This window comes from Lactuca serriola, chromosome 2, assembly GCF_051521515.1.
Source record: "Lactuca serriola cultivar US96UC23 chromosome 2, Lser_US96UC23_V15, whole genome shotgun sequence".
NCBI classification, from domain to species: domain Eukaryota; kingdom Viridiplantae; phylum Streptophyta; class Magnoliopsida; order Asterales; family Asteraceae; genus Lactuca; species Lactuca serriola.
In genome coordinates, this window is record NC_136409.1 from 23,972,136 (window position 1) to 24,044,224 (window position 72,089).

Sequence of the window (72,089 nt, forward strand, 5' to 3'; positions counted from 1 at the left end):
TATCGCTTTACCCTCTTAGAATAAAAGGAACAGATAAACTTCGACTTATATCCATTTATTATTCACTAACCAAATCATACACAACAAGACGTTGTATAACATCAAGTTACTGATGCGTTTATGCATTATCAATGCATAACTAGCTAGTAAACAATAAGCCATATATCTAGGTTTTAAGACCATATGATATTATCATCTTGCGATCACTCGAGATAAATTCCATGAAGTGATTCCAGCACGTGTGGGTTTATTCCAATGCTCAAATCAAACTCATAAGCACTCATGAACGTTGTAGCAAACTTTTGCTATGTCTAATACATTTTAGACAATCTACACACCAATTCATCATAGTCTTCATTCATACCTACTTCCAACATATGAAGGACTATGGACGGTTCGAATAATTCTTATTATCCAAGAAGTCAAAACATGCAAAATGAAACAATAGGTAAACAATTAACATAAGACAGTAACATTACTAATAAATAATACTCTTTTATTTAATGATCAAATGTTAATTACAGTTTATCTATTACCCGTTTCTAAACTATCTAATCTAAACTAATATCGTCCTTCAGCCCGATGCTCCTAGCATGCTGCAAGTGCTTAACCCTGCTCAGTCCCTTCGTAAGATGATCTGCTGGGTTATCCTCTGATGATACCATCTTAACTATGAGGAGTCCTTCTTCCAACCGGTGTCGAATAAAGTGATATTTGCTGTCGATATGTCAAGATTTACCGTGATCCCTTGGTTCCTTGGTCAAGTCAACCGCTCCTTCATTATCACAAAAAATTTCCATGGGCTCCTTTATGGCTGGCACAACTCCAAGGTCTCCAATGAAGTTATTCAACCATATTGCCTCCTTTTACGCTTCGCTCGCTGCAATGTACTCTGATTCTCACGTTGAATCAACTACGGTCTCTTGCTTGGAACTTTTCCAAGTCACTGCTCCTCCATTAAGGGTAAAGACCCAGCCCGACTGCGAACGGTAGCTGTGCCTGTCGGTCTGAAAATTAGCGTCACTGTACCCTCGCACCTTTAAGTCATCACTCCCATCGAGGACTAGAAACCATTCCTTGGTCCTCCGAAGGTACTTAAGAATGTTCTTGACTATGGTCCAATGCACTTTTCCAGGGTTCCCTTGATATCTACTGACCATGCTCAAAGCGAAGGCCACATCAGGGCGAGTACAAGTCATAGCATACATAATCGATCCAACGGCAGAAGCGTATGGTACTCGGCTCATTTCTGCTATCTCGACTTTGGTACTCAGACTTTTAGTCTTACTAAACTTGGCATTACTTTTGATCGGTAACTACCCCTTCTTTGAATTTTCCATACTAAAACGTTTTAGTACCTTGTCCAAGTAAGTATTCTGACTAAGCCCTATTAGTCTCTTACTTCTGTCTCTCACTATCCTTATTCCCAAAATATAGGAAGCCTCTCTGAGGTCCTTCATAACGAAGCACTTCCCAAGCTAGGACTTAACCTCCTGCAGTGTCGGGATGTCGTTTCCTAGGAGTAGTATGTCATCGACATACAGTACGAGGAAGCTAACTATACTCCCTTTGGATTTGACATATACACATGATTCATCCTCGCTTCGTAGAAAACCAAACTCTTTGACTTTCTCATCAAAACAAATATTCCATCTGTGAGACGCTTGCTTAAGTCCATAAATGGACTTCTCAAGCTTGCACACTCTATTGGGATGCTTTGCATTTACAAAACCCTCTGGCTGAGCCATGTAAACATCCTCAGCCAACTTTCCATTAAGGAAAGCGGTTTTGACATCCATCTGCCATACTTCATAGTCATGAAATGCAGCAATGGCCAACGTTACCCTAATAGACTTTATCTTGGCAACCGGTGAGAAGGTTTCATCATAGTCAACTCCGGGAGTTCGAGTGAAACCCTTTGTGACCAATCATGCTTTATATGTGTGCACATTCGCATCCATGTCGGTCTTTTTCTTGAAGATCCACTTGCACCCGACCGTCTTACGTCCGGGCACATAGTCAACCAAATTCCAAACTTGGTTGTCATACATGGACTGAATCTCACTGTCCATTGCCTCTTTCCACTTCGCAGACTCCAGGCCTACCATGGCTTCCTTATAGCTGTTAGGTTTGTCCACATTCACTAGTGTACTATCACTAATGAACGTATCCCCTTCGGTAGTAATATGAAAACCATAAAACTGGGGTTGAACCCTAACTATATCGGAACGTCTAAGAGGCAAGGACTCGTCAATCGGTTCAATCAGAGTTTCCTCCTCAGGTTGAGCGCCAACGTTAGAGGTTCCTTCATCGCTCGACTCTTGGATCTCTTCAAGATCGATTTGCCTCCCACTATCCCCTTGGCTTATGAGTTCTCGCTCTCAGAAAACCCCTCTCCTCGCAATGAAGACAACATTGTCACTCGGTCTATAGAAGAGATATCCAAAGGATTTCTATGGGTAGCCGATGAAAATACACCGCTCACTACGAGGTTTGATCTTGTCGTGAGTCTCTCATCTTACGAAAACCTCACAACCCCAAACCTTGATATGTGCCAACGAGGGAGCCTTCCCTGTCCACATCTCGTGAGGTGTTTTGGCAACCTTCTTCGTAGGGACTAAGTTAAGAATATGAGCGGCAGTCTCTAAGGCATACCCCCAGAATGAGATAGGTAGTGAAGTACGACTCATCATGGAACGAACCATGTCCAACAAGGTTCGATTACGCCTCTCAGCCACACCGTTCAACTTCAGTGTCCTAGGTGGCGTCAATTGCGAAACGATTATGCATTCCTTAAGATAGTCGTGGAATTCAAGAATTGGGTACTATCCTCCTCGATCGGATCGAAGCATCTTGATTTTCCTGCCCAACTGATTCTCCACTTCTAGTTTAAACTCTTTGAACTTTTCAAAGGTTTTTGACTTTTGCTTGATTAAGTAGATATACCCATATCTACTATTATCATCGGTAAAAGTCACGTAGAAGAGGCTCGCATCCCTTCTGGTTGATCTAAAGGGCCCACACACATTGGTGTGTATGAGATCCAATAGACCCTCACCCCTTTCACAAGTGTCAGTGAAGGGTGCTTTGTCATCTTTGCAAGTAGACAAGACTCGCACACGTCATCGTCCCTAAGGTCGAATGACTCCAACACTCCATCCTTTTGGAGTTGGGCTATGCGTTTCTTGTTGACATGTCCAAGGTGACAATGCCACAAGCATGCTTTATCCAAACCATTGGATGAATCAATACACAACACATCATTTCCTAAGTTATCTACAACCATCACAGTTTCATATATTCCATTACAAGGCAATGCTTCAAAATAAAAAACACCATTAAGATAAGCATTAATAGAACCCTTTTCATTATCAAATGACTATCTAAAACCTTGTCTATATAAACCATGAAATGAAATGATATTTCTTACCTTATCTGGCGAATAGCAACAATTGTTTAAATCTAATCCTAATCCACTACTAAGCATTAAAGAGTAAACTCTGATCTTGTTAACAGGCGATGATCTTTTGTTCCCCGTGATCAAATTTATCTTCCCATACTCCACATCCCTATCTCTTCTTAGCCCCTGCAAATCAGAAAAAATGTGAAAACCACATCCTGTATCAAGTACCCAAGAAATGGAATGTGTTGAATCATTACATTTAATTGTGTAAATACCTACATAAGATGGCTTGATCATCCCATCCTTGATTGCTTGCAGATATTCTGGGCAACTTCTTTTCCAATGCCCTATTTTGTGGAAGTGGTGGCACTCTTCCTCCTTGGGGTTTGAGTTGGGTTTAGCAAAACCAACTTTGGTTCCACTAGAAGAGGTGTCATCTTGGGACTTTCCCTTGTGGTGGCTCTTTGAGGGAGCCTTCCTCTTCTTACCCTTCCCTTTCCCAATAGCCAAAATAAGGGCAACGGTTGGAGCGGGAGTTGATGCAACAAGCTTATCTTGAGATTGCTTTCAGCAGTCCTTAACAATCCTTGAAGCTTGCTCAAGGGGACCTTTTCCTTATTCATGTGGTAGGTCATGCAGAACTGGTTGTAGCAGGGAGGCAGGGAGTGAAGGATGATGTCAATCGCTAGCTCTTCATCAAAGTTAACATTCAACTTTAGCAGACGATCAACATATCTCTTCATCTTTTGTAGATGAGCGGTAAGGGACTCTCCACTACCCATTCGGGTAGTGATCATCGAAGTGATTTTCTCATACCTCTCTTGCCTCGCACTTTGGCGGTATCGGTTCAACAAGTCTTGATGTATCTCGTAGGGATACATGTCCTCATAGGACTTTTGGAGATCAAAAGTCATGGTCACTAGCATGATGTAATGGACTTTCATGGCATCACGCTCGTGGGCCTCAAAGGTAGAGATCTCTTCGGAAGAGGCAGTGTTCATGTCAATCTCCTTCAGCTCCTTATCAAGGACATACTCTTTGTCCTCGTAATGGGTGGCCATTCTTATGTTACGGATCCAATTGTCGAAGTTATTTCCGTCGAATATCACCCTCCCACACAAGTCCATGAGTGAGAATAAGCCGGAGGAACTCGAGCCAGAAGCATTGTTGTTGTTCATGTTTGACATCTGAAAAGGAAAATAACAAATTTTGATTAGAAATGAATCCCTAATTAAACACCCAAATGAAAAATTAGGGCTAGGATCCAACAACATTATTTACATACTAGAAGAGGGATGCTGTAATCTAACAAGTAAATAATTTGAAGGTAAGTGAATGACGATTCACTAATTCTCCACCATGAAAAACGAAGAAGGATTAAGTTTTAAATGTGTTGAAAACTCCTAGATCATTTAGAGATTCATTGAACTTTTCAATGGCATGTTTAAATCTCGATATGCCCCTCAAGTTTGTGACTGGGATGCCGAGGATCACAAAGCATGTGTGAATAACCATGAAAATGTACATGGTGCCCTCATTGTTATAGTCACCTATTCGATGTGTCGGTTAACCACACATGCTCCATCGAACTATGACAAACAATGAGTCACCCTTTGCTACCTTTGCTTAGAACCCAATTAGTGTGTCGATTAACCACACATGCTCCACTATCGTCTTAGCAAGGGTACAACGTGTAATTTCATGGAGTTGCATCAATTCACTTTGCCTAAAGTAACTAAGATTGAGAATTTTTTAAAACATTTAGTTACTTTAATAATTCATTATACTTATTAATGAGAAAGGGTTTCCCTATCCTACCCGTTCGGCTAACGACCCTCCACCAATCAAGAAAGCGATGGGTGAGAGTGGAAACCCATTAAACGACCATTTTATAGATCATAACATTATACCCCCTTATAGATCGGCTTCGTGAATGAGGCCTACTAACGGTAAGACTAGCATTTTAGGTTATACATATATACATATTAATCTTATAATATAATAAAGTATAAGGTTGAATTTTAAATTTGTAAAATTCTTGGGTTTGAAATTTAAATAGTTCAAATTAAACATTTTAATCGCAAAATTTAAATTTCAAAACTTGAGGAAAAATTTTGAACTTTTCAAAACACAAGGATCAAATAGCAAATAATTTTAACTTAAACAATTAATTTAATGATTATCTAAATTTGACCTAATCAAGATTATTTACAAGATAATTTACCAAATTAATTTAAATAATCAACTTTTATCATATAAGGAAATTATTATTCAAATAATTATAAATTATCTTTTGTTTTGGTAAGGATAATCACATAGAAATAATAAAATTTGGATTTTATCATAAGAAAATAATTTTAGCAATTATCCTTCATCAAAACAACAATAAATCCCGAAAATCCCTCTGTCCGATGCTCCGACTCGCCGAGTCCCCTTATGGAATCGTCGAGTTCATTCTACTCGTCAAGCCCACATTGGGGCTTGCCGAGTTCGTCAGGCAGATAACACAAAACTCAATTTTAAATCTTGAAAGAATAAACAAGGCATCAATACAATAGAAACCAAACATAACTCTGATACCACTGATGGGTTTTACACAAAAGAACTTTCCTATGTACACATGCAAACCCTAATACTTGGATTTAGGTTTCTCTATTGTACATGCAATTCTTCCAAGATTTATAGCCCTAGATCTAGCATAAATATTACTAAACTAATGTAACTAATGAGATCTAGATGATTACCTCTTCAAGAACTCTTGATCTTTCTTCTTCCTTGAGCTTAGAGTCACAAGTGTAACTCCTCTAATGGCTTACAAACACCAACTAGCAAGAGGGTAGTATTTAAGAGAGGGAGGAGGCACACAAAATCGGATCTAGGATTCTTAGATTAACAGTGGCCGAAAATTGCATAAATAGGGTCCTATTTATACTGTAGGCAGCTAGGGTTTCAATCAAAACCCTAATGGACAACTTAAACACTAAGCGGCCCATGGAACCTTCTGGAATACAGGCCATGGACGAAAATATGATGGGCTCCCATCATAATTTCATTCACCCCTTTAATTCATTAGGTTTCCCAGTCCAAAATTCAACTATCACACATTTGACAGTTTAAGTCCCTTTTATTCAATTAATCTCTTTTAGTCACCAAATTAATTCCTAATTAATTTATGACTAATATTAATTAAATAATATGATTTCTATTTTAATATATTATTATTATAATATATTAATAAACCATAGTATCTTCTCTCTCTCCATAAATCACCCTGTCAAGTTGTAATGGTGAAGGTAACCCAAAAGGACCATGCATAATCGGGTCAAGTATTTACCAAATATAGTTACGAGCATAGACACTAGTACAACAATTTGAATTGTAATAAGGAAAATTATGGGCTTAGAATAACACCCATATGGGTTTGGTCCCAATTTGGAAAATTGGGCCATTAGTGGGCCTTTGTGGATCTTTTGGTTTTGGCCTCAGTTTTGGTCAATGTTGTGTCATGGGTAAAATGGTCATTTTACACCAAGTAAAGATTATGGATTTTAGGATGGAACCCAATTGCTAATTGGGTGGGTTGTTGGTATTGATAGTTCAGGAAGTCAGCTAGGCAACAACTAGGGATTTCTTTCGGGGAGCTTCTGCATTCGAGGTGAGTTTCCCTTACTGTACTTTTGGGTCGAAAGCACCAAGGCCGACCAATTGGATTAGATATCCTATTATGTGATAGTTGATGGGTTTGAGCCATAAGAACTTTCCTATGTGCACATGCAAACCCTAATGCTTGGATCTAGGTTTCTCTAATTGAACATGCAATGTATCCAAGGCTTACAATTCTAGATCTTGTGAAAACAATTGAATCTTATCATATAAAATCGGATCTAGAAGAATACCTTGAGTTGCTTGCTTGAGACTTCTTGTTCTCGGAGCTTAGAGTCACAATGGTCACTCCTTTAATGGCTTACAAACACCAACTAGCAAGAGGATGATATTGAGAGAGAGGAGGTGAGAAACCGGCTATAGGGTTCTTCCTTGCAAGAGTATTGCCGATTTCCCTCACCCAAGGGGTCTATTTATACTATGAGATACTAGGGTTACAACCTTAACCCTAGTTGAATAACTTAGGCCCTAAGCAATCCAAAGATCCTCCTAGATATGAGGCTTGGACTACTTTAAGGTATCCTAACCCTAAAATCCGTCCACCCTAATATCCATAAGGATACATAGCCCAAAACACAACTATCACACATTTGACAGTTTATGCCCCTTTATTCAATTAACCTCTTTAAGTCACCAAATTAATTCTCAATTAATATATGACTTATATCAATCAAAAAATATTATTATTCCTTTAAAATATTACTCTCATAATATATTAACAATAATATATCTTCCCTCTTTACAAATCATCTTGTCAAGTTGCTATGCTAAAGGCAACCCAAAAGGACCATGCACAACCGGGTCAAGTACTTACCAAATATAGTTACAGACTTAGACACTAATCCAACAATAGTATGTTATTGTTTAGTAGTGATCTGTTAGATCGGTATCATGGTTTATAGGATGATTCTGTGAGTAGTGATATATAGATCTGCCTGTCTACCTATAGACTGTTTATATGTTTATCTATTATATGTCGGCATGTTATGTTGGGTTGAGGTTGTACTGCTCCGTGTTGTACCCAACAAACTGAAAGAGAATTCCAAATACGAGCTGAGGACCTGGCGGTATGCCAGACTCGTACTGAGGGCTTGAGGGTATTCCATCCGAGGATGAATGGACTCGTTGTGTATTAACATTCCAACCCGAGGGTTGATTGGGCCTTGGGTATTCCAACCTAATGGTTGATTGGACCTGATATCATAATATGGATTATGGTAAGACTGGACTGTTTTGTGCGTCAGTCAACATGCATGGGGTATTCCAACCCGATGGTTGAATGGACTCGACATGTTAGGTATTCCAACCCGATGGTTGACTGTACCAAACTGCTTATGATAAGAGGGTATTCCATCCCGAGGATGACTGAGCCAATCGTAGACATGCCTAGTATTCCAGCCTGAGGCTGATTAGGCGAGGCATGAGTATTTGAGCATGCTGTTATATGTATATGTTATCTGTTTGTGTGTTGGTACTTTGGAGGAGCTCACAAAGCTTCATGCTTACAGTTTGGTTTATGGTTTCAGGTACTTCAGTGGATCGTGTCAATATGGAGGCGTAATCATACACATTCTCGCATTTTGGACTTATGATTTCCGGGATCTGATAATGTGAATATTTTGAAACTATGTTGAATGAAATTCTGATTTTAAAATAATGTTTTCGGAACAATGGTTTTTGTAAACACTCCCTTAGAAAAAGGGTTGTTTTGATAAGTTTAAGTATTATGATTTTTTATGGATGTTACAAGTTGGTATCAGAGCCTTGGTTTGAGTGAATTGGAGGAACACTCGTGTGAATCATCTCAAACTAACGAAAAAGGTTTTTAAAACAATTTTCAAATGGTTTCAATATAAACAAGGAAGATGCGATGTGTACGATTAGCCGGAGCCAGTAAGTTGACCCCAAAATACCACATAATAATTTGAGATTATGTTATGTTACGTTAGAACAGCATGCTAGTGATAGGCTAGGGATCTTCATGAATTGCAAGATAGAATTGTCCGGTTATGTGATGCCTTCATTCCTATAGAGTTCCCTGGTCAAGGATCGCCACCAATCTCTCAATGTAATTCAAGCGCTCATCCACCTGAATATCCTCTAATGGAACCACTGCGGAATCATCAACCAAGCACTTCTGCAACTGGGAGACATGAGAAGTGCTATAACTTGGTAGTCTTTGAGTACCACCTCAATACTCCCCATAACCCACTGACCGAACTCACCCCAACATATTGGGGTCCGGCACTTCCTCCCATAGAGCATTTCAAAAGGAGGTCGATCAATGTTGGCGTGATAACTGTTGTTATACGAAAACTCCGCCTAAGGGAGATACATATCCCAACATCCACCAAAATCCAATACAAATGTGGAAGCATATCTTCCAAGGTCTTGATAGTCCACTCACTTTGTCCATCAGTCTGCGAGTGGAAAGCCATGCTGAAATGCAGACGAGTACCCAACTCCTCGTGAAACCTCTTCCAAAACCTTGAAGTAAACCAGATATCCCTGTCCGAAATCACTAAAACCGGCACCCATGTCGTGCCACATCCTCCCTGATGTAAATTTCGGCCACCTTCTCCATAGAGATACTTTCCTGAATCGGAATATAATGCGCACTCTTGGTCAACCAATCCACGCTGACCCATATCGAATCCACTCCGCATGTTGTCCAAGGCAACTTCGTGTTAAAATCCATGGTAATCTCTTCTCATTTCCAAACGAGATTTTCTAATGGCTGCAACTTTCCCTGAGGTCGTTGATGCTCGTCCTTGACTTTCCTGCAAGTCAAGCACCTCTCAACATACCAAACTACATCTCGCTTCATTCATGGCCAACAACAGTCGATCCGGAGATCCCTATACATGTTTGTCGCTTCGGGATGAATAGAGAACCTCAAATTATACGCCTCCTCCATCAAAACTTGACGCACACCAACCCAATATGGAACCCAAACCCTCCTATGGAGAGTCAATAAACCCTCAACATGAGCCTCTCGGGTCTGCTCCAAGAGTGGAGTAATCACTGTTATCCTCAAACACATATCCCTGATCGGAGTCGCGACCTCCTTGAGACTAAGAGCATCGACCACCATATTAGCCTTCCATGGGTGATAAAGGATCTCACAATCATAATCCTTCACCACATCCAACCATCTACATTGTCTCATGTTCAGATTGAGTTGATCCATCAAATACCTCAGGCTCTTGTGGTCCGTGTAGGTAGTACAGTGGACCCCATAGAGGTATTGTCGCAAAATCTTGAGGGCAAACACCACAGCCCCCAACACCAAATCATATGTATGATAATGCACCTCATGAGGCTTTAACTACGTCGAAGCATAAGCTATAACATTGCACTATTGTATCAACACTGCTCCCAAACCTATGACCGAAGCATCATAATATGCTACAAAATCCTCAACACCCTCCGATAGGGTCAGATTCGGAGCCTCTCATAATCTATGCCTCAAAGTCTCAAAAGCTGTCTACTGCTTAAGCCCCTAACAAAACGTGATAGTCTTCTTCGTCAACCGAGTCAAAGGAACTGTTATCTTGGAGAAATCATGCATGAATATTCGATAGCAACCTATCAGTACAAGGAAAATCTGAATCTCAGATGGACACCTCGGAACATCCCACCTCATCACCACCTCAACCTTGGCCGAATGGACTAGAATACCATACTGGTTGACAGGGTGCACCAGAAACTACACCTCACACAACCAAAACTCACATTTGGAGAACTTCAAATACAGTGTCTCCCTCCTTAACGTCTCCAATTTTAACACTTGAATCCTGGTATGTTTCTTATTTTGCCTTTGTTATTAAAAGAATTTCATTTTGGTCCTTGAGCAGTACGTGTAGCTGTAAAGAGAGTACGCGAGGCGTACCACTTGGTACGTTTAGCCTACTGATGTGTGGTTGGGACAGGACTCCGGACATGTACATTGGGCGTACATATTTGTACGCGGGGCGTATGTGAGTTCTATTGAAACCCTAATTTAGGGTGTTATACCCTATATAAAGGCATTAAATTCTCATGGCTGGCCTCCTTATCAGCCTCCAATTCCATAATAACCCTAAAGTTGACCCTTAAGCCTCTTTGTGGTGTTCTTGAGTTATTAAGAAAACTTTGGTGGCCATTTTTTCCTTTATGAAGGAAGTATAGGAGCTTGAAGTTGCCTATCTTTGTGAAAAGGTTTTGGATCCATAATCATCATCTTGTGTGCAAGCTCTTTGAGCTATCAAGTTTACATCTTGACTTGTATATGTCTAGATCTCTTCATAGTTTATTTGTTATGCTTTTGGTCCTTTTTTGGGTTGATGGAAGAGTAAAGTTGTTTTAAGGGCTTGTTCTTTTAGATCTGACTTTGTATTGGTCTCCTTAAGCATAAAGGTGCAAGATTTATGAGATTTTTAGTTACATTCATGCATTAAGTCACTTAGTAAGTCCCTTTTAAGGTTAAGAGCTTCATTTAGCCATGCATGAACATAAAGTTAGCAACTTTACGTGATATTCCAGCTCAAGGAAGTCAGATCTATGTTTTAGCGCTATGTCTTAAAGGATTAAGGAATGAAATCGAGTTTTGGATGAATGGGTTAGTACGTTGGGCGTACAAGCAAGTAAGCTTAGCGTACAAGCCCTCAAGCGAGTATGTTGCACGTACGCGCTTGGAACACCCCGCATACTCAGTCAAGTGGACTTCACATGTTTGGGCTTCGGATTTGGATTTTCTTTGGGCATGGTGGCTTGGGGCCTTGTTGGGCCACCTGAATGTAAGATTTTGGGTTAAGGTAAATTAATGAGTCTTAGGGTAAGTGTCACACCCCCAAACCAGAATGGCGGACACATTCGGGGGTGGGTGACTTCACGTAGTATCATAACAGTTGAATATTGTAAAGAAAGTAAACACAACACTCATATATATAACAAAAACTTACATTGTTGCGTGTAATACATGTTTCAAAAGAATATTACAATATGATGATTTAAAATGTTTTGATAATAGACGCCTTAGCGTTCCTTGTCCAAAAGCTGATAGTTACATGTATTACTGATTCCCTGAGAAATACAAGTAGTTTTGAAAAAGTGTCAACAATTAAGTTGGTGAGTTCATAAGTGTTTTTGTACTGAAATTTGTATGACTTTTAGTAAAAATAAATGAACGTGTTTTCCAAATCATCCTGTCATGTTGCTATGGTGAAGGCAACCCAAAAGGACCATGCACAACCGGGTCAAGTACTTACCAAATATAGTTACAGCCTTTGACACTAATCCAATAGTCTCCCACTTGGATAAGTCTAGTAACTAAATATCCAAACACAATTCGATTAGCAATCGTAGCTCTCAAAGACGCTGTCAAACTCTAATCTTATCAGTATTTTGTCCTTTAGATAAGGGATCGTACAGTCCTCTGTTTAGATATTGTGTGGACAATCTCATGGAACTTATTGTCCAGCAGTTGGTTTCTCGATCTCAGATTCATTTGTCATAGAACTTAATTGAACACATCAATTCAGTCCTGACCGGGCCCAGCACATAAGTCAAATCAAATCATCGAGGGGCCCTGATATCGCTTTTACCCTCTTAGGATAAAGGTAACAGATAAACTTCGACTTATATGCATTTACTATTTACTAATCACTTATACACAACAATGCATTTTATGACATCAATTTACTGATGCGGTTTCGCATTGTCAATGCACAACCAATTAATAAACAATATACCATATATCTTGGTTTTAAGAACATATTATAGTATCGTCTTCCGATCTCTTGCGTTACGTTCCACAAAGTGATTCCAGCAAGCGCGGGTTTATTCCAATGCTCAAAACTTGTTCATAAGCACTCATGAACGTTGCAGCAAACCTTTGCTATGTCTAATACCTTTTAGACAATCTACACCCCAATTCATGACAATCTTCATTCATACCTACTTCCAACATATGAACGATTGTGGACCATTCGAATAATTCGATTATTCTTAATAACTCAATTATTCAGGAAGTCAAAACATGCAAAGTGAAACAATAGTTAAACAATTAACATAAGACAGTAGCTTTACTTATAAATAATACTCCTTTATTTAATCATCAAATGTCAATTACATTTATCTATTACATGTTTCCAAACTATCTAATCTAAACTAATATCGTCTTTCAGCCCAATGCTCCTAGCGTGCTGCAAATGCTTAACACTACTCAGTCCCTTCGTAAGCGGATCTGCTGGGTTATCCTTTGACGATACCCTCTTTACTACGAGGTGTCCTTCTTCTACTCTATGTCTAATAAAGTGATATTTTTTGTCGATATGCCGAGATCTACCATGATCCCTCGGTTCCTTGGTCAAGGCAACCGCTCCTTCATTATCACAGAAAATTTCCATAGGCTCCTTTATGGTAGGCACAACTCCAAGGTCACTAATGAAGTTCTTCAACCACATCGCCTCCTTTGACACTTCGCTCGCTGCAATGTACTCTGATTCGCATGTTGAATCAGCTACGGTATCTTGCTTGGAACGTTTCCAAGTCACTGCTCCTCCATTAAGGGTAAAGACCCAGCCCGACTGCGAACGGTAGTTGTCCCTGTCGGTCTGGAAGCTTGCGTCACTATACCCTCGCACCTTTAAGTCATCACTCCCTCCAAGGACTAAAAACCATTCCTTGGTCCTCCGAAGGTACTTAAGTATATTCTTGACCACAATCCAATGAGCTCTGTCAGGGTTCCCTTGATATCTACTGACCATGATCAAAGCAAAGGCCACATCAGGGCGAGTACAACTCATAGCATACATGATTGAGCCAACTGCGGAAGCATAGGGTACTCGGCTCATCTCAGCTATCTCGGCTTCTGTACTCAGACTTTGAGTCTTACTCAATTTGGCATTACTCTGTATCGGTAGTTCTCCCTTCTTCGAGTTTTCCATACAAAAACATTTTAGTACCTTATCCAAGTAAGTATTCTGACTAAGTCCTATTAGTCTCTTACTTCGTTCTATCACTATCCTTATTCCCAAAATATAGGAAGCCTCTCCGAGGTCCTTCATAGCGAATCACTTCCCGAGCCAAGACTTAACCTCCTGTAGAGTCGGGATGTCGTTTCCTATGAGTAGTATGTCATCGACATACAAAACGAGGAAGCTAACTATACTCCCACTGGCATTGACATATACACATGATTCATCTTCACTTCGTACAAATCCAAAATCTTTGACTTTCTCATCGAAGCAAAGATTCCACCTGCGAGATGCTTGCTTAAGTCCATAAATTGACTTCTCAAGCTTGCACACTCTATTGGGATGCTTCGGATCGACAAAACCCTCTGGCTGAGCCATGTAAACATTCTCAGCCAACTTCCCATTAAGGAAAGCGGTCTTTACATCCATCTTCCATATCTCATAATCATGAAATGCAGCAATGTCTAGCATCACCCTAATAAACTTTATCTTAGCAACTGGCGAGAAGGTCTCATCATAGTCAACTCCGGGAGTTTGAGTAAAGCCTTTCACAACCAGTCGTGCCTTATATGTGTGTACATTCCCATCCACATCGGTCTTTCTCTTGACGATCCATTTGCACCTAACCGTCTTACGTCCGGGCACATTGTCAACCAAATTCCAAACTTGGTTGTCATACATGGATTGAATCTCGATGTCCATTGCCTCTTTCCATTTTGCAGACTCTGGGCCTGCCATGGCTTCCTTATAGCTATTAGGTTCATCTAGATTTATTAGTGTACCATCACTAATATACGTTTCCCCTTCGGTAGTAATATGAAAGCCATGAAACTGGGGTTGAACTCTGACTCTTTCGGAACGTCTAAGAGGTAAGGACTCGTCAATTGGTTCAACCGGAGTTTCCTCCTCGGGTTGAGCGCCAGCGTTAGAGGTTCCTTCATCGCTTGACTCTTGAATCTCTTGAAGATTGATTTGCCTCCCACTGTCCCCTTGGCTTATGAGTTCTCGCTCTCAGAAAACCCCTCTCCTCGCAACGAAGACAACGTTGTCACTCGGTCTATAGAAGAGATATCCAAAGGATTTCTGCGGGTAGTCGATGAAAATACACCGCTCACTACGAGGTTCGAGCTTGTCGTGAGTTTCTCGTCTTACGAAAACTTCACAGCCCCAAACCTTGATATGTGCCAACGAGGGAGCTTTCCCTATCCACATCTCGTGAGGTGTTTTGGCAACTTTCTTTGTAGGGACTCGGTTAAGGATATAAGTGGCAGTCTCTAAGGCATACCCCCAGAATGAGATAAGTAGTGAAGCACGACTCATCATAGAACGAACCATGTCTAACAGGGTTCGATTACGCCTTTCTGCCACACCATTCAACTGCGGTGTCCTAGGTGGCGTCAATTGCGAAACTATTCCACATTCCTTGAGATATTCGTGGAATTCAAGACTTAGGTACTCTCCTCCTCGATCGGATCGAAGCATCTTGATTTTCCTGCCCAATTGATTCTCCACTTCATGTTTGAACTCATTGAAATTTTCAAACGTTTCTGACTTGTGCTTGATTAAGTAAATATACCCATATCTACTATAATCATCGGTAAAAGTCATGTAGAAGCGGTTCCCATCCTTTGTGGTGGATCTAAAGGGCTCACACACGTCAGTGTGTATGAGATCCAATAAACCCTCACCCCTCTCACAAGTGCCAGTGAAGGGTGACTTGGTCATCTTTCCAAGTAAACAAGATTTGCATGTGTCATATTCCCTAAGGTCGAATGACTCCGACACTCCATCCTTTTGGAGTTGGGCTTTGCGCTTCTTGTTGACATGTCCAAGACGACAATGCCACAAGGATGCTCTATCCATACTATTGGAAGAATCCATACACAACACATCATTTCCTAGGTTATCTACAACCATAACAGTTTTATAAATTCCATTACAAGGCATTGCTTCAAAATATAAAACACCATTTAGATAAGCATAAATTGAACCATTCTCATTATTAAACGAATATCTAAATCCTTGTCTAAATAAAGCATGAAAGGAAATGATGTTTCTTGCCATATCTGGCAAGTAGCAACAATTATTTAAATCTAAATTCAATCCATTACTAAGCACTAAAGAATACACTCCAATCTTCGTCACAGGCGACGATCTTCTGTTACCCATGATTAGATTTATTCTTCCACGCTCCACATCCCTATTTCTTCCTAGTCCCTGCAAATCAAAACAAATGTGATAACCACATCCTGTATCAAGAACCCAAGAAATAGTATGAGATGAATCATTAGATTTAATTGTGTAAATACCTGCGAAAGATGGCTTGATCTTCCCATCCTTGATGGCTTGCAGATATTCCGGGCAACTTCTCTTCCAATGTCCTATTTTGTGGCAATGGTGGGACTCTACCTCCATTGGGTTTGGGTTGGGCTTAGCAGGATCAACCTTGGTCCCACTATAAGAGGAACCATCTTGGGACTTTCCCTTGAGGTGGTTCTTTGAAGAAGCCTTCCTCTTTTTTCCCCTTCCCTGCCCAATAGCCAAAACAGGGGCAGCGGGTGGATTGGGAGTTAGTGCGACAGACTTATCCTTGAGGTTGATCTCAGCAGTCCTTAGGAGCCCTTGGAGTTCGCTTAGGGTGACCTCTTCCTTGTTCATGTGGTAGGTCATCCTAAATTGGTTGTATCATGAGGGCAATGAGTGAATAACAATGTCGATAGCCAAATCTTCCCCAAAGTTAACATTCAACTTGCGAAGATGATCAACATACCTTTGCATCTTTTCCAAGTGCACGGTTAGAGACTCTCCACTGCCCATTTTCTCAGTGAACATATTCGTTATGATCTCATAGCGCTCTTGCCTCGTGCTTTGGTGGTATCTCTCCATCAAGTCTAGATGCATCTCATAAGGATACATGTCCTCATAGGACTTTTGGAATTCGGAGTTCATTGTGGCCCACATGATACAATGGACTTTCGTTGCATCACGCTCATGGGTCTCAAAGACAACCATTTCTTCGGGAGTAGCAATTTCTGGATTGATCTTCTCGAGCTTCTCATCGAAAACATACTCTTTGTCCTCATAACACGCGATCGTGCGAATGTATCTTATCCATTCGCTAAAGTTCGATCCGTCAAAAGTCATTTTTTGACAAAGGCTCATTAGTGTGAATGAGCTAGCAGCAGCGTTGTTCGCGTTAGACATCTACAAATACAAAGGAACAAAGTTTGATTAGATTTAAGTCCCTAATTAACACCCAAAATAAAAAATTAGGGCTAGGACCCAACAACTTTATTTACACATTAGAAAAGCGATGTCGTGATCCAACATGCAAATAATTTGGAGGTAAGTGAATGAAGATTCACTAATTCTTCATTATGAAAAACACAAGCTTAAGTTTTAAATGTAATGAGAATTCCTAGATTTCTTTGAGTTTCATTGAACCTTTCAATGGCATGTTTAAATCTGTATATGCCCATTTAGTTTGTGACTGGGATGCCGAGGATCACAAAGCGGGTGTGAATAACCATGCAAATCTACATGGTGCCTTCATTGTTACAGTCATCTATTCGATGTGTCGGTAAACCACACACGCTCCATCGAATTATGACAAACAATGAATCACCCTTTGCCACCTTTGCTTAGAACCAATTAGTGTGCCGGTTAACCACACACGCTCCACTAACTTCTTAACAAGGGTGCAAAGTGTAATTTCATGGGATTGCATCAATTCACTTTTCCTAAAGTAACTAAGATTAGGAATTTTATGAAATAAATTTAGTTACTTTATATAGATTCATTCTACTTATTAATGAGGAGAGGATTTCCCTATCCTACCCATTCGGCTAACGACCCTCCACCAGTCAAGCAAGCGGTGGGTGTGAGTGTACACCCATTAAGCACCATTTTATAGGCAACAACCTTATACCCACATTATAGACTGGCTTCATGAATGAGGCCTACAAACGGTAAGACTAGCCCTTTTAAATCATATATATATATATATATATATATATATATATATATATATATATATTAAGCTTGTAATAATATAATAGTATAGTGTTGAATTTTAAACTTGTACAATTCTAGGGTTTGAAATTTAAATTATTCAAATTAAACTTTTAATCACAAAACTTAAATTTCAAAACTTGAGGACAAGTTTTAAACTTTTCAAAACATGAGGATCAAATAGCAAATAATACAAATCAACTAATTAGAATATTTAAATTTGATGTAATCAATATTACTTGCAAGACAATTCACCAATTTAATTCAAATAATCAATTAATATCATATAAGGAAATTATTATTCAATTAAATGGTAATTATCTTTTGTTTGGTCAAGAATATACTCCAATATATCATAAAATTCGGATTTTAATGACCCAAAACAATTAAGGCAAGTATCCTCGAGCAAAACAGCAAGAAATCCCAAAATCTACTCTTTCTGGCGCTAGAACTCACCGAGTTCCTCTGTGAACTCGCCGAGTTGGAGCTACTTGCCGAGTCCACATTGGAACTTGCCGAGTTCACCAGTCAGAAGCATAAAAATCAAGTTTTCAAGAAACAAGCAATTAACCAAAGCATCAATTCAATAGAAATCAATCAAAGCTCTAATACCACTGATGGCTTTGAGCCATAAGAACTTTCCTATGTGCACATGCAAACTCTAATGCTTGGATCTAGGTTTCTCTAATTGAACATGCAATGTATCCAAGGCTTACATATCCAGATCTAGTGAAAACAATTGAATCGTATCATATGAAATCGGATCTAGAAGAATACCTTGAGTTGCTTGCTTGAGACTTCTTGTTATTGGAGCTTAGAGTCACAATTGTCACTCCTCTAATGGCTTACAAACACCAACTAGCAAGAGGATGATCTTGAGAGAGAGAGGAGGTGAAAAATCGACTATAGGGTTCTTCCTTGCAAGAGTATTGCTGATTTCCCTCACCCATGGAGTCTATTTATACTATGAGATACTAGGGTTACACCTTTAACCCTAATTGAATAACTTAGGCCCTAAGCAATCCAAAGATCCTCCTAGATATGAGGCTTGGACTACTTTAAGGTATCCTAACCCTAAAATCCGTCCACCTTAATATCCATAAGGATACATAGCCCAAAACACAACTATCACACATTTGACAGTTTATGCCCCTTTATTCAATTAACCTCTTTAAGTCACCAAATTAATTCTCAATTAATATATGACTTATATCAATCAAATAATATTATTATTCCTTTAATATATTACTCTCATAATATATTAACAATAATATATCTTCCCTCTTTACAAATCATCTTGTCAAGTTGTTATGGTAAAGGCAACCCAAAAGGACCATGCACAACCGGGTCAAGTACTTACCAAATATAGTTACAGACTTAGACACTAATCCAACAATAGTATGTTATTGTTCAGTAGTGATCTGTTAGATCGGTATCATGGTTTATAGGATGATTCTATGAGTAGTGATATTAGATCTGCCTGTCTACCTATAGACTGTTTATATGTTTATCTATTATATGTCGGCATGTTATGTTGGATTGAGGTTGTACTGCTCCGTGTTGTACCCAACAAACTGAAAGAGAATTCCAAATACGAGCTGAGGACCATGCGGTATGCCAGACTCGTACTGAGGGCTTGAGGGTATTCCATCCGAGGATGAATGGACCCGTTTTGTATTAACATTCCAACCCGAGGGTTGATTGGGCCTTGGGTATTCCAACCCAATGGTTGATTGGACCTGATATGATAATATGGATTATGGTAAGATTGGACTGTTTTGTGCGTCAGTCAACATGCATGGGGTATTCCAACCCGATGGTTGAATGGACTCGACATGTTAGGTATTCCAACCCGATGGTTGACTGTACCAAACTGCTTATGATAAGAGGGTATTCCATCCCGAGGATGACTGAGCCCATCGTAGACATGCCTAGTATTCCAGCCCGAGGCTGATTAGGCGAGGCATGAGTATTTGAGCATGTTGTTATATGTATATGTTATCTGTTTGTGTGTTGGTACTTTGGAGGAGCTCACAAAGCTTCATGCTTACAGTTTGGTTTATGGTTTCGGGTACTTCAGTGGATCGTGTCAATATGGAGGCGTAATCATACACATTCTCGCATTTTGGACTTATGATTTCCGGGATCTGATAATGTGAATATTTTGAAACTATGTTGAATGAAATTCTGATTTTAAAATAATGTTTTCGGAACAATGGTTTTTGTAAACACTCCCTTAGAAAAAGGGTTGTTTTGATAAGTTTAAGTATTATGATTTTTTATGGATGTTACAAGTTGGTATCAGAGCCTTGGTTTGAGTGAATTGGAGGAACACTCGTGTGAATCCATCTTAAACTAAGGAAAAAGGTTTTTAAAACAATTTTCAAATGGTTTCAATATAAACAAGGAAGATGCGATGTGTACGATTAGCCGGAGCCAGTAAGTTGACCCCAAAATACCACATAATAATTTGAGATTATGTTATGTTATAGAACAACATGCTAGTGATAGGCTAGGGATCTTCATGAATTGCAAGATAGAATAGTCTGGTTATGTGATGCCTTCGTTCCTATAGAGTTCCCTCGTCAAGGATCGCCACCAATCTCTCAATGTAATTCAGGCGCTCATCCACCTGAATATCCTCTAATGGAACCACTGCGGAATCATCAACCAAACACTTCTGCAACTGGGAGACATGAGAAGTGCTATAACTTGGTAGTCTTTGAGTACCACCTCAATACTCCCCATAACTCATTGACCGACCTCACCCCAACATATTGGGGTCCTGCACTTCCTCCCATAGAGCATTTCAAAAGGAGGTCGATCAATGTTGGCGTGATAACTGTTGTTATACGAAAACTCTGCCAAAGGGAGATACATATCCCTATTTAAAGGCATTTATGGCCTTTATTAGCGGCTACCTTCCTAGAAAAGAGAACCCTGGCGAGCTTGAGTGTGTTGAGTGAGAGGAAGAGCTATCTTGAGCTTTTTGGTGTGATTTTGCAAGGAAGGAGGAGAGTTCAGCAAGAAGGAGCAAGGAGGGTTGTTGTTTTGAGTCATTCAAGCAAGGAGCTTCATTCTGAGGTACAAAATCGACCCCCTTTCCTTCCCTATTGTGTAGATTCCATTTTGGGGTTAGGCTTGAATCACTTCATCTTTGGGGTTTTGAATGCCTTAAACCCCTCTTGTTAGTTTGTGTTATAGATCTGGACCCTTCTAGGTCCAGAGAGTCGAGAATATGAAGCTTAGGTTGAGTAAACCTTTGGGTTTGAAGCTAAGAGGCATTTATGGGGATTTTATGGTATATTATGCAAAATACACCATGCATGAACGCCAAGTTTAGACCTTTACGTGACTTTTGGGTGTTAGAAGGTCAGATCTATAAGTTAGAGAAACAGATCTAGCCTTAGAATGTCGTTTGAGCATTTCCATGGAGGAAACTCGCCGAGTCCATGGAAGGACTCGACGAGTCAGATCGGGTTGCTCCGCGTTTCGTGATCAGTGGTAACGCGTCGAGTGAAAGGTCAACTCGACGAGTGGAGTGAGGCCTTAGGAGGATTCAGAGGACACGCAATGACTCGCCGAGTCACCCAAGTGCACTCGATGAGTCTGGTTAAAGTTGGGCCGTTGGCTGAAGTTGACTTTCATTGACTTTTAGGGGTTGGTCAACATTTGGACATTTGGACCATTGGAGGGGTAAAATGGTCTTTTCCCCTTCTGTGAGATTATAGGAAGGGATTAGTCCAGCTTCTTGAGGGCTAATATTAATTAGGGATAATTAGATAGGCAGGAGCTACTCCCGGGAGTAGAGATCACGATCCCAATTATGGGATTTTCATTCATTATCTGACGAGGTGAGTCTTCTCACTATACTTACCTTGTGTGGTAAACCTTATGTGTGACCATAGGGTGTGTGACCAAAGGTTCTTATGTGCATGAACTGTGTAATGAGATATCCTGCTATTTTACTTGTCTTATGCTTTATGAGTATTATATTATGATGCTCAGTTGAGGGACCGGAGGGTCCATATGAGTTGTGGGACCAGAGGGTCCCACTGAGACACATTGACCAGAGAGTCTAACTGAGTTATAGTCTTGAGTGGCTATTGTGTTGTGTGTTGTATTTTGGGGAACTCACTAAGTTTTTATGCTTACCGTGTTATGTGTTATGTGTTTCAGGTAGTTCCGAGGATCGCGGCAAGGCACCGACATGATTGTACACACCGACAGAAGATCGTTTTTATGATTATGGGACTGTGTTTCCTTTTGACATTTGAGAAATAAGTGTTTCGAGAATTATGATACAATTTTTATTGTGTTAAAAATGAAAATTTTGGTTGGAAAATTTACGTTCTTACAGACCCAAGTGGGTATTCTTCCAAATCTAGTACCTAGAGGGGCTGAGATTACATGAAGGTGCAAAATTTATGCCACTATAGCCCCCATGCAAGCCTTAGAGAGTCATATTGACCTTTTTAGCCCAAAAGGCCATGCATGTGGGAAAGGTGGGAACTTTTCCTATCCAAGTAGTGCTAGGGGTTTAGATATGAGGTTGTAAGCTTGAGTTTGGTGTATGGAGGGCATATGGACCAAGTTCTAGGTCCCAAGGAATTAGGGTTTGAGTTAAAACCTCTAAGAAGTGGTATTAATGGGTAAAGTCAGAAACTTTACCCTCAAAAGGAAATTTTCATGGTTGATGTGAAGTATGAAGCTTGGATTTGAAGTGTAGGGGATTAAACCATTAAGTTAGCCAAACAGACATGTGAACTCGGCGTGTCCAGTAAGGGACTCGATGAGTTGAAGTTGGGTTGTCCCGATAGCATGCCAGGTAGAACTCAATGAGTCTGCGAAGGGACTCGACGAGTTGACTCGGCTGACCACGAGTCTGAGTAGTACAGGAACTCGTCGAGTTATGAGGTAACTCGACGAGTTCGGTTGACTGGGAGTTGACTTTGATTTTGACCAGGACGTTGACTTTGACCAGGGGTAAAATTGTCGTTTTACCCTAAGAAGAGTTAGCAGATTTGTGATTAAGTATTATTGTAAAATTGATAGTCGGGGAGTCGTTGGAGCAGTCGTCAGAGATCCCTCACATGAGATTTCACTGCTAGCATTCGAGGTGAGCTTCCTACAGTAGGAATAGGTCTCAAGTACCAAGGCTGACCCGTTTAGTTAGTAGTAGTTCCGGACTACGGTCCGATGTTGGGCGGGGCCCGATGTAGGTTTATATGCTTTTTCGGATTTTGTTCCGATGCCGGGGAGGTCCCGAGGAATGATTGCATGCTTGATGTCTTTGTAATTCTTGCATGTGTTTATACTTGTATGTTTCCGGACTCCGGTCCGATGCCAGGGCTGTCTCGAGGAATGTTAGTATGTTTCTGGACTACAGTTCGATGCCACGATGGGCCCGAGGAATGTTTAAATGTTAATGATATATGCTTAGGTTATGTGTATTATTGATTGTGTTCACATGTATTCCGAGATGTGCTAGTTGTCAGGCGAGGCTCGATGTCGGGCGGGGCCCAATGTTGGGAAAGCCGATGCCGATCCTGACTCAATGTAGCAGGGGTGGGGCCTAAGATATGTTATGTGTTATGTGTATGGTATGTGGTAGTTGGGGAGACGCACTAAACTTCGTGCTTACAGTTTTCAGTTTTTGTTTCTGGTACTTCCACTTAGAGGTGGCAAAAATTGACACGACCCGAAACTCGAGCCGAAATCGACACGAAATAAATGAGTTTGGGTTAGAGATTTCGACACGTTTAATTAAACGGGTTGACACGACACGACACGATTATTAAACGGGTAAGGTTAGGGTTAAGATTTTCAACTCGAAAACGAAACGAAAATAACCCGTTTATATATATATATATATATATATATATATATATATATATATATATATATATATATATATATATAATTATAGAGTGTATTGGGCTAAAGTAACATATTGGGCTGTTATTGTGTTCAAAGGTATTAGGCTAGTAAAAAGATTTTTTGACCTAATTACGTGATGACCTAATTTCTTTCCTAGTTTCCGCACACCAGTGACCACAGAACACACTCCACACTCCATGAAAAAGCTCTCGATTCTCGTCTTCTTTTCCTCTTACGTCGTTCAATCAATCGTTCCTTGTGAGTCGCAACAATTATCGGTTTACTTCCTCCCACATATCAATCGATTCTCGTCTTCTTTTCCTCTTATGTGTTCTATTTTTTTTGTTGCAGTTAGGTAATCATGGATGAACCAATCAACTTGTCTGGTGATGAAATCGATGTTTCTGATGACGAAATAGGAGATGAGATGGAAGAGGAAGTTGGTAGTGTACCACCAATTTCTAATCGGAATATGCATAAACCGAATCTGTCTGGTAACCCACCTGTCAAACGAAAACGTAAGCTTACTTCTCGTGTTTGGAAATCCTTTGAAATACTTAAAGAATCGGATAGTAAGGGAAATATGTTGTGCAAATGCAAGAAATGTGGGACTACGTATATTGCTGAAAGTAGTCACGGGACAGGGAATCTACTTAGGCATAAAAGGGCTTGTGATTTGAAACACAAAAGTTATAAAGATGTTGGACAGCTTCTTATACAATCTAATTTGAAAGGGACTTTGGGTACTAGATCTCCTACTTTTAATGCTGATGAATTTCATGAGTTGGTTGTTGTTGCTATTGCTAGACATAATCTTCCCTTTCAATTTGTAGAATATGAAGGTATTAGGAAATGTTTTGCTTACTTATATCCAAAAGTTAAAACATTTTGCAGAAATACCATAAAAAAAGAAATATTCAACATGTATTCAATTGAGAAATCAAAGCTCTGTGATTTGTTGCGACTTGTTCCTGGTAGAATAGCATTAACATTAGATTGTTGGACTTCTGTAACAACTGATGGGTATATTTCATTGACTGCTCACTTTGTTGATCATAATTGGTGCTTGCAAAAACGAATTTTAGCTTTTACTTCTATACCCCCTCCCCATAATGGTGCTTCCTTAGCAGAAAGAGTTTGTGGATTTTTAAAACAGTGGGGAATTGATAAGAAAATAGTTTCCATAACCTTAGATAATGCCTCTGCAAATGATTCTATGGCTAATGCACTGAAGTTTGATTTGAATTTGATGTCTGATGGTGATTATTTTTATGTTCGTTGTTGTTTTCACATCCTTAATTTGATTGTACAAGATGGCTTAAAAGAATTAGATGAAGCTATCGTTAAGGTGAGAGATACTGTTAAGTACTGCAAAGGTTCTCAAGCTCGGAAAAAATCATTTTTGCATTCTGTTCAATATGTTGGCATAGATTCCACAAGAGGGCTAAGGCAAGATGTTCCAACTCGTTGGAATTCTACATATCACAAGTTAGATAGTGCATTATATCACAAAAAAGCAATTCTTCATTTGGCAAAGACTGATGCAAACTATGTTCATTGCCCAAGCTTCGAAGAGTGGAGTAGGATTGAAAAAATTTGCAAGTTTTCCATGATGTGACTTTAGCTTTTTCAGGTTCTAAGTATCCAACTTCCAATCTTTATTTTCCTAATGTTTTAAAGTTAAGATTGCTTTTGCAAGAGGAGAAGGAAAATGGTGATACTTTTATAAAGAACATGGCTAAAAATATGCATTTGAAGTTTGACAAGTATTGGTGTGAGTTTAGCACTATTATGGGCATTGCCATTGTTTTTGATCCCGGTTACAAGTTTTATTTTATTGAATGGGCTTTCAAAAAGATATATGGTTCATCTTTTGATGTTGAGTTAGATTTGTTTAAGAAAAAATTATTTTCCTTGTTTGATGAGTATACGGCTATTAGTGCTACAAGCAAGGCTAATGAAAGCTCATCTCATTCCGGTGTTGCCAATGATAAGTCGGACACATATATGACGGTAATATTTTGCGTCTGTCTTATTTTATGAATTTTTTTGTATTTTCCTAACTTCTACATTTTTGTTAGGATTTTGATGATTTCTTTAGCTGTGAATTTACTACTGGTGGTAAATCTAAGTTGCAATCTTACCTAGAGGAGCCAAAATTACCTCGCACGGGTGATTTGAATGTGTTGGAGTATTGGAAACATCTTTAAGGACGGTATCCTATTGTTTCTCAAATGGCTAGAGATATTTTGGCCTTCCCAATATCTACCGTTGCTTCCGAATCTGTTTTCAGTATTGGAGGAAGAGTTATTGATGCTTATCGTAGTTTGTTGAAGGCAAATGCTGTTGAAGCCTTGTTTTGTCTTAGAGATTGGGTTTTTAGTGAAGGTAAAATCTGCATTTATAAAATTCTGTATTTACAAAAAAAACTGCATTTAAACAAATATTAAGAGTAAAATCTACATTTTTTAAAGAGTTAAAATTTTGCATTTACAAAAAAAACAGCATTTAAATTTATGCATTTATAAAAACTGCATTTATAAAAAAAACTGCATTTAATATGAAAGTAATGCTAATATAATTTATTGTATTTTGTAGGTTCAATGCATCCAGATATTGAGGCGTTATGAAAACAGACTTTAACAATGAAGATTGGCGATGTGAATGAAGATGAAAGTGATGTATCAAGTGCTCCTAGTATTCAAACTCAACAATCCGGTTTAGGTTAAAGATTTGAAGTTGAATTCTCGTATTACTTGTATTTTTTATTTTAATGTTGTGGATGTTTTTAGTTGTGGAAACTTGCTATTATTTTGGATTGTAAATTTCTCTTAATACTTTGAATGTTTAATGCTTTAACTTGTGAACTTTAAGTTTTTATCTACTGATTTGGTTGTTTACTTTCCTGATGTAAAATTTAGAAAATTTTATTCTTTAAATGGGTAAAACATGTTAAACGGGTTACACGGGTTAAACATATTTCGCGGGTTAAACAGGTCGTGTCGGGTTAGAGGATTTTATACGTGTCGAGTTCAAGTCAACAATTTTTGACCCGTTTAATAAACAGGTCGTGTCCGTGTCACATATTTCCAACCTGTTTAAGTTTCAACACGACACGAACCCGACACGACACGACCCGTTTGTAACCTCTACTTCCACTAGTAAGGGGAATAGCTCAGGATGATTGTATGGCACACACCATTGTTTTAGCCTGGGAGAATTCACTCTTATTTATGATATGTGAATTTCCTACATTGACATAATTGATGATGTTTTGAGATACATGACTTGTGGTTTTATTATGATATGGATGGATTATGGCTTTTCATAAATGATTTAAAAAGAAATTTTTGGTCTATATTTTTGGGTTGTTTCAAGAATTTTCACATTTAGAAATAAGAAATTAATAAAGAACTAAATGGACCATTGTAATGTGTTTGATCGAATGTTTTGTATGAAATATATAGGTAGAAGACTTAAGGTGTGTTTGTTTTTTTCTAGAAAATTTAAGGTGGAATGTGTTTTCTATATGTATATTTTGTGCATTTTATGAAATAGTATATATTTAGAAAAAGAATTATTCATCTAAAAGGTGCATTTGAATTAAATTATATTTGAACATCCTACTTGGGCATTCATATAGGATGTGAGACATTGGGGGTCATTCATGATCTCCATGAAGGATTCAAACTTATTTAGAGTGATTAGATTTTTAGATAATCAACATTATGCCTAAGCTAGGCTTGATGGCCCTTGTTTGGAGTTTGTGTGATGGTTCACAAGAAACACAACTTGTCGTTGAACGGACATTGAATATGTATTTAATAAAGTGATTATACCATAAATATAGTCATTATAAAGTGATTCTACCATGCATGAATCCTAATCTAACTAACTTTTTCAGCTTCAGAATTTCATAGACTTCAGATTTTGATAGATGCATATGTATTATTTTTGTTGTTGATTAAATTGTCCCATTTCAAAATATCTTGGAAATTGATTAATCTTTATTAGTTAACTGTTGTTGGCTTATTTGTTTCTCTTGAACCTTTGACCTAGATTATGAGTATATACCCTTTGGCTTTGGATTATGTGTTGCTAAAAACTTTGAATTTGTATTTTTGGTCTATAGTACTCCATAATTTGGATTATTAAATTTTTGGCAACTTCAAATATATTATAACTATATTTCAGTGGTTTTGATTTTGAGTTGGGATAGTTGTCCGAAAATCTTTAAGAGTCAATATCAGGTATACATAGGGTGTTCAAAATTGGATATCCGAAATTTCGGATAGTGGATTTTTGATATCTGAATTTTCGGATACGGATTCGGATACCTAAATCGGATATCCGAAATTTGTAATTTTGAAATCGTAAGTTTAGAACTGTTAAGTACTAACTTATAAAATAATAACAACCCATGAAAAGATTAACTATGAAACAAGTTGAAAACCATAACACCATTACTATCAATGAAACAAAAACTACATTAAAACAATGATTGGCCAAATAATAGACTCCACAAGTTTTGACTCCTAAAATTTAGATTTACATGAGATATGTACAACAAATAGACACAATAGTTTATAATATTAGACATGTTCTTCAAGTTTTACAATAGGTTGATTGGTTAATCACTAAATTCCTAATTTGATTTTATATAAAAACGTATGGATGGATGATGTTCTGATGATGGTTTATCATGGATATGAACAATAAATATCAAAATACGACTCCTTTAGCTTTTTAATTTAATTAGCCACTTTGCAACTTACATTAAAGTCATTGATTAACAAAATATTGAAAAATAACTAAAATTATGAATATATGTAGTTCGGATATCCGAAATATCCGAATTTTTTTAAAATCATTATCCGAATCCGAATCCGAATAACCGGATATCCGAAAAACCGGATATCCAAAATTTTGGATAATTTCGGATCGAGCTTTCAGAATTTTCGGATCGGATATTCGGATGCGGATATTTATGAACACCACTAGGTATACTCACTAGACTATCCAAGCCTAAAACCTCTATTTTGACGTGTTTTCAGATTAGAGATTTGTAGAGAGCTGAATTGAGGATGACATGGGCATTTTGAATGCCACTTGTATGGTAGCATTTGAATAATCTTTTGTTATTGATTGTTACTACTATCCACACTAAAATATATACTCTTTTGGTACTTTACTTTCGTACTTCAAATCTTTAAATTTTTTTGAACTAATTCGATTTAGGATTTATAAACTATTTTAAACCACTCGTGCGAGAGGTGTTTCATAAATTCATGCTATTTCGGTTATACATACATAATAATAATAAAAGGATTTTTATATATTTATTATTCTCTGAGGATGAGTCTATTGAAGAATATGATGATTATATGGAAATTGGTAAATCAAGAAGGAAGCTCGTCCACTAAGTTTTACAATGCATGCAAACTTTTATTAATACCTCCATATAAACTTAAAAGAAATCATTAACATATTTTCCTACCACTTGATTCATGAGGATGTTGTATCCTTTGTCGGTTGGATGATAACTATCCCAAAATAGGTATTTTGAAGGATCAACACATGTTGGGAGGAACCGATTGCATAAAATAGCAGCCTCTAAGTTTCCAGTGCCACAACAACCTTTATCCACAACTTCTAGTCCTGAAATATAAATATATAACTTTTGAGAAAGAACAGTAATTATTTAAAAAAATATGCGAAGGTAAGTAATAGAAACATTTTTTGTTCACAAAATACCATTGAAATAAAGTTATTTTATGAGTAAAATGTTCTAATTGATTACCTTATGATACTACATGTTTTAAAATAATGGTATTTTTGAAATATCAAATAGTTTGTTATCCACTTATGACATTAACCTAATATTTTTTTATTCCAAACAAAAAGGTGTTATTTATGGAAATCCAAATAATGAAAACCAAAAATAAGTAAACACCTACAACTGCCAATGCTAGCTAGTTTCATTTGTTTTATCCTAAGATATATCATCCCATACGCATCTAAGTTATGACCTTAGGCACAACAAATAAAAGACATGGGTATGAGCATTAAAATAAGAAATATAAAATACCATATTGACCAGGGTGTTGCATAATATCAAGCAAGGGGTTGTATATGTCGATGTAGACAATCCTGGATTCTAGATGAGTTCTATTGAGATACTCAACTTCTGGTTGTAACTTGTTGTTGTATAATTGTGCTGCATTGTTTTGATCTTCTGCACAAACTCTAAGGTCACCACCATTAAGTGTTCTTTGTGCTGGCAAGCACCCTAATGGAGGTGCACCAAAGACTGCAATTCTTCTAGATCCAAGGTTGTATATATCCTTCAATAGCTCAAATGTGTTAATAACAATATTACATCGGAATATTACTTTTAAATATAAAGCTATATAAGGATCAATATGGTCTTTAGTAGAGCTTGAAATGAGTTAGGTTGAGTTCGGCTGACCTTTGTAACTAAAACGGTCATATAGTTTTAATCCAACACAACATGTGTAATTAAACAAGTTGAGATTTACAAGCTGGTTTGTTGATTAGATTAACGGGTTGACTAATCTATCTTATTTTTCGAACTCACAATGTTATATAAATGAGTTTTATGTTAATTGACTCATTCAGATTTAAAAGTAAACACAAATACAACATAATTGCTTAAATAATATTCAAAATATGATTTTTATAAATGAAAAAATAGTAATAAATTTATATTTTGATGGCTTTCTAGGTTGGCATTGATTAGAAGTTTCGACTATAGACCAACTTTTTTATTTAAATAAGAAAATCAAACGACTTGACCCTTTTAATTAAACAAATACAAAATTTCAACCAAACCGTTAATTTGGGATTTGGGCTAATAAGTTTAATAGATTACGCATGGGACCTCGAAAAGACCATCTTTAGATCATAATCTTAAATCTTACTAGATGATGAAAACACATGTGCCCACTTAAGACAAACTATAATAATAATAATAATAATAATAATAATAATATACCTGTATGAAGTTAGAAGCCGATGATACCATCAAATCCGTGTAAGAGGATATATCATAATGCAATTTCCTTACACCGAGTGTGAAGTAAGTATTAGCAAGATCGTTGCTACTTGCAACCACTATGAACAAACTATTTGCCAATATAAATCGAGTTCTTTCTTCCCCCACAATACCTTTGAGCTTCTCAATATATCCTTTGAAATTGTTTAATTGGTCTGCCATAGACAAAACCCCCTGATACAAAATATTTTTAGATATTTCAATTGTGCCATTGTATTTTTCCATTATTGTGATTTAGCGATTACATTTCAACTTCATCAACGATACTCATTCAAGTTCATTTTCAATAAATTTCATTGAAGCTAACTAAACTTCATAAAATTTTCAATTGTAACCACTTTAATTTCCTATAGTCACATCAAGTAAAAGTGGTCAACATATTAAAGTTATGAACTTGGATGACTTTCATTTGTGAAACCAAAATATCCACAAAATTAACAAAATTTACTTATCTTTATGTATTTTCTCCGGTTTAAGATCATTTATATAAATAAAAAAAGATAATATTTTATATAAAAGCTAAAGAAGTAAGTCTAAATGGCACATTACCACTAACTTGGGAGTTTCGGGATCATATCCTGAGCCACCGGAAGCAAAACTTACACCATTTAGAAGCTCTTTATCATTAAGAGATAGATCATCGAATGCGGGTAAAATTTCTTTTACTCCTAGTTCTTCAGCTGAAAATTCAATGGATATATTCTAATTAAATTTATTTAATAATAAAATTTCAATTGAATGCAAAATATTCAGAATAATGTGGCTTGAAGGCTTTGGTGTTTGCAAATTAAATGAATATTTTGACCTGGTATATGAGAGGAAGTAATTCATATATTTGAAGAAATGAACTAATTAAATGAATTACTTTTTTCTTTCCTTATCAAGTCATTTTTTTGGCCCAACATAGAAATGTCTATTTTCCTAGTCCCTATAAAATGGTAATCAATATGTTGAAATCTTTTTGACATCGAGTCTTTATTGGAGGTGAATTAGGAAAAAATGTATTGTCATGTCTAGCTCATAAAAAAGTAGGTTTATAATCAGACATGTTCAATATTTTGTGCTCGTCATTGTAACTTACAGCTGGTATAGGGATTGGTCTTGCTGCAATGTGTATAAAAAGGGTGAGAGATTTGTCTATCTTACTAGCTTTTGAGTGAAAACTTTTTTGTGAGAATGAAAATAAATAGTTCAAGTTATAATTACGTATGTGGAAATACTATAATCTCTATGCTATTATGTGTATAAAAATAAACAAAAGAACTTCAAAGTTATATGTACGATCAAATAAATAATCACAAAAATTACAGTGATGATTTGTCCCTTCTTTTGATTATGATGTTTATGTTTTTTATATTTTTGAAAATGAAGATTTAATTTGAAGCAATTCGTCACAATGTATTCTTTGAAGTAAATTCATATGTATGCATACTTCCGTGTGTATGATTTATGCTAATGTTAAAAATCTTAAGAACATGAATTTCGATTTTATAAAAAAATCCTTAATATTTTGATGATATTATTTTATAAATAAATGAAAAAAATACATACATTATAATAATGTAAAAAATGTAGAGAAAATTACTAATCCATCCTAATTCCATAATGACTTTTCTATTTTTAGCTATAATTTAACAATTAGCCCAAAATAAGTATCAAAACTCTAGACCAAAAAGATTCATCTACTGTTTCGCCTCATTCATCAACGGTTTCGTCTTTTATATTAAAAAAAAAAATCATTCCTCCAAAACAAAACCGTAGGCAATTTTGCGTTCTACGATTTCCTATTAAAAGTCTAAGGTATCCCAAACCGTAGACCATAAATGGTCAACTGTTTTGGTCAAAAAAACTACGTTTTTTTTTTCTTTTTGTTAGAAAAAAATAACATTGCATTATATATGATGTTTATACAACCAGCAAAGCAAAAAATATAGAAAAAAAAACAAAAACAATTTTTTTTTCAAAAACCGTAGTACTTAAGAAACGTATGTGTACAAGTATTTAATTCACGTGTTGTCCATTGAAGGCTTGTAAACCGTAAGTTTCTTAGTAACATATGGTTATATATATATATATATATATATATATATATATATATATATATATATATATATATATATATTCGTTTTTTCATAATAAAACATATCTACTACTTATTCTATTAAACAAGAAAAACAAATAAAAAGTTCAAGATTTGGAGATGCACATTGTTGTTTTTTAGATGTTTCATTGAGAGAGATTTTCATGCTTCAAACACACACAAACTAAAAAAATCAATTAAAAAAATATTATATATTCTGAGCCAACCGGCCCTTAATTAGAAGTCGACCCAAAAAAAGTAGCCCAAATATCCCAAACCGTAGTCAACCTCCCGTTGACCGTCATCAACTTCATGTTGATCGTAGGTTTCTTAATGACCTACGGTTTTTGTGGCTAATTTTCGCTAACTATTATTTTTTTGGCTAAACATAGAAAAATAAGTAGGAGATTTGAATTTTTTTGGAAACGACAAATATATTAAATAAGAAAGGAAACAAAAAATCCCAACTAGCAAGGAGCTAGCAGGGAACATATAGTTTCAGTTTACATCATTAGCATCACCTCGTGCATTACATTGGAGTTCAATTAATTAAAAGGGCATGAGCAGGGGATTTGGATAATTTTGTATTATATCAAAAATGTATTGTAAATTTAATTCGCTAGTAACTATATATAATTTTGTTTAATAAACATTCGAATATTGATGAGTTGATGAAATAAAATCAAGTATTATGGAATGATGGTGCAATTAAATTGGTTGGAAGTTGTAAATTAAAGCTTATTTATAGGAGAAGTCGTAACTTCTACGCGTTAATGTATTTATTACATATACTTGTGATGAGGCTTTTCTCGTTCACTTTTGTTTATGAAGGCGACGTTTTAAATGAAACCCATAACCTAATTATAATAAAGTTTCAAGCACCATAAAAAAGTGAAGATGCGATAAATTTCACGAGACGTGGGTCAGTTATCCCCACAATAAAAAAAAATACTTAGAAGTACATAATTTTAAAATTTGATCTTTAAAAAAACCCAACTATAGTATTTCTTTCTATTAAACATCTGATCAATATATTTTTTTATTTTAACAAAATCAATAAAGATTTGATATAAACTACTTTAATTTTGTTAAATCAATTATCTTAAAATATTTTAACTTACATTATTAATTATTATTTACCTTTATTATTTTGATTTAATTTTTGTTATTTTTATGATGTTTTATTTAAATATATTTAATGTTTTTTTAATTTTATTTTCGTTGTTGTCACACTTTCATTTATTTTGTCACCTGTTATTTTGTGGTTATTTTAAATTAAATTTTTTATACATGTCATAATATGGATTTTTTTCTATTTTATTAAATTTAGCATATTTTAATAATATAATAATAAATGAATATCAATTTAATTAATACAACTTTCATTTTAATTTCTAAATTTCTAAATTGAAACAAAATTATTTAATTTAATTATTCTTTTAATTAAAAAGATAATGAACAGCTTATCAAACATTTTCTTACTTTTGTTATAATTTCAAATTTTCAAAATGTTATTGATATTCATATTTAGTTTTTTAATAAACTCATATATTCCACGGGTCACACAACTATTTTTTATTAAAATGCAGCCATGATAAATACATAAATAACTCGAAAATAGAATTCAACACACCCACTGAAATTACCTTTTAATATATATATATATATATATATATATATAATAGCATTTATTAGGTTTTATAGTAAATATTTTGTTTTATAACAATATTAGGTGATTCTCTAAATTTAAAAACATTTTTTTATATATATTTAATACATATTGGTGTATGTAAATATATTAAATATAAAGCTTATACATAATAAAAAAGACTACAACTAAAAAAAATAAAAATATAATCTAAACAATTTATTGAATAGATAAGAAAAAAATAAAAATAAAAGTCAAATCATTTTAATATATAACAATTGATTGGACTTTTTGAATAACCTTAGTTATAGGTTAGAGTTAACAAATTTGACTAATAATGTGTCTAACAATAACTTATTAACAACAGGTCATGGATTTTATCCCAAACGCTAACCTATAGTTACTTGCTAGTTCGTGGGTTTTTTTGGGCCCTTGCTAGTTACTTGCTAGTCTGAAGGTTTTTTTTAATACAAATTGCGGTTTCCAAAAAAACACCACAAAAAATAGCCTCAAATGATCATGTTTTTACGGAAAACAATGTAATAAAATCTTTTAAAAAAGTTTTTTTTTTTAGCATAACCCTTGAACCCTTATTTCCGTGTTAACAAATTGTCTTGTTTTTGTTTAATCTTAAATTTGTTTTCCTATTTTAATCTCTAAACGTTATTTTTCTTCAAAAAATTATCAATAAATACAGCTTTGAATTATAAAATAAACCAATTTGTATGTAATTCCTTTGGTTTAACTATATTTTTAATATTTTAACCTATTAAAACTCTAAAAGACAAATGAATTCAACTTTAATCCCAAAAAAATATTTCAATTTTTATTTGCTAGAAACTCATGGTGATCACAAACTCTGGGTAATTAAATTAAAAAGAAACTAAGCCAAACAAAAAAAATTGGAAAAATAATTCAAATATCAACTTGGTCTTAATAAATTTACGTTGTGGCAAGTAGTGCTTTTATATATTTGGATAAAATCATATTAGATAATTTAACGACTGACTTGGTTTGAATATTAGGATTTTTTTATTAATTTGTGAAGTAGTTAATTATTTGGATTATAGATTGGTTTTGATTTATAAAATAAAAAGTAAATAGTACAAACAAACCCAAAAATAATAATTTATGTATTTATTTATATTTTTTATTTTTATTATAAATGTTTATTCATTTATAAAATTACTAAATTATTTTTTAATAGATTAGTAAATTTCATCGCATATAATAACTTAATATATATAATTTGTATTAAAAAAATTTAATCTATTAAATATTGAATTATAATATATATTCTTCTAACAGTTGTTCATAAACTTTAATTCAAAACTGAATATTTTCATTACTTTTTATTATAGATTTGACTAATATAATAATATTTAATTTATCATTTTTTTTAAAATGATTTTATTTTTGAAAACTGAATAATTATAATATGGTTAGATAATATTGGACTTAAAAACCGAAGTCTATTTGTTTCAATTGATTAGATAGGATCGGCTCAAACAGATCAATCGGACAATAACTCTTGGTGTTCGGGACGAAAAATTATATATATATATATATATATATATATATATATATATATATATATATATATATATATATATATATATATATATATATATATATATATATAAGTGATAATCAATATCCAGGATATTAGAAAAATTATGATTATAAAATATAAAATAATAGGTACTCCAAGTAACCCAAATCACTATCAGTTATATATATATATATATATATATATATATATATATATATATATATATATATATATATATATATATATATATATATATATATATATATATATATATAAAGTGATAATCAATATCAGGATATTAGAAAAATTATGATTATAAAATATAAAATAATAGTTACTCCAAGTAACCCAAATCACTATCAGTTGAACTAGAATGTGCAACATCATATTGATGGAATTTCTACTTATGTTAACAAAAATAATGTAGAATCAAAATTTGCGACATATATCCTATTATAGCTTATACAACTCCAATATATAAAGTTTAATTCTGTATTTGTAGTTTATTATTCAAAAACTAAAAACTATTGTTGAATGCCGATAAATAAGGAGAGTTTGTATGTATTTTTGAACAACCTATAAATGCAACGACGGAAAAGTAAAAAGTTGTTTTTTTATTTTTTTCTACTTTGATTAATTATTATAAAAAGTACTTTAACGAAAAAGTAAAAAGAAAAATGCCCATCACCTATGTTAAAAGGAAAGGAAAATAATAAATTTAATACTTGAGCAGTTCAAATTTAGAACATCAAAAAATTAAATATTTTGTTGTCAAACTAGTTTATAAGCTATTTTTAGTTTATTAGTAGCTTATCAATATCATATTTTAAACTATCATAAACCCATTTATGATTACCAAACATTAAATTATAATAAACTAGTTTATGAACTTAATTTATTTTTATCAGATAATAACTTAAAAAAATCCTGAAAATGGATATTTTCTATTTTTTGTACATTTCTTTATTATCCATAAAAAATAATCAAAATATTTCAAAATGACTAGTTTTCATTCTTATAATTACATATTAATATTGATATATGTTTTAAATAAAAAATATTTTACAATGTTAACAGTTGAATAATCATAATTATTTATTTAGCTATGAATAATATAACATAACTTTTTTGTATTAAAAATGTATCCTTATTGTTATTTACTTTTAGAAAGTAAAAAAATAAGAAATTAAATATCCTCCTACGTTTATTCCTATAAATCCTCCTACCAAATTAAATAATGACATTTGTCATTTTAGTATACTTAAATATTATTAAATTAACATTAAATGTGACAGATGTCCTCATTTAATTGAGTAGGAAGATTTGTAGGAACAAATAGTAGGAGGATATTTAATTTCTCTAAAAAAATTAGTTTTGATATGTTTTTAAATAATAAAAAAATGTTGAAAAGAAAAACAAAATAATTTGTGGTTATTCAACTATAAATTATCGATTCTCATGGGTCTTAACTTTTTTTTTTTTTTAAATTATCTAAACTTTGATCTCAATTGATAATGCATACGAGCTATTCTAACTAAGTCATTAAAAATATAGAAAATGAAGCTTTACCAATCATATCTGCTGGGGTCCTATTATTCGTAAATCTTCCGGTTGGTTTTCCACCGACAAAATCCTTTCCATAGGGAGAAAAATTTGCTTTAATCAAAGTGTTTAGATTATTGTTGGCTCCTTGATCCACAATCGAGTCCCCAAAGGCTATAACTGCTGGCACTACTAAATTTTGTGGCAATGTCACCCTAGCTCCACCATGATCACCAAAAAAAGTAAGAGAGAAGAAGATAATGGTGAGCCATAATGAAGAGTATGTAAGTTTCATAAAAGTTACAGGCTGCATCATGTAGGGAAAATTGGCAAGTGCACGTGAAAGAAAGAATGTCTCCAAATGAAATGTAAATATGGAGAGTAACAAAGTGAGAGTTGATAAGCTATATATACATAATAAAAAGTTGTTTATATTAATTTAATGTTAATAAGTAACTGCAAGTGAGGAAATGCTTTACCTTTCTCTCTTGCAACGGACACCTTGCATGTGTTTCGATGTTATATATTTATAAAATTTTAACCTTCTTAAGTAAAATAAAAATAGCCTTCTAGTAAAATGATAATAACGTTAATTATGATTTATGTTAAGTTTATTTATAATTTATTTCTTGAAGTTTATCTCAATTTTAAAAAGAAAATGTTTACTGTTTTGTATTATAATATATTCACTATGATATGTAAATTTTCTTAATTTTGTGTTACTGAACGAAAAATAAGGAAAAAACACATTTTTTTAATTAAATAATTGTCTTTAGTTAAACTTCTTTTTAATAGCGTTAAATGCTAAAGTTTCTCATGCTTTATTTACTCTTTGGGACCCAACATAAAAATAAGGTGTAACTGTTTTAGGAACAACATAGAAAAACTACACGCAACAAGAATTGACGGTATTAGGCCTTTTGGTATACCAACGACAAAGAGGTTTGTGGTAGACGTGGCCACGAACAACGGCGGTGCACACTATCCCAACCCTCCGTGGTTGCTCGTTGTCGTGGAGGATCGTGGTCACCACCACATTTGACCACGGACTCTTTCTCTTTGCATTCTTTCTCCTTCTTGTCTTATTTCTCGCTTTGACCACGATCTCCTCTCGTGCACACTATCCCCGTTGTAGGGGGAAGAGTGGTGGTGGTGATGTGGAGGTGGAAGACGGTGGTGGTCTTGTAGACCATTATGGATGACCTTAGCGGCGGCGGGAGATGCCACTAAAGAGAGGGCTCGTCGCTGATAAAGGTATTAGTGGTGACATGTTGCTGCAAAAAGGTCGCCGCTAATGCCACATCGCAAATGCACTATCCGATGCTGCTAATACTATTCGTCACCACTAATACTGGTGGTTTCCGTTAATATATAGTCGTCGCTAATAGTCTCATGTCGCTGCTAAAATAATTTAAATTTTTTAGTTTATTTAACATTAAAATTATAAAAGACAATATAACATGTATAAAAGCTGCTACAATTTTACATATATATTAACCCAAATTATTAATCCATACACAACAAGTCCAAAATATATTCTTCCAAACTAAAGGAAGTGCAATTTATCCAAAATATTAAGTCAAACAAAACATTTCATAAAATCCTAAAAATATAGTTAATCGTCCTCATCACTCCCATTATTTCCTTCGTTATTATTTGGTTGTGGCAATGAGTGAAACCACTCTTTCAGTGTCGCAGAATAGGCCAAGGCCTTTAGTATCGTTTACAGCATTTCCAACTACAAAGAAAACAAAATATATTACCAACATATCATAATAGCATTGTACTTTTCAAAAAATTACCAAAATAAAAAATACCAACATATCATTATAACATTCTACTTTCAAGATACATTTAAACATACATCATACACAATATATACATTATAGCATTATACTTTTTTTCATTTTTCTATTATAGCAATGTACTTTCCAAAAAATTACCAAACTATAAAATACCAACATATCAAACTATAACCAAACTACATGATACACAATATTGCATATGCATTATAACATTGTACTTTTTAAATTTTTTTGTATTATAGCATTGTACTTTCCAAAAATTACCAAACTATAAAATATCAACATATCAAACCATAACCAACATATCATTATAGCATTCTACTTTCCATTATGGCATTGTACTATATACTAAACAAACAATTACCAACATATCATTATAGCTTCCTACGTTTTTTCGTTTTTCCATTATGGCATTATACTTTTCAACTTAAACTAACAATTACCTGTGATTGTGGTGGCCGTTGTGTCATCGGTTGTTCATCATCGTCCATTATATCACTTGGTGTTAGACCGCTCGCTGCAGAAGAAGCTTGGGTTTGTTGATTTATCTCCTGGAGTAAAGCATTTTGTATTTTCAAAAAGTGATAAATATCATAAAAATTAGATTACTAAATACCCTTTACGATATAAACACTTATATGAAAATACAAATTAACTAATTATGTATTCTTGCTCGACTACAAGACTATAAAATACTCCTTGGCGATTGGATTTAGCCTTACGAAATGTTTCGATTCGAGTGATATCCTATTTAACATTAAAAATTAGATCAATTATACTTTAAACAATCAGCTAAATATATCATAACTTACTTCTTTGAAACATGCATTGTTGTACGAGCTCGACCCCCCTTTGTTTACAACTTGTTCTTTTGCACAGACTTCTTTGTTGACGTCGAACACCTTAAAAATTCGGGAGTTTGAAAATGTTTGACTGCCTTCGCCCAATTTTCATGTGACATACCCTTTTGGGGGTTGTCTAATGCCATTGGGATATCTGCAGGCCCCTCAATTTGCTTAAAATAAGAATATGCTTTACTTTTCCGGCCTCTATAAACTTTTGCAAGACTCGAATTAATGCTCTGCAACAATTGAGTGCGCTTTGGGTCCAAGTTAACCTTATCCAAATCAAACTTATTCTAAAAATACAAAAAAGTTGGTTAATTAAATAACAATCACAACTAAACTTAAAATATTATCCAGGTCACCTTTAGATGCACAACTGTTGCATTCCTTAAAGCGAGGGAAACATTGTCCTAACCAGATACGCTGAAAGGGATATTCATCCACATATACCTCCTAATTCCATGTGTAAACCAATTAGCAGGCTTCCGGGCAGGGGAATATCTGATATCCCTGTCGAAATCCAAATCCACGGGCTTACTCTTGCTTGCCCGTATCCACTTTCCTAACTTGATGTTTTTTTGGTAAGCCTTCTTTTTTTTGGAAGCTCAGCTGAAAGAATACAATTAAAAATATAAGTCACGATAACTTATAATAAATTAATTAAAATAGCTAATAAATACATCATAATAAAACTTACTATCCTGTTCGTTCTGACCGCCAACAAAGCCTACTAGAGGTGGTGGATCCTCGCATTCATCACCTCCATGTCCAAGGCCTATAACGTCATACATCATGGAAAAGAGTATCGCCCAAGTAAACCTCATATGTAGCATGTAAAATTACAAGATGTACAATATATAAATACAATATGAATAAAAGTTAATTAGTTACCCTGCAAAATTATAAGATATACAATATAGACAAACAACATAAATAAAAGTTAGACAAACAACAAGAACAAAAGTTAGACTTCAAATAAATTTTCTATTACAAAAAATCATTTGATTTTTTCAAAATAGAATCTCCATCATATACTTCAATGTCTTCTTCATCAGTATCATAATCTGAATAGTCATCATCATAATCAGTCTCTTCCTCGGAAACATTATCGATTCTACCAGTTGGCGGAGGTACTTCAGTATTTTCCTCATCATCATAATCAACATTGTTTTGAGCTACATCAACATTGTTTTGAAAGCATTGTGAGAAGTCAATACAAAGTCTAGCTCCAAATGAAGAGTTCTTTTGAACTACGTCAACATTTTCGGCTTCCAAATTGTCGACATTTTGGACAAAGTCATTGTAAGCATTTTCGACATGAGGATTGTCGGATGGTAGATCCTAAATACTTCGATGATTAACATGATCGACAACACAACGATGGTTGTTATTTTGGTTTCGTTGATGATTAACATGTCTGCAGATGTAGAACACTTATTTGGCTTGTGAAGCATATATGAGTTGATCATCTTGGTACGCTTCTTATTCTGTGTTGATACTTATGAAATTATCATTAGGAATATGACCCGTATCGAACCACTTTCAGTTTAACATCTCTTATAAATTGACAAAGATTTTGCGGTCAGGTTTCTTGAATGAGTAACTTACATGTGGTCTAGTGAACTTGTAACCCCTTTTTTTTTTGCAACCATTGATTATGCCGGATATTCAGATTTCTCATGTCCTTATGTGCATTTGATGTGTCTTTACTCATATCATTCATCATAGAAGTACCCAAAAGACTCTCACTCATATTTTTCTTGACGTGCATCACATCTATGTTGTGCTTCAGCTGCAGAGAAGACCAATACTCAAGCTTGAAAAATAAGCTACGTTTCAACCAATTCATCTCGAATCCTTGCTGATCCATATTTTCCTTGGGAGTCTTAGGATGTTTACTCGGTTTACGAAGTAGTAGACGACCTAGTCGCTCTTGTATGTCTTCATCAGTAAAGTGTCTCGGGGCGGGTCTTGTCTTGGGTTGCCCATTAAATTTCAAACACATGATTAATGGATCATCAACATCTAAGAACCGACGATGGCCGACATAAAGAACTTTATTTATTGCATGGTACGAGGGAGTGTTTTCATTACAAGTCGGGCATGCTCTTTACCCTTGTCCGCTCCAACCTGATAAACTACTACGAGCTGGAAAGTCGTTTATTGTCCATAACAACATAGCTTTAATCGTGAAGAATGTGTTTTCACTGCATCATTAATACGTATGCCTGAGTGCGACAAAAACTTAATCTCTTCCACTAACGAGCTAAGGAAAACATCTATGTCCTTTCCAGGTGCTTTAGGGCCTGGAATCAACAAGGCTAACATGAATGATGACTCTTTAATACAAAGACATGGTGGTAGATTGTATGTGGTGAGTACGATCGACCATGTACTATGTGGATTACACATGTTACCAAATGGATTAAAGCCATCAGCTGCCAGCTCTAGGCATACGTTGCGAGGTTCACTCGAGAAGTTAGGGTAATCTACATAAAATTTTTGCTAAAACTCTCCATCAACGGGATGACGCATCACACCATCTTTTGATCTCCCAGTACAATGTTATATCATATTTTTGGAAATGCACTTGAGCAATACAAACGTCGTAACACCTTTTGAGCCACCTTCTTACCCTCGGTGTTTTTATCAATCCACCGACTCTCTTTACAAATGGGACAAATTTGTAATGACTTGTGTTTCTTCCAGAAGAGAAAAAAATCGTTTTTGTACACATGTATTGAATCGTACCCCAAACATATCTTCTTCAGTTTCATTCTGGCTAGATAATGGCGGGTTAGGGTTACCCCAACTCGTCGCGTAATGGCGGGTTAGCCTGTGTGGATTATTGGACCTACAAGACGAGTTGGAGGACCCTGACTCGATGAGTAGGAGCTGGCAAATGAAACCCTAATTTCTGGGGTTCTACATCCTATTTAAAGGGTCATTAGCCTCCACCAGCCTCCCTTACCATCTCCCTTGAGCTCAGAAAATCCTAATCGCGATTTTACTCCATTTAGTGTGTTAAGAAGCCTGGAAGTTGAATTTGTGGAGAGGACTTGAAGTCTAAGGAGCTTGGAACAAGGAGAAACTTTTGGATCCGACTTCTACTTCATCTTGGCATCATCTAGAAGGTAACATGTCACACCCCAAAACCGGAACGGCCGAAACGTTCGGGAGTGGAGGACGTCATGTTTAGTATCACAAAACATGCATCATAGTAAGCAAGTAATGAACAACAATTTCATTAGAAAGAAAGTGTTTAAAATGTGTGTGTTCACAAAACATAGAATACATAAGAAAATAACAAAACAAGACTTGAAGCTACTATGCTCCATCTTCTGAATTCCCAGTACGTGTACTTGTTTACTAGTTACCTGAGAATACAAGTTATTTTGAAAGAGTTGATCAGCAATTAAGCTGGTGAGTTCATAAGATTTTAGTAATGTATGTAAGTTGTAGAAAGTTTAGTAAGATGTTGTAAGTTGTAAGTTTTGTTTAGAAAAGTTCGTCTGTTCCTCTAGAAAATCCTATATTTCCTACTTTGATGAAAGATAAGTAAAAATGACTCTACAATCCTTTCTATGAGTACTCAATGGATATAGGTTATATAAAACCCAGAGTAAACAAACAATCGATTGGGTGTATCGGCCCTAAGCCCACAACCAAACAAGGAACATGGAATGAGGCGGATGACACACATGCCATTTGGTTGTTAGATCCTTGTTGTATATAACCCTGGTGTAAACACTTGTTACTCATGTAGTTAATTGTAATAGTTCCTTTATATTTAACGAAAAGATTCTTTAAGAAAACCCTTATTTCTTATAGTAAAATGGTGACCACATTGGTTACTTCTATAATCAATTTGTTTATACTAGTTATATATAATATAATATCGAATAGATAGTTAATTGTATGAATCTGCCCTAAGCCCACAACCAAACAAGGAACGGGAAATAAGGCGGAAAGCACACATCCAACTAGCTATTGGGTATTAATGATATATAACCATGATGTATAAATTAAGGTATTATAGAGGTAATCACTTAAGGTCCATTAAGTTTATACTGGTTTAATAAAATGGATTAAACCCTTTATTGGTAAGTTTCTAGTTTTGTATACCAAAAGTTCTGATTCGAAAAGTATGCTTTGTACTAGAAAACTGTGCATTGAGTTAGTGTCCTATGACTTGACCCATACCTGGTACCCTTTATGATGACATAATGTATATGGAACATATATATAACTAAGATCGAATGGATAATAGGTTGGGTGAATCCGCTCTAAGTCCACAACCAAACAAGGAACAGGAAATGAAGCGGAAAGCACACATCCTATTACCTATCAGATCCTATTAATATATATCCCTTGATGTATACATTAAGGAATCATAAGGTTAACATTATGGTCCCTTTCTGATGGACCCGACTGTTCTGTTTGCCGTTTGAAAAGATGTAAGTTTTCCCTAGTTTATAACTATCTTGACTCAAAAATAGTTTGTATTAACTTTCAAGTGGAACTGTCACTTTATGAAAGTAATGGGAATATATAAGTACTCAGTTGTCTTATGAATTGACATCCTGGCGTACTGATTACCTTAACACATGATTGTGTTATTAAGGTCATAAAGTGAATGCTAGTTCCCATACTATACACTCTCCCTGTAAAAAGATTCTGGGAACCAAACGTGACTTCAGCAAACTAGTTTCTAGGTCGTGTAATCCAAATTGAAGTTATATGATCATGTATAACCAATTTAACTATCACCTTTTGTTTAGAACAATGAGTTAGTGATTCATTGGTATAATTAGATCCTATCGTTGTTCCATGCTATAACATCTAAGTATGTTCCTTCTGATATAGTATCTTAGTATCTTTTCTTGTTATAGTATCTTAGTATCTTTTCTTGTTATAGTATCTTAGTATCCTCTCTTGTTATAGTATCTTCATATGTTCTCGTTATAAAATGAACTGAACCCCTAAAGTATACCCCTTATAGTTTACTAGTATTCTACTTGAATTATTATTGAAAAGACTCATTTTACTACTAAGTTATGCTTGTACTTTAAAAACGAAGTTTTGTTAAACTATAAAGCAACATAACTCTAAAAGAGTTTTTGAAATGTTTTGATCACTTATAAAAGACATAAGCAATCTTTTGAAAGATGATTATAACAAACATTTACACAATTATCATTGTGTTCAACTTGTATTCCCCCCTTAAAAGCATTTAAAACAATTAAAAGATTCATTGCGGGGTATGAACTCACCTGATATGGGTGATTCAAGCGGATATGTGTGTAAAGATGAGAAGCTCCACGAATGATGTCCCAAGACTTAACGAGTCCTAAATGATATATAATGGCATATACTGACATAAATATAGTGTTTGGAAGCAACCAAATGCAAGGAAACACCTCACGGGACTAGGAAACACTTTGACCAAGTGTTGGAATCACATGTGATTAATCAAAGGAAGGTGTGTGGCACTAATCTTGTGTTTATGGTCATGGGTTTACAGCCAAGGGAGTTTACGACCGTAAACTCATGGTCAAAGTTGCCAAGATGTTTGGTTTGAGGTCCTACAACATCCATTAAGGGTTCAAGGCCTAGGGCTTGCTTATTGGAAGAGTTTAAGGTCCAAACATGCATCAATATGGAGTTTACATCCAAGGGAGATCTTGGGCCATAAACTCATGATCTTCATTGGGAAAGCATGTTTAGATGGTGTATTTCAAGGCTTCCTAGTAGATATGAAGTATGATGAAGGAATACTTACGATATGTGTTAGGTCATAATTTTGTGGTTTGAGCTAGGCATTCATCTTGTATAGGTCTTGGTAGGGTCTTGGGGTTTGTTATGTTGGTTGTAGTATGTTAGTGAGTGTGTGCGGCCATACACGCGTGTGCGGCTGCACACTTTGTGTGCGGCTATACACGTGTGTGCGGCTGCACACTCTGTGTGCGGCCATACATGCGTGTGCGGCCATACACGTGTGTGCGGCTATACACACGTGTGCAGCTGGTGGTCCTATAAATAGAGTGTGTCTGTGTCAGTTGGAAAGAGAGGTCAGTGACGTATGGGTGTGTTTTCCCAAGGTGTACCTGGCATTTATATGATAGATGTGTGCATGCTTGGATTAATTCTTCTTCTACTCCTTCTACACTCTGTTTGATTGTTTGCCTTAATTGATCACTGAATTGGATCCTTAGTTTTGGGACTTACAATTGGTATCAGAGCCTTTTTGGTATCAATTGAAGTTATTTTTTAGAGTGCAAAATTTTATTATTTTTAAGAATTTTGATTGAAGAATTGTTGAAGTATTTTTTTTAAAGAATTTTGATCGAAGAACTGTTGAAGGTTTGTTGCTGACATTGAAGGTTTGCTGTTAAAGTGAGTGTGTGGTGGAGCGTGTCTAATTAAGTGTGTGCTGGTATTGTGTTTGTTGCTGACTGAGTGTGTGTTGTTACTGTATTTGCTAGAATTTTCTTGTTTGCTGCCAAGAGTGTGTGTGCGGTTAAAGTGACTGGTGGTTAAGGTATTATAATTGTGTGCGGTTAAAGCTGGTGCTGTTGAGTTCCGTGTACAGTTACATTGGTGTGTGCGGTTGAGTGTGCGGTTGGAGTGTGCGGTTGAGTGTGCGGTTGGAGTGTGCGGTTGGAGTGTGCGGTTGAGTGTGCGATTGGAGTGTGCGGTTGAGTGTGCGGTTGGTGTGTGCGGTTGGGACCTAGGCTTGTAATGACCTGGGTCCCCAAATCTAAATAATCCCGCTCATTGTGCAGGAACAGCTGTGGAGGAATGTCGTCAAACCTTGGTAGGTTGACAGCGGTTGTTCCAGGCACATTGACAGGAGACATCTGCCAACTGCACGTCATTCAGAATTTTAATGGGGGCTATGTTTCCTTCATGGGAGGAGATGGAGGGAAGATCACTCAAAAAGGAATAGTTGTAAATGGAGTGCTGAGTTTTGAGAACGTCATCTACGCTCCTGAGTTAAAGTATAGCTTGTTGAGTGTCTCACAGATCAGCTTATAGACTACGGATAATGATATACGGTTAAGCTGTGAAGACCTCGATGCAATAGTGTTTACAGAGTGTTCCATCGAGTTGTACCTGACGTTTTTCTGATATAAACGTGTGCAAGCTCGATTTCTTTTCATCTTCTTATTCTATTGCTTCTTGATCATTGACAAAAGGAGTTAGTGGTGTTCTCAAAGTGACGTCTCCAACTTTTTATCAGATGGCCGACACCTTTCAACCGATATGGATACAACTTCAAGGATTCCTCCCCTTCCATTTGCTATTCCAAATTCATTGCCATTTGATGAGTGATCAGATACTGACACAAACCTCCCAGCCTCCTGTGAAAACAAGATGACTTGATCAGAGGCAGGGAGATCTTATCCAAGAACAAGTACCACCAGTCCAAAAACCCTCCAAAGCTGCTACACCAACTCAACCGACCCTAAAAGGACCAAGTAATGTTAGATCTTCGTTTGAAGTCGGGAGTTCTTCTGCTCCTGGAGGTTCTTCTCCTCCACAACCTGCGCATGATGTTGCCTCTTTGAGGTTTGTCAGGTTTCTTGCTCAACAAGATTCAGATCCTTTACCTCGTGGCAAATGAATATCAATAGGTGAAGCAAGTTCAGGGGGAGCAGGCCCATCTATCTCAGAGCTCAAGGAGGAGATCACTGATGAAGAAGACCTGAGTCCATGCTAGCTCAAACCAAGGGGGAGATTGTTAGGTCATAATTTTGTGGTTTGAGCTAGGCATTCATCTTGTATAGGTCTTGGTAGGGTCTTGGGGTTTGTTATGTTGGTTGTAGTATGTTAGTGAGTGTGTGCGGCCATACACGCGTGTGCGGCTGCACACTCTGTGTGCGGCTATACACGTGTGTGCGGCTGCACACTTTGTGTGCGGCCATACACGCGTGTGCGGCCATACACACGTGTGCGGCTGGTGGTCCTATAAATAGAGTGTGTCTGTGTCAGTTGGAAAGAGAGGTCAGTGACGTATGTGTGTGTTTTCCCAAGGTGTACCTGACATTTATATGATATAGATGTGTGCATGCTTGGATTAATTCTTCTTCTACTCCTTCTACACTCTGTTTGATTGTTTGCCTTAATTGATCACTGAATTGGATCCTTAGTTTTGGGACTTACAATATGGAGGTTTGAAATGATGATTAAGGTCCAAGAACACTAGTGTGTGTTCTTGGTGTTTCTTGAAGATCTAAGAATTGATGATTTCCATGGATGAATCATGTGGATGAAGCTAGTTAAGAAGGATTAACAACAAACTAGAGAAAAAACACTTACGACTTTTGAAGATCAAGGATGAAAATCGGGATGATACTTGAGAGAGAACTCAAGTGTTCTTGAGGTGAAAGTGAAAGAATGAAGAAAAGTTGAAGGATATGAGTCTTAAAGGGGGAGTTTACGGCCAACCTTGAGTTTATGGCCGTAAACTCAAGTGTTGTGGCTGTGAACTCTAAATGAAGAGGTTAAGGCTTGATTTGTTGAACAGTGTCTCTAGCATGTACATTCTAACACTCATTCCTTAAGTGTACTAAGCTTAAAACTCCTTAAAAAGACCTTTATCAAGGCTAGAACTCATTACCAACGAGTCTGGCAATCAGTTGAGTTGACTAACACAACTTTCAAAACAAAATTTTTTTAGGTTGTGACATTATCCCCCCCGTTAGATGGAATTTCGTCCTGAAATTAGCTTTCTTATAGTACTACTGGGGTTAAGCTTCTCTGATTTGCAGAATACCCACTCGTAGACCTGGAAACTTTTCCCTATTGTTCATGATATGATTCGTACTTGGTCCATCCATCATTACCTCGTGTATACAAGTCGTATATAATTAGGATTAGTAAGACGGTCGGATGTGCGACTCTGCCCCAGGTCCACAACCAAACAAGGAACAGGAGATAGGGCGGAAACACACATATTAGATTTGCGTAATCATAATAATATACCACTCTCGCGTATACACTAAATAGTGATAGGTAGTCTGTATTCGTCCTTAGCCTCTATGCTTAAACTTGGTCTGCTGGATGAGTGGTATTTCGTGAATGTCTGTGGACATCTGATGATAAGGCTTCAGAGGACAAAGTACTGTTCACATGAGTACTTCGGGGTTTAGAATACGAAAGATAAAACTGAGGTTTAGGTCGGACTGTCGATACAAATGACGAAGGTTTCGAACACTTGACGATCGAGGCGATAGAAACATATGAACTTAGTATGGTGAGGACCATGCCAACTCATGGCGAATGGTAGTAATGGACTCTTTACTGAACAAAGTTTTGGCCGATTTGAAAGAAACATCTGTTATACAATGATGTACCCTTAGTGTGTTCGACAATGTACTCCTAGTGTGTTCGACAATGTACTCTTTGTAAATGTTCTAGTGCTTTCTGTTTTCCCTTTGATTTTAACACTCCTACGTATCGTACCGCTATGTGCGCATACATACCAATGAAAGTGCTTTGATAACTGGTGATGATATTTTATATCATGATCCTCCTCGGTACCACTATGATCGCCTGTCATATACAAGTTATGAATATTTAAGATGAATAAGACATTCGACTGAGTAACTCTGCCTCAAATCCACAACCAAACAAGGAGCAGGAATTAAGGCGGAATCACTCACTCTAAGTCTGCAACATTTTAGTTATGCACAACCCTGATGTATATGCTGAGCCATCATAGCTTCTCTGAACGAACCTTTTAGTTCTCTTGAATAATGTGATCCTTTCCAATAAGTGAGTAATTAAAATTACTTTTAAGTGTATTCCCCCAAGTTTTAATATTATATAAATATAAATTAATTTTTTTAAAGAAGTTTCTAGATCGAAGACGTACCGCTGCTCGTTGATGACTTTGGGGTTGATTCTTCTGCGGTGATCATCAGGATTCGTCCATCCGTGCCTGAGTTCTTTGTTATCGGGCAGTCCCTCTAGTAGTGACCAGTCTTACCATAGCCATAGCAGGCTTGGTTTTCTTCAACTCCGGGGACTTGGGAGATCGGTTGAGCCGGTGCCCTGCAGAAACGGACTGTGTGTCCCTTTCTGTGGCAGTTTAGACACTGCATTTCCCGGTATACTCCGGTGTGGTGATAGTTGCACTTTCCACACTTCGGGAGGGTTCTAGCATATCGACTGGCAGATGCTGTGGCAGTAGGCGTTGTGGCGGTGTACATAGTACTCGCTTGTTGCTCTTGCGGGGGTTCCTGTGTTGTTCGCTTCTTCTCCCTCTTGTTTCTCGAATTCTGATTATAGTCCTTTCCCTTTGATGGATCTAGAACTGGGACTTCTACACCATGGCAGACTCCATGGTCAATGAGTTGCTGGGCCAGGCGTTTGGCACTATCGAATGTGGTTGGGTTAGAAGACAATACATCTCCTTGGGTCGAGGCAGTTAGACCCCAACTGTATCGTTCTATCTTCTTGCTCTCCGGGGTAACCATCCTGGGGCATAGTGCTGCCAGGTCGCTAAACCTGTCAGTGTAAGCCACTATGTCTGAGTCGACCATTGTGAGCTCCCATAATTCTTGTTCCAACTTTTGTACTTCACCCCTTGGGCAGTAGTCTTCTAGCATTAACTCTTTTAGGTTTTCCCAACCTATTGAGTTAGCCACTGTTAGGGTCAATGACTTAACATGGCAGTTCCACCATGTAAGGGCTCTGTTGGAGAAGGTGTATGCAACAAACTTCACCTTGCTCCCTTCTGGGCACGAACAGATTTCGAAGACCGAATATGTTTTCTTGAACCATCGCATCAGAGCGATGACTCCACCATTTCCATTAAAGGAATTTAGTTTGCAGCTCATGAAGTCCTTGTACGAACACTCCCATGGGTGTCCGTGAGAATTTCCGGGGTTGGCTAAGTGGGTACCGCTACTAGATCCGAAGGTACCACTTTCGCCGAAGTGAGCTAGAGTAGTTGCCACTGCGGAGGATATTGTTGTGTGGAGAGCAGCTGTATTGAATTGTGGCAGGGGTAGTGGCGGTTGAGTTGGAGTTATCGGAGTAGTGCGTCTGATTAATCTACAAGGAGGCATCTTTGCTAAAAGAATACACATATGAGATGGGATAAGTCCATAGTAGTGGAGATAAGCCAAAAGCTGAAAGACAAGGTTATCCTAGTTCTGAGTGTATCAGGTCCTGACTTCTACAGGGTTCTGGAAACAATTCATAAAAGAGTCTATACCTAATAAACTTTATGAATTTGGAATGGCTATCCTCGAATGAATATCTGTTAACTAAATAACTATTACTAGCTGCATGTTAGAAAATAATCCTAACATGTAATAAGAGCAGTGTTTCCACTAACTCGTTAAGTTAACCAAGATTAGTATTTATTAGTGTGACGCATAAGACGTTCTGGTTACCTCAGCTGAACTTTCTTTGAAAACTTCTCATGAAATTGCCCTTGTTCCTCCTTGACTCTTCTGTTGACCCCTGTGAGGAAGTGGTTACATCTATCTGGGTTTGTCATGCGAGAATGGGTGTGACTAAAGAATCTATGAGATTTAAGGTAACTTTATGGGGTGATCCTTATAGAGTCCTTCTATAATTGTACAATGTATACAAGTTGTATATAATTCAAGATTAAATAGGCCTTTGAATAGGTGATCCTACTCCAAAAACACAACCAAACAAGGAACAGGTAGTGAAGCGTAGATCACAAATTCTAAATCTATAAAATCTCAATTATATAAAACCTTGGGAGTATACATTGCAAGATTATAGACCTATCTGTAAGGGTCTTTTAAGTTATCACATAAGTTATTTAAATAGTGACTAAAATACTCCTATAGTATTTTTAATGTAATGTACTTAGTATGTTTCAAACTTGCTATTGCGTTGTAGTATCATAGAATACTCCTACAGTATTCTAACTCTATGTACTTGATCTAGAATTCTCTTGACTGGTGTTAGGCAAGTTTTAAGACTGTTACAACACGACATCACTCCCAAACACATGTCGGTCACATCTCGAATGAATATAGTTGATCTGGCTATATTGACCCTAGCTTTGATTACATAATTGTCTACGTTTGACCATAGTGTTCAACCTTTAAATACTTATGTTCTGTTCTTCTTGTGATACTTGTTCTAGTGTATACATGTATAAGTAAATAGGTATATTTTTATAACTTATCGTTATACTCTTACAATATATAGTTATCCAGAGCACTTAAGCCCCATTGTATTTATAGTTGTATATATTTTATCGGTTGATATACTTAGTTCACTATAAACAATGCTCTGATACCAATCTGTCAAACCCCAAAACCGGAACGGCGGAAACGTTCGGGGGTGGAGGACGTCATGTTTAGTATCACAAGACATGCATCATAGTAAGCAAGTAATGAACAACCATTTCATTAGAAAGAAAGTGTTTACAATGTGTGTGCTCACAAAACATAGAATACATAAGCAAATAACAAAACAAGACTTGAAGCTACTATGCTCCATCTTTTGAATTCCCAGTACGTGTACCTGTCTACTAGTTACCTGAGAATAAAAGTTATTTTCAAGAGTAAGAGAGTTTTGAGACAAACAGAGCAGAGCTGTGTGTACGATCAGCCAGCGCCCGAACGGTGATTTCCCAAAAATACCCTTACAATAAGTGTTATGAGATATGTTATGCTATGTTATATGATGAGTTATGTTATGCATACTAGAGTACACTAGGTATTCTTATTAGGACTAGAGTGGCCTAATCTATGATGCCTTAGTCTAGGAGTTTTGCTGTTAAGGAAGCTTGAGAGTGAGTAGATAGCAGAGAGGAGTTTATGAGAGATCTGCTAGAGAATGGCCTATGATTATTGAGAGTAGAGTAATTGGGATTTGGGACTCTGGGAGGAGGACTTGGGGTGAATGCTGATGCGGTGTGGACAGTAGTATTGGGCCCGTACTACTGGAGACATCGGATCAGTGCGCAGTCCAAGTAAGAATCTTGGGGGTACCAGAGGTCAAGTAGGGTTGAGTTATCGAGTATGAGTATACTCGAGTGAGTGCCTGATATTTTCTTATGTTGTATTTCAGAGACATGATGGTCAGGACACACCTTACACCAGAGAGCAGTGGTGCTAGTGATGAGGAGATCCGTAGGATCATTCATGAGGAAGTGGCTGCGGCCATCAGGGCAGAGATACCAGAGATGTTTGGGTCTATCAAGACCACCCTGATTGAGACTTTTGATGAGCGATACACTGCTCTTTCTGATGTTGCTGTTGTTGCGGCCACCGTAGCCGTCGCCGCTGCCAGGCCGCAGGGGGTGACTCGTTGCTGTACCGGGAGTTCAGAAACACGAAGCCACCAGAGTTCAATGGGACGCAGGATCCTATTGCATCGATGAGGTGGATTTCGGACATCGAGGGGTGTTTCTACACATGTTCGTGTCCAGAGCATTTGAGGGTCAGGTTCGTGCTGAACCAGCTTCGCTTGGGAGTGAAGGACTGGTGGAAGTTTGTGACGACGCACTTTTCGTCTACCGAGCTTGCTACGGTGACCTGGGAGAGGTTCATCGCTATGTTCCGTGTTGAGTATGTTCCCCCGGTGGAAAGGGAGTGTTTGGAATAGGAGTTTCTGACCCTCAAGCAGGGTACTGAGTCTGTTACAGTGATCACCAGGATGTTCCACGAGAGGACAATGTTCTGCCCGGAGCACGTGTCTTCCGAGCAAGCACGTATGAGTTGGTATCTGAGTATTTTGAGGAGGGATATACGGGAGTTCGTGGAGAACTCCTCGTACTGGACATTTTCCGAGCTTCGGGAAAATGCTCGGAAGAGGGAGATAGAGCTGGAGACTCAGGCCATGGAGGAGGCGGAGTCTCAAGGGAGGGATCGGAGACCGGCACAGTCCCAGCCGGCAGCCAAGCGGGCCAAGCCCGCCGATTCCAGATCAGGGAGCCAGAAGGGCCGCACTTGTGGCAAGTGCGGAAAGGTTCACAATGGGGTTTGCAGAGCAGGGTCTTGCTACAAGTGTGGCACGGAGGGGCATATGGCCAAGGATTGCCCTAAGGGGTTCACAGTCTGTTTTCACTGCAACCAGACCAGACACCGGAAGGCAGAGTGTCCGCAGCTGCGGGGGTCAGCGCGGGGAGCATCTCAGGGATCTACCCCTGCTACTGTCAGAGCTACAGAGAGCCGGCCGGTGAAGGCCGAGGAACTGAAGGCATGAGGGAGAGCCTTCCAGTTGACCGCGGAGGAGGTCCGCGCAGCACCCGACGTTGTGGCTGGTATGTATACTTTCATGTATTTATTTTTTAATGTTGAGATATTGTGCTTATATTATGATATGCATAGGTACTTTTCTTGTGAATTCTGTACCTGCCTTGGTGTTATTTGACTCGGGTGTGATTTGGTCTTTTGTATCTTTAGCTTTTAGTCAGCACATCAGTATTAGTCGAGACGCGTTGAGTCGACCTCTGAGAGTTTCCATAGCTGACGAGAGGGCAGTGTATGCCACTGAGGTGATTCAAGGATGTGTACTCGAGATCTTTGGCGTTACGTTTCCTATTGATTTGGTCCTGATTGTGATGGGGGATGTCTGTGTTATCGTGGGCATCGACTAGTTGAGCAGGTTCGGAGCGGTTATTGACTGTGAGCGATAGCTGGTGACCATATGAGACCCTATTGGGGGAGTTCTTACGGTGTACGATGAGGGTACCTGTATTGGTTCAACGTTTTGTTCGGCTGCTAGAGCGAGGCAGAGTCTACAGCAGGGCTGTAGTGGGTTTGTGGTTTACATGATGGATACGAGAGTTGATTTAGAGAGACCGAGGTCAGTCGATGAGGTACCGATAGTGTGCGAGTTCCCGGATGTTTTTCCCAAGGAGTTGTCGGGTGTGCCTCCCGAGAGGCAGGTAGAGTTTCGCATTGATTTGATTCCGGGGGCAGCACCTATCGCCAAGGCGCCCTATCGCCTTGCCCCTCCAGAGATTCATGAGTTATCCTTGTAGCTTCAGGAGCTTCTGGGGAAGGGGTTTATTCGACCGAGCAGCTCGCCGTGGGGAGCTCCGATCCTTTTTGTCAAGAAAAAGGATGGTTTACACCAGATGTGCATTGACTATCGGGAATTGAACAAGTTGACGGTCAAGAACCGTTACCCCTTGCCGAGGATCAGTGATTTGTTTGATCAGTTACAAGGAGCGTCTTGGTTCTCCAAGATCGATCTGAGGTCTGGATATCATCAGGTGAGAGTGCGAGATGATGGTATTCAAAAGACGACATTCAGGACTCGTTATGGGCATTACTAGTTCGTGGTGATGCCTTTCGGGCTCACCAATGCACCAGCAGCGTTCATGGATCTCATGAACAGAGTGTGCAGGCCGATGTTGGATCGTTCGGTGATCGTGTTCATTGATGATATATTAGTATACTCGAGATCCAGAGAGCAGCATGAAGAGCATTTGAAGGAGATCCTCGGAGTTCTGAGATCGGAGAGGCTTTATGCGAAATTCTCCAAGTGTGATTTCTGGTTACGAGAGGTTCAGTTCCTTGGACACCTCGTAAAACAGAATGGGATATTGGTCGATCCGGCTAAGATTGAGGCAGTTATGAGTTGGGAGGTGCCGAGATCCCCCACCGAGATCAGGAGTTTCCTAGGGTTGGCCGGCTAGTATAGGAGGTTCAATAGGGATTTCTCCAAGATTGTCGTACCTCTCACCAGGTTGACCCGGAAGGGTGTTACTTTTACGTGGGGTCCGGAGCAGCAGACGTCGTTTGAGACTCTTCGCCAGAGATTACGCGAAGCCCCAGTGTTAGCCCTTCCGGAGGGGATGGAGGATTTTATGGTGTATTGTGACGCGTCGATATCGGGATTGGGAGCGGTGCTGATGCAGAGAGGGCATGTGATCACATATGCATCGAAGCAGCTGAAGCCTCATGAGACAAGATATCCCACCCACGATCTAGAGTTGGGGCCCGTGGTGTTTGCCCTCAAGATCTGGCGTCACTATTTATATGGGGTCCGATGTACTATATACACGGACCACAAGAGTTTGAAGTACTTGATGGATCAGCCCAACCTGAATATCCGCCAGAGAAGATGGTTGGATGTGGTAAAGGATTACGACTGCGAGATCCTATACCACCCGGGCAAGGCTAATGTTGTAGCCGATGCCCTGAGTCGTAGGGCGGAGAGTGTCCCGATACGAGACATTTACATGAGATTGACAGTGATGAATCCAGTGTTGGACACCATTCGAGAGGCCCAGGTTGAGGCCGGGAGACCAGAGAACCGCAAGAGAGAGCGGGTAGTCGGGCAGGTGATCGAGTTTGTCGTCGACAGTCGAGGGCTTTTGACCTTTCTGGGTCAGATTTGGGTGTCGTTTGAGGGTGGGGCATGCACCATTCTGGTGGAAGAGGCGCATAGGTTGTGGTTCTCGATCCATCCTGGGCCACTAAGATGTACTCGGACCTGAAGAGAGAATATTGGTGGCCCTGTATGAAGAGGGATGTCACTTGGCTTGTAGAGAGGTGCCTAACATGTTGCAGAGTCAAGGCTGAGCATCAGCGTCTACATGGCAAGTTGCAGCCATTAGAGATTTCCGAGTGGAAGTGGAAACAGATTTCCATGGATTTTATCACCAAATTGCCGAGGACTGCGAGAGGCGTCGATGCAATTTGGGTGATCGTTGATCGGTTGACCAAGAGCGCTTACTTCCTTCCTATTAGTGAGAGCTCTTCAGCTGAGAGGTTGGCGGAGTTGTACGTAAGGGAGGAGGTATTGCGACATGGAGTTCCGGTCTCGATTGTTTCAGATCGAGATGTGCGTTTCACTTCCAGATTTTGGAAGAAATTCCATGAGGAGTTGGGTACGAGGCTACATTTTAGTACCACATACCACCACAGACGGACGGTCAGAGTGAGCGGACGATTCAGAGCTTGAGGATATGCTTCGGGCATGTGTTTTAGACTTCGGGGGAAGTTGGGACACGTATCTGCCTTTGGCTAAGTTTTCATATAACAGCAGCCATCAATCGAGCATTGGTATGCCTCCCTTCGAGTTATTATATGGGAGGAGGTGTCGGACCCCTATTTGTTGGGGAGAGGTCGGGTAGCGTGTAATGGGAAACACATAGATAGTGCTTCAGACGACTGAGCAGATTCAGCAGGTCAGGCAGAGATTGCTGACAGCTCAGAGTCGTTAGAAGAGCTACGCGGATAGGCGTCCCTCGGAGATCGAGTTTCAAGTTGGTGACTTCGTACTCCTGAAGGTTTCTCCTTGGAAAGGAGTGATCCGATTCAGGAAGAGGGGCAAGTTAGGGCCCCGATATATTGGTCCATTCAGGGTGATCGCAAGAGTAGGCAGGGTAACATACAAGTTGGATCTACCTACAGAGTTAGGTCAGATTCATGACACCTTTCATGTATCGCAGTTGAGGAAGGGTGTGGCCGATGAGTCGGCAGTGGTACCATTAGAGGATATCCAGGTGGATGCCATCCTGAACTACGTTAAGAGACCGGTTGCAATTATGGATCGGAAGATCAAGGTTCTGAGGAACAAGGAAGTGCCCCTGGTGTAGGTCCGGTGGCAACATCGGAGCGAGTCCGAGCTGACTTGGGAGCCGGAGCGAGAGATGCGTGAGTAGCATCCAGAGTTGTTTACGGAGAGACACTTCGAGGACGAAGTCTGATTCTAGTGGGAGAGAATTGTAACATCCGGATTTCCAGGTATATTATTTTATTCATTTATTTTGAGTTTGGGGAGGAACTCGGCGAGTTGATGCTTAGACTTGTCGAGTAGGACCGCGGGTTCTTATCCGGATGGGAGACCGGACTCGACGAGTCGACTCGTGGAATCGGCGAGTCCACGCTGTTAAGTGAAACCCTAATTTCTGGAGTTTGGGATCTATTTAAAGGCTCTTATCGCCTTCAGTTGCGGCTACCAGACCCCAGAGAGAAACCCAAAGAGAGCTAGAACGTTTGTGAGGAAGGAGAGGCCATTTTTAATCCTTGTGTTGGTGTTCTTGCATGAACAAGGTGACCAAGGCAAGAGGGAGCTGAAGAGGGTGCTATTTTGTAGATTTCAGAGCCCAGGGACTTCATATTTGAGGTATAGATTTGATCATTCTTCAGTTTTGGTGTTAACATATGGAGTTAGGGTTTTCTAGACCTTTTAGAGGCTTGATTGGATGAGCATTTGGTACCTTCTCGTATTGAGGCTTTGGATTTGGATCAAAAGAGGTCCAGAGACCTTAACCCTTTGATCTTTATGATTGATATCAGGAGTCATGAGCTTAGGATGTCATATTTGAGGTTATTTCTCCAAATAGAGCCTTTGGGCCTTTGCATGAGCATCAAGATTTGAACTTTACGTAATTATCATGCTTGGGAAGGTTAGATCTTGGGAAGGTCAGATCTATGGATTAGAGGAACAGATCTGACCTCAGGAGGTCATTTGAGTTTGAGCATGGCATGAACTCGACGAGTCCAAGAACAGACTCGACGAGTAGGATTAGGTTCCCCGAGAATCACTCAGTTGGTGACTCGCTGAGTTGGGGAAATGACTCGGTGAGTCAGAGGGGATTTAGAGGACTTGAGTTCATGACTGAACTCGCCGAGTCAAGAACCAGACTCGACGAGTTGGGACGCGTTGTCTCGCGATTCACGATTAGTGATGATTTGAAGACTGGAGGGTTGATTTAGTGAGTCAAGTGAGGACCAGGAGTGTGAAGGACACGCATGGACTCACCGAGTCACATTTGTGCACTTGACGAGTCTGGTCAAGGTTTGATTGTTGACTTTTTTTGACTCTTAGGGATTGGTCAACAATTGGACTTATGGACCGTTTGAAGGGTAAAATGGTCTTTTAGCCTTCTTAGAGGACATGTGAGGATCTAGTCTAGCCTAGAGAGCCATTATTGATTGAGATGATTGTTTATGTGTTTAGGTAGAGGCTAGATCAGTGTTTACGTGAGCGAGATATTACCGGGACGTCCGAGGTGAGTCTTCTCACTATACTTTACCTTGAGTGGTAACTAGAGTTATATGACAGAGTATCTTGTATGCTATTTATGTGATGTGTTGCACTGCATTATTTCTATGTGATTTATGTTGTGTGTATTCCAGAGTTAGGACCGGAAGGTCCACAGAGTTAGGACCAGCGGGTCCACAGATTTAGGGCCAGAGGGCCCACAGAGTTATAGCCTCGATTGGCCAATATGTGTTATATGTGGTATTTTGGGGAACTCACTAAGAAATCATGCTTACATTGTTATGTGTTATGTGTTTCAGGTACCAGTACGATCACGGGAAGGCGCCGGCATGATTCGTACACACACGTGGATATTTATATGTTTTGAGCTTGGGATATGTTTTATGAATTGAGATGCGATACATTGAGATTTTTATAATAATTATGAACGGAAACGTGTTTTGAAAATGTGAAAAATTGTTCAATCAGTCAATCGTCATGAATCGGAAATCGGGAAACAACAAATGGATAGAGAGAATGATTATAATCCATGTCTCAGTCCATATGATATCTAGAATGGAGGAATATATGATCCCTTATCTAATGGACAAGTCATTGACAAAGGTTAGAGTTCATTGACAAGGTTAGAGTTCGACAGCGGCTTTAAGAGCTACGATGGCCAGTTGGTTTTTGAAGTCATACTCCATAATAGTTTTAGACTTATCCATGTGGGAGACTGTTGGATTAATGTCTAAGTGCATAACTATATTTGGTATGTACTTGACCCGACCCGACGTCATCCATTTGGGTTGCACTTCACCGGTACAATTTATATGGATAGTCTTTTGAGAATAGTATATTTATGATTTATATTAATATATTATAAGTTCTAATATATTAATATGGAATCATATTATTTTAATTAGTATTGATCAAGAATTAATTTAGAATTAATTAAGTTATCAAAATGAACTAATTAAATATGGACTCTTAGATATATGTGTGTGATGGGCCATGTTCATTTAGGGTGGGCTAAGCTTTTATAGATAGTCCATGGAGTGTTTAACCCATGGATCATATGAAATGAACGGTCATTGGTTTAACCCTAGTCTCCACACTATATAAAGATGTCCTTGGTTGGTGAAATTGGCACAACTGTTGGTACACTAAGAGGGCTAGCCGATTTCACTAGAGAGAACCAAGGTATTCTTATTCTCAAAGTCTTTCAAGGTGTTTTGGTGATTTGTGATTCCACTTGAGGCTTCCACACTATTGGGGCTAAGCTCTTAAGGCTTGAAGACATCAAGCTACACCAAAAGGTAGGTCATCTAACTAGTCTTTGTAGTATAGTTGCCTCATAGTATGCTAGCTAGGATTAAATCCTTGGAAAGTTCTTATTTGCATGTATAATAGAGAAAACATAGATCCAAGGTTTATAGGGTTGCATGTACACCATACGAGTGTTAGAATGCTCAAAACCCAACAGTGATGATACTTGAGACAAATATGGGTAGGTGTGGAAGCTAGTATGGGCCCGTACTAATGAAAGCATGGGACCCATACGTGTAGCAAGGAAGCTACAACCCTTAGGGTTTAGTTGGGAGTTGGTTCCCCGTAATTTATGCGGATTATTTGATATCTTCATGGTGTATTTTATAGTATGGTGGTTACGAGACGCATTGTGACTGGATCCGGATCAGGATTAGGAGATGGTTGTCAGGAGGGACCGGCGGTGCCCGAGGTTGTTGGTTAGATGAGGTCAGACAAGCTGGACGCCACGATTCGAGAGATCCTGCATGATGATGTTGCTACACTGTTCCGGGCACAACTGAAGGAGATTTTTGAGTCTATTAAGACCACCATGGTTGAGTATTTCGTCGAGCGCTATGCAGCCCTTGTAGAGACGACTGTCGCAGCAGCTACATCAGCTGTAACAGTGACAAGGGGAAGATCTAGTTAGGCTTTTCAGTACCGGGACATCGATAACACGAAGCCCCCGACATTTGATGGGACTCAGGATCTGATCAGAGCCATGAGGTGGCTGTCTGACGTAGAGGGTTTTTTATTCACGTGCTCATGTCTTACTGACTAGAAGGTCAGATGTACCCAGAACCTGCTAAGGTACAGGGCAAAGGACTGGTGGAGGTTGATGACTGGGTCTTACACTGATGATTAGAGAGTTGTGGTTACTTGAAGCAGTTCAGGGATATGTTCTACACTCGCTACATTCCGCAGGTCGAGCGGGAGCGGTTATCTTAGGAGTTCTTGGAGTTGAAACAAGATGGTGCGACGGTGACTGAGATCACTCGTATGTTCATAGAGAGGGCGATGTTTTGCTTGGAGTTTGCTTTTGAGCAGGCTCAGATGACACATTATCCGAGCATGCTCAAGACTGATATCCTTCAGTTTATTGCTACCCAATGATATGATACTTTGTTGGAGTTATAAGAGGCTGCTAGGCGGCCAGAGCTTGAGATTGAGTTACAACTGAGAGAGCAGAGGCAGGCCCTACATAGTCACAACCGGCGCCAAAGCGGTCTAAGACCACTGATTCCGGGTCAGGGGGACAATAGGGCCGCACTTATGGAAAGTGCGGGAAGGGTCACTTGAGGGTGTGTAGACCGAGCAGTACATGCCGCAAATGCGGCATGGAGGGGAATTTGCGAGGGATTGTCGCCAGATGGCCCTGGTTCAGGATTTGAGGATCTGCTACCACTGCCATCAAGTTGGTCACGTGAAGACCAACTGTCTGCAGCTCGCTGCTAGGCCGGCGCATGCTCTAGCGCCAGCTACACTGAGGATTACTGACGGGAGTCGGGGAAGAGTAACGCCCCCGAGGGCCCAGGGACGCGCCTTCCAGCTTATAGCAGAGGAGGCCAGGGCAGCACCAGACGTGGTTGATAGTATGTTTCTATCCCTTATCTTACTCATTATATATGTTTTATGATTATATGTTTGTACTTGTGATTAGGTACGTTCTTAGTGAACTCTTTACCTGCTTTGGTACTATTTGACTTGGGGGAGAGTCAGTCGTTTGTCTCTCAATCATTCAGTAGGGAGTTCGATTTGCCAGTAGAAGAGCTAGAGTGTCCGTTGCGAGTCTCTATCGCCAACGAACATAGGATTTATGCTTCTCCCGTCTGCCAGGGTTGCGTGTTGGAGATCTTCGGGGTATCTTTCCTGATAGACTTGATTCCGATTCCCATGGGGGATGTGTGTGTGATCGTGGGTATGGACTGGTTTAGTCACTTTGGTGCCATGATCGGCTGTGAGGGTCAGCAAGTGCTCGTTTGAACCCCAAGTGGGGGAGAACTGATTGTCTACAGCAAGGGCACTAGATTGGGGTCAGGTTTTTGTTTAGCTGCTAGGGCTCGACAGTACATTCAGCATGGGTGTGCGGGTTATTTAGCGTATGTGGTGGATACGCGGGTCAGGGATCAGATTTCAGTTTTAGAGGTTCCAGTGGTCCGGGAGTTTGCTGATGTGTTCCTGGAGGAGTGACCCGGAGTGCCTCCGGAGAGGCAGGTCGAGTTTGGGATCGATCTAGTGCCAGGTGTGGCCCCTATCACCAAGGCGTCTTACCGGTTGGCACCACCATAGATGCAGGAGCTGTCATCACAGCTACAGGAACTATTGGGCAAGCAGTTCACTCGTCTGAGTAGTTCTCCGTGGGGAGCGCTGATTCTCTTCGTTAGGAAGAAAGATGGCTCGCACTAGATGTGCATTTACTACCTAAACTTGAACAAGTTGACGGTGAAGAACCGTTATCCACTCCTGAGGATAGATGATCTTTTCGATCATTTGTAGGGAGCATCTTGGTTCTCCAAGATAGACCTGAGGTCCGGGTACCATCAAGTTAGGGTTAGGGAGGAGGACGTGGAGAAGACCGCGTTCCGGACTCGTTATGGACATTACAAGTTCGTGGTGATTCCATTTGGGCTCACAAACACGTCGACGGTATTTATGGACCTGATAAATTGGGTCTGCAGACCGATGCTCGATCACTTGGTCATTGTGTTCATAGACGACCAGTGAGCAGCATCTTCGGGAGCTATTGGGTGTTTTGAGGCGAGAACGGCTTTATGCTAACTTCTCGAAGTGCGAGTTTTGGTTACGATAGGTTCAGTTCCTTGGATACCTTGTTAAGCAGGAGGGGATTTTGGTTGATCCGGCCAAAATCGAGGCGATTATGTAGTGGGAGGTTCCGAAATCTCCCTCAGATATCAGGAGCTTCTTGGGTTTGGCGGGGTAATACTAGAGATTCATACATTATTTCTCCAAGATTACAGTATCCCTCACTCGTCTGAGTAGGAAGGGGTGGATTTCCGGTGGGGACCTGAGCAGGAAGGGTTTGGCATGCAAAGTCACTGTTTGAGTGTGTCGGATTTCCGGTGGGGCATTCGAGACACTCAAACAGTGACTTTGCAAGGCTCCAGTCTTGACTCTCTCAGAGGTAGTTGAGGATTTTGTAGTGTCTTGTGATGCATCTATCACAGGACTGGGAGCGGTCCTCATGTAGAGGGGACTGGTGATAGCCTACGCATCACGGCAGTTGAAGCCGCACAAGACAAGATACCCTACTCATGATTTGGAGTTGGGAGCGGTGGTATTCGCTCTCAAGATTTGGAGACATTATCTCTATGGGGTCTGTTGTACCATATACAAAGACCACAAGAGTTTGAGACACATCATGAATTAGCCGAACCTAAACATGAGATAACACAGGTGGCTAGATGTAGTCAAGGACTACAACTGTGAGATCCTTTATCACCTAGGTAAAATGAACGTGGTTGCAGACGCTCTTAGCCACAAGTCAGCTTGATCTTCTACTCTAGTGACATGTATGAGGATATCGGTGGATTCTCCACTTGTGAGCTTGATCAAGGAAGCTCAGGCTGAGGGTATGCGTTAGGAGAATTTGAAGCTTGAGATGATTAGGGGTGAGAACACCCGGTTTGAGCAGGATAGTCGGGGAGTATTGACCCGTTATGGTCGGGTCTGGGTTCCTATGTCTGGTGGGGTCGGACAGGTTGTTCAGGTGGAGGCTCATGGTCAGCTGCAGCCTCTGGAGATTCCGATGTGGAAATGGGAGCAAATCACGATGCATTTTATCACCAAGCTGTCGAGGACAACGAAGAGCTATGACGCTATTTGGGTCATCGTGGACTGATTGACCAAGAGTGCCCACTTTTTAGCTATATAGGAGATTTCATCGGCCGAGAAGCTGGACGACTTGTATATCTATAAGATCGTTGCTCCCCATGGGGTGCTGGTTTTCATTGTCTTAGACCGCAATGTTTGGTTCACCTCTCGTTTCTAGCAGAAGTTCCACGAGGAACTTGGCACGCAGTTGCACTTCAATACAACCTATCATTCGTAGACATAAGGAAAGAGTGAGCGGACCATACAGACTCCCAAGGATATGCTGAGAGCCTATATTATTGACTTCGGTGGGAGCTGGGACTCCTACCTACCCTTGGCAGAGTTCTCCTACAACAACAGCTTTCATTCCAGTATTGGTGCTCCATCATATGAGTTGTATAGATGGAGATGTCACACCCCAGTCTGTTAGGGTGAGATCGATCATAGGGTGATGGGACAGACAAAGGTAGTTCTGCAGACTACCGAGAGGATTTAGCAAATCATATAGTGGATGCAGACCGCTTAGAGTCGACAGAACGATTACGTTGACAGACGCCGATCTGAGCTGGAGTTCCAGGTGGGTGACATGGTACTTCTGAAGGTCTCACCCTAGAAGGGTGCGATTCGCTTCAGGAAGAGAGGAAAATTAGGTCCCCGATACATAGGGCCATTCAAGATCATTGCAAGGGCTGGCAACATGGCGTATAGACTGGACCTCCCAGAGGAGCTTAGTCAGATTCACTACACTTTTCAGGTTTTGCAGTTGCGAAAGTGTATACTGGATGAGGAGGCGGTAATGTCGTTAGATGATATTCATGTTGATGGGCACCTGAATTACGTGGAGAGGTCGGTGGCCGTTCTTGAAAGGAAGGTGAAGGTCCTATGGAACAAGGAAGTACCTCTGGTAAAGGTATAGCGGGAGCACATAAGGAGATCCTAGTGGACGTGGGAGCCAGAGGCAGAGATGCAGGAGCACTATCCAGATTGGTTCGCTACAGCAGACTTCGAGGACGAAGTCTAGTTCAAGTGAAGGAGAATTTTAACACCCCGACTCCCAGGTATAAGTTTTAAATCCTTACGTACATGTTTATGGACGAAGTCGACGAGTTGGTTGCTCCAACTCGTCGTGTAGAGGCGGGTTAACCCACATCGATTAATGGACCTACTCAATGACTCGGAGGACCCTAACTCGATGAGTAGGAGATGGAAAATGAAACTCTAATTTTTGGGGTTCTACACCCTATTTAAAGGGTCATTAGCCTCCAACGACCTCCCTTACCATCCCCCTTGAGCTCAGAAAACCCTAATCGCGATTTAACTCCATTTTTGTGTTAAGAAGCTTGGAAGATGAATTTGTGGAGATGACTTGAAGTGTAAGGATCTTGGAACAAGGAGAAGCTTTTTGATCCGACTTCTACTTCATCTTGGCATCATCTGGAAGGTACCAAGTCGTTACCTTGACTTCTCTCTAGCTAGATCTCTCCATGCTTATGTTTAGGGCCATTTTTAGCATATATGTGAACCATTTCGGGTATTGGTCATGATCTGAAGTAGTAACTTCAGATCTTGACTCCTCTAAGTCCCTATAGCTATAAAGTTTTTAGATTTAGCAAGCTTAGGCCCTTCTCTTTGGTTTAAACCTTTCCTTTAACTTGGTTTTGGCATCTAGGACCATGCATGCACGTAAAGTTTGCAACCTTACACGGAAACCATGCCCTAGGTGGTTAGATTTGCATTTTGGAGCTTTGGAGTAGCTTAAAAATGTCTGAATGAGAATGGACTGAAGGGACTCGACGAGTTGCAGGGTTAACTCGACGAGTCCAATGATGATTGGCCGTTGTTGGTTTCTGCATGCACTCAGGGAGTCGGTGAGATGTCTCGAAAAGTCAGTTAGGGTTTTCCCGACTTTTGGACACACATGGACTCGACGAGTTGTCTGGAAACTCGGTGAGTCAACTAGGGTTTCATGGTTTCTCGAGTTCTGGAAGGAATCAACGAGTCAGTGAGCTGCACTCGATGAGTTGGCTCAACATTGACTGTTGACCTTGACCGTTGACTTTGACTTTGACTTTGACCAAGGTATGACCAGTTTGACTTCTGGGGGTATTTTAGTAAACTGGGAATTTATGGAAGTGGTCCTATGATGAATATAGGTGGAGGAGTACATGGTTGTAATTTGAGAGTTTGATCTTAGCACTATAATTCTACATTTGCGAGGTGAGTTCTCCTCACTATACTAACAGGGTCTAAGGCACCAATGTCGGCCCTTTTCGGATTTGTATCCGGGTTTATTCCATGATATGTTATTGATTTACATCCTGGTAGTTAGGATGGTGATATGTTTAGTGACCTAGTTGGTTCGGTATCCTAGTATATAGGATAATGCTATGATAGTGACCGGTTTGGTCGGTATCCTGGTATATAGAATAATGCTATGTTAGTCACCGGTTAGTTTTGTATCCTGGTTATAGGATGTTGCTATGATTAGTGATCTGTTAGATCAATTTGACTGTTATTTATGCTAGCGTATGATATTTATGTGCACATGATTGTTTGATTTGGGGGTTGGGTTGAGGTGGACCTACTTTGTGCGGAAGGCCAACATACCCTGGGCGGACCAGATAGACTGCATACGCGGGAGGGCATATTAGTCAAGCCGAAGGCTCGACGAGTGGTCCAGATAGGCTGAAGACCCTGAAAAGTGGTCCAGACATGCCAAAGGCTCGGAGAGTGGTCTAGATAGGCTGAAGACCTGCGAGGCGGTCCAGTCAGGATGATGGCTCATTATGCATGCTGTTTGTTTATATGATATGATTATGATTGTATAACATTCGTATTTTAGGGGAACTCACTAAGCTTCTGGCTTATAGTTGTTGATTTTGTTTCAGGTACTTTTAATGATCACAGGAAGGAGAAGGCATGATCGTACACCTCATTATGTTTTATGATTTGATTCCAGGATACTTTGACACTATACTATTTTCAAAATAAGTTTTGTAATAATTATTGGTTTTGAAATGTTTTAAAAAGTTTAAATTTGGCATGATTTTTATGGATGTTAAAGTTGTCTTTTGGAAATGTTGAATGCAATAACTCATGGAGTTGATCAAATGAACCATCAGTCCATTTGTGGTTGACCTTGATATGCATCAGCTTTGTTAAAAAATATTGGAAAGAAAACGTAAAACCAAGATATAACTTGGTTTCGACTTCCTCTAAAAACTATTCCAAAATCATCATCGACACTGCTACCCTGTATTCGAGGTTCCTTCATCGAGGTTGGTATCATTTTCTCTCGACTCCCACATAACATCATTAATAACATCAGCCATCTTGTTACTTGGTGATATGACATCTACAATCAGAGGAATTAAAGGGTCACCGTGATATGTCCACGTTTCGTATGACCGACTGAAACCATATATACGAACATGACGTCTCATTGATTTCAGATCCATGAGTAACGATTATTACATTTCTCACACGGACATCTGGTTTCACGTTTACAATCTAGGTGTAACATGGATCTTTTGACAAAAGAGTCGAGTCCTAGATGGAACGCGGTAGATTAACGATGTGTATTAGTAGTCCAACTTTTATTAATAGACATGATGCAACTGAAACATAGTTTAGTGTTTAAGGTTTACTCTACAGGAAACAAAAATCAAGTAGAGTATTCATAAGGTCGATGATTCAAAAACTATCCCCAACACGGAAACACATGAACAAGTAATCAGAAACGGATAGAGTATTCACAAAGGTAGGCTTCTAAACGCACTTTTTGAATACTTATCTCATAAGTGAACATGTATTAAATGATTGTATGTTTAAGAAAAATTCGGCACAATTTCCCTTTAGCTCCCAAGTGTGTGTGTGTGTATATATATATATATATATAGATTCGGTTGTCATTTTCTCTTTGCTCCTCAGGTATATATATATATATATATACCTGAGGAGCAAATAGAAAATGACAACCGAATCTTTCTTAAAAAAACAATCATGTAATACATGTTCACATCCTAAATGAAATAAAGTATTCAAAAAGCAGTCTCAAAACGGGGAGAACCCTAAATTAATTTCTAACTCAGTTTCGGGTGGGTATTTTTAGGCTCATAATGATTACAAAGAAAACACTTAAACGAATAGAATTTGGAAGAATTTTTTAGTCATTTCTAAAATAACATTGTACTTAAATTTGTAAGTCCCCAATTCGCTTGTGTACCAATCAGGTCCGCTTGATGGTGCAGAATCCCAATCAAACGGATGATGCCAGATCAAAATTGAAGAGAAGGAGAAGAAGAATAAGAAGAACAAGTGAATCTTTGATGTATTCAATGAATAGAATGATGCTCCATACACATAGTATACACACACTAGTTCTTCTCTCTCTAAACCACCTTGAGTTTCACACACTTAAGCTTCTCATGACCGTACAATCTCTCCTAGCCTTACACACTCTTATGACTCTACTAACACTATTTATATGAGACAAACAACCGCAAATGGGTTCACGGCCATAAACATCCATACAACCGTAAACTCGATTGAAAAAATATAATTGCCTAGAAAAGTAAAGTATAAACCATATTTTTGACCCAACAATCTCCCCCTTGGTTTATAGCTTTCTTTTCTAATTGACCCAACAAACTCCCCCTAAAATTGTAGCTGGCTTTTCTTGTCAATCTTTATTGGGAGCTTGGCTACAGTGTTTATCTTCGATTTCTTCACAGCTTCAAGATGAACTTGATGAATCTTCAATAAATGACTTCATCTTGAGCAATTGGGGCTTTTATTCAAAATTTGACTTTGAACGAACGTTGAGTAAGGAGGCTTGATGTACTAATTCTTGAAAGATAGTGCTTCCAGCTTGAGAATATTCAGAGAGAATATAAGAGAGAATGAAACTTCTGGATCACTTCAGCAGGTACAAAGATAGAAACAAATTGATTGAGAATATTCAGAGAGAATATAAGAGAGAATGTCACATAATCTTCAAGTGCAGCTTCACCTTGTTTCTGGGGTAGTTGAAAAATTGAATGTTGAAAGAATAATCTTCATTTCTTACTCCTTCGAATGAAAATTCTTCGATGATCACGGATGAAGCCTTGGCTCAGAAAATCTCGATATAGTCTCCATGAGTCTCATCTACATCTAAATTCACTTTTCAAGACAAAGCAAAAACTAAAAGAAAACTTAGCACACAATATTTTTGGATTTTTCATATTTTCTGGAAAAATAAAAATAGAAACAAGAATATTTTTGGATTTTTAATTTTTCCGAACAAGAAATAAAACAGAAATAACACTATTTTTGGATTTTTTAAATTTTTCTGATTTTTGAATTTTTATTTAGTCCCCCCCCCCCTTAAATTTGTGCATAGAGGAAAACTATGAGCAAATTTAACAAAAACAAAAATATTTGGGATCAAAGTTGTGAGACAGTCTTAACTTTGTTTATCAGTACCTTCACCTTCATGAATAGATCTGGTCAATTGTCGTTATTGTGGTCCACTTAAACACGAAGGATATCGACAATTTTTTTTAAATATACCATTTAGCTGACGACGACCATGGGTATTATTGTCCACCTAAATTAAGCAGCGAGATCGACAGACAACCTCTAAATGGTTCGATTTTAGGTGCACTAGAATGTGTTCCCCATTTCCCGATATACCCTGCTGTGACAACCCAAAATTTTCATTTGTATAATTTCCACAGTCAAACAATTCAAATAATATTCAAAAACATCTTAGTATATTTTTGGCCGGATTTAAACCCGTTTGGTGTTTTTTTTTTCGTCAAACGATTTAATAAAAAGAAGTGACGTAATTAGTGATGTGTGGCAAACCGAACAACCTGACACCTTAGCTAGGTGTTTACGGCCAAAAAGGGTGTTTGGTCCGTAAACACCCTCTTTCCCCAAGACTCAAGCATATAGCACGAGTTTACACCTTTGTCCTCATTTTCCCACTTCCCACTCAAGAACACTAGCTTTTTCCTCAAGTATCATCACCTTCTTCTTCCAAATCCGCCAAAAATATAAGTTTTTCTTCCTAGATTCTTTCCTACAACACTTAATCTAGTGTTTATACTTCTTTTCATCCATGGATTTCCGATTTTTACATAGATCTTCAAAGCATCTTCAAATCAACAAGAACACCAAGAACACGTTTGTGTTTTTGGGTCCTAAAACACCTCTACAAGCTTCCTATAAGTAAGTGAACACTCCTTAACTAGTTATCTGCTTGATGTGCTTGTTAAATCCATTGAATGAACCTCAAAAACCCCAATAACATGTGTTTACGGTTTGGGGATCTCCCAAAATCGTAAACACCCCAAAGGGTGTTTTGGTGCCCCTAACTCCTTCCCTAGCATGTTTAATGGACTAGAAACTTGTAGGAATGAGCTTAGAACTACAAAACACGAAAGGAATGATGTGGCCAAGGGTTTACAGCCGTAAACTCTAGGGTTGACGACCGTAATCTCCCAAGGAGTGGTCCAAGGACCGCAAACTCCAAGGGAGTACCCTTTTGAACCCCAATCGCTTCTTAAACCCTTGATTTGATCTTAGAATCCTTCCTTGTGATGCATGAGACCTTTAAACACCCAAACCCACCATTCCCATGACTTTACGGCCGTAAAATCATGGGGGAAATGGTCTCTCAACTGTAAACACACCATAGGGTGACCATTTGAAGTGTAAACTCCATAGTGAGGCCATACACTCCTTAGATGCGACCCTTAGCAATCCTGGCACTTGAAACAAAGTGTTTTCATGCATTAGAGTGTCTTTACTTACTTAATTAGTGATTAAATAACTAATTAGACACCATTATGTGTCACTACATGTTTCATAGGATCCGTGTGTGTGTTCAAGTGCTCACTTGACACCTAGCATCATACCCGACATTTTCATCCACTCCACTCACTGCAGGTGAGTTCATACCCCTTAATCAACCTTTTAATTGTTTTTGAATACTTTTATTGGGGGCGGGGGGGAATACAAGTTGAATTAAACAAGTTATAGTATCAATCACATGTGATTTATAACTTGTTACCAAAAGGATTTTCTATACTTTCAAATTACCTTGCCAACAAAGTTGTTTTAAGCGTTTATCAAACTCATATTCATGTTTAATTGTTCTAAAACTATTTTTCAATGCTTTTAAACTTATTTTATTTCCAAATCATATCTACACCAATATATTTATGTAAGTAAGGATTGAAGGGCTTAGAACTGATAGCTCACCTTATTTCCTGTTCTTGTTTGATTGTGGACTTAGGGTACTCTGTTATCAGTCCGACTGTCGTTGAATTCTTAGTTATATATCATATATATTCGTGTTGGATATAAAGGTCTTCACTTTAGTTCAACACCTTTGTGTATCAAAGGAATTCAACTAACATCTCTATTTTAACTATAATAGGTATAGTTAAGGACTACCACTCATTACTATTGTTACTATGATACTCACTATAGTTAGTACAGTTATGAGATTATACATACTAAATACTATAAGAAGAGGACCCTATA

At 38.3% G+C, this 72,089-nt stretch overlaps 1 protein-coding gene across 1 annotated transcript; it reads right to left on the reverse strand.

Moving 5' to 3' along the window:
• Positions 1–29,280: 29,280 nt before the first annotated feature.
• LOC145086067 (GDSL esterase/lipase EXL3-like) lies at positions 29,281–38,180 on the reverse strand. Its single transcript, XM_079023794.1, has 5 exons — positions 37,841–38,180; positions 31,541–31,671; positions 30,932–31,165; positions 30,005–30,260; positions 29,281–29,574 (listed from the first exon to the last, which is right to left on the reverse strand). The coding sequence occupies exons 1-5, from the start codon at positions 38,127–38,129 to the stop codon at positions 29,384–29,386; spliced, it is 1,101 nt and encodes a 366-aa protein (XP_078879920.1). The 5' UTR covers positions 38,130–38,180; the 3' UTR covers positions 29,281–29,383.
• Between the last annotated feature and the right edge of the window lie 33,909 nt (positions 38,181–72,089).

Bases quoted from the DNA above. Each gene is read 5' to 3' on its own strand.
- LOC145086067 (XM_079023794.1), bottom strand. From the start codon at position 38,129: ATGATGCAGCCTGTAACTTTTATGAAACTTACATACTCTTCATTATGG. The intron at 31,672-37,840 runs GTAAAGCTTCAT...TTGAATTTTCAG, and splicing joins GACCCCAGCAGATATGATTG to CTGAAGAACTAGGAGTAAAA. The intron at 30,261-30,931 runs GTATATTATTAT...GAGCTATTGAAG, and splicing joins CGGCTTCTAACTTCATACAG to GATATATACAACCTTGGATC.